Source organism: Ambystoma mexicanum, chromosome 6q (genome assembly GCF_040938575.1).
Source record: "Ambystoma mexicanum isolate Mex_15411 chromosome 6q, UKY_AmexF1_1, whole genome shotgun sequence".
NCBI lineage: Eukaryota > Metazoa > Chordata > Amphibia > Caudata > Ambystomatidae > Ambystoma > Ambystoma mexicanum.
The window spans coordinates 938,634,180-938,706,268 of NC_090937.1; positions in this window are offsets into that span (position 1 = coordinate 938,634,180).

Below are 72,089 nucleotides of genomic sequence, written 5' to 3' on the forward strand. Positions count from 1 at the left end.
CCTCAGTGCTCAGAATACACCTTCAGCCAATGAATCCAAGAATCTCCCAGAATTCATAAACTCTGCTTCCTCATCAATAGTCATAGCCACCTTCACTGTACACAACATGAATAACTCTTGCTAACGAGTCTTCCTGTACACCACACCAAGAAAACCTGATTAGCTGATCCCCAATGCCTGCGGACACCATGACTGCCCATGTACTACGCAGTCCTATTTCCACATCCACAGACAGCGAAGCCCTTTTACCTTTTTTGCTTTCAAGTTTGTAACACTCGCTCATTGGCTGCTTTTAAACAGTCTCACATCCATCAACCAATTCCATCCAAAAACTCTACATGCAACTCTGTCATCTCAGTTCAACACTTCAGATGTACTCTTGAAGTACATGTCTCCTGCTATTCACAGCTATCTGCATCAGAAACTACTGTAAAATCTCCAAGATATTTACTTGCAGATTCAATAACATCTGCATCTAACAAGACGTAGTACAGGTATGCTTATTATTTGAAAGTATTTTTTTCAACTCTTTTACAAATGTATGTATACAGGGTTCCTGCCTCTTGCATTGTAATAAGCTTCTCAATAAACATTAACCACTCTAGCAAATGCCATGTTTTGCAGCATTTAGCACCTGCTCACATCAAGTGGCAGTTACTAACAATGCTCTGCATTTAAAAATGTTTCCTTTAGGAGCATTTTCATGAAATCTAAAAAACTGCATATGTGCATTTATAACAGCACTGTGTGTAACTTTTTTTTATAAAAGAAAGGAAAAGCAGATGGAAAAGATTTGTAGAACAGGTCATGTTAAGTGGCACTTGGTGCGTTGACATTTAATATGTGGAAGTGGAGGTTTAATATGTTAGGCTTCGCCCGAAGTTTTCAAACAGCTGAAATTCGAACAAATATACACATTTTTATTTTGGGTAATTTATACAAATACCGTCCAATTTATTGCATGTCTCTTTATATGGCTGCCCAAACTTCCCAAACTGCATGTCTCTGCCATTTCCAGAAGCCTTTCCTTTCTAAAGGAGAGGCATGTGGCATTCTAGGAAAGGTGTTGAGCCCCTGGAGTTCACAATGCTCTGTAAAGTCCCTTGAGACTGTGACAGAATGCCTACTGTGCTGCAGGAGTGCAAGAATGAGTAGAGGCTAAGGTGCCCACTCTACCACTAAACCAGCAATAATCCCAATCATAAAGTTGAATCAGACACAGCCCAATAAGACTAAAGGGTTATACTTAAGGTCACTATCATGTACAGTTATTTCTTGCAATTAATATCAGTGCCGCTGGACTAGTACTGATACGGAATTCCTTTTCTTTCCGATACCATAGTGCTTTTTTGCGCCATGGAAAACGTTTACGCTTTTAAACACAGATAATGCCTTCAGGCGGATACTTTTTTAGTTTCGGCATGTTGTCTATTTTTTCCCCACGTGAGTCTCCCACACGGCATTCATCCAATCTTGAGGCACTGTGATGATGCGAGACCTGGCTCCCTTGCCTCCCCCAATTTGTTTGTCCAATCCATATGTGCAGAAGCAGCGGATGCGATTACATGAGCATCACAGTTGCTTTCATCCCTTCCTCTATCTTCTACCATGATACGTTCATCCAATTTGTGACTGTGGGAGTTGCAAATATGATGACGTGAGTCGCATGGTTGCTTTTATCACTGCCTCCCTCCTCTCCTGCAACACGTGCATCCAATTACCAAACAGAAGCTGCAACTACACAGTGATTGAAGTGGATGTTCCTAAATGAATGCACATTTCTATGTGAATGGGCTCAGAAAATCCTAGGCGCCAGACATACTCAGGGATCTATTCCCGAGATAACATTTTGCCAGGCAGCCAGCCATTTCACTTTGTCTCCTTTTCCTTTTTCATAGTTTCCGGTGTAAATCCGTAGCAACTTTCCACCAGGACTTCTACATTACGCAAATTGGCTTCAGCAACAGGATGTTTGGCATGCCTCTCCCATCGCCACTGTTTGACTCGGAGGAGGAGGCATCCAACATTGAGGAGCCACATGAAGGGGATGGCCCCATTTCACCCCATCGACTTCTTTCTTTGCTGCACTTGACCTGCCATCAGCTTTCAAAAGGATGGGAGAGACAGCTGCATAGGACAACTGGAGATACATAGTACATTCACCAGCAAGGTGCAGGAGACAAGAAGCAACCACCTCCTCCTTTGTCAGCAGTAGCAGCCTGGACAAGAGGGTGTACTAGTGCAAGCACCACCATCAGCCCAGAGCAGAAAGCATCAATGGCAGCGGCGGCAGCAGCAACACCAGTGATGACAGCAACTGTGAAGAATTTGACCATCCGCACAGGGGGTGTGCACTCGCCTGGACTTTTTGGAAATTTTAAATGAAATTGAATGATAGTAGATCAACCTCCAGAAAATGTTTTGGGTTTATCCACCCACATTTACCTATGTTCACTGCATGACATATGCAAAGACCTGTGCATTCTGGGAGGACACAGCCTACAGGCGCAGTCCCCCTGTCATATTTATTTGGGGTTTGACTGGAGGAGTACACGCTGCATCTCCAGAAGGGGGAGGGCCAAACCTTCCCCTTGCCATGGCCAGCCTAATTAACTAATATGATTAACATACTAATAGAGTGTACTTCAAACAGGCTGACATGGGGCCTGGCAGCAGATGATAACAAAGGAGACAGGAAATCCCAACAACCTTTCATATGTAACTGTGTCATCCTGAAGCCAGCTCCCTCCCTCAGTATCAATTGGCAGTGAGCTGTCATGTCTGGGACTGCGTATTTACAGTAGTTCACCCCACGGGTGGACCTCATTCATAAGGTATGAGAATATTGATTGCAGGAGCCAGAGAGTCTGGTCTCGCTGCAGCTTCATGGGTGACCTGCTCCTTTAATCAGGAACCACAGACAGCTCCATTAACTAGAGCGACCCTTTGATCCACAACAGACAGGAAGATGGGTGGGACTTAGTATTACATGTTTTCACCCCTTTACCTTTTCTGTTGCAAAGCACTCTGGTTATAACCAGACACATAAAGGAGATTCTTGGTAGGGGCCCAGGATTGGTTCATCAATTTAGGCTTACCCTACACCAATCCCGTGGACCATTTGGCTTTAAAAGAGGGCTGAGCCCCTCTTTTGGGAGATCTTCTGAAGGCTTCATCAGAAGCAGAAGGAAGAACTCATCATTGGACCCTGGCTGAAGGTCCAGTCTGCCTTACATCTTCTGCCAGTGAAGGAAGGTCAGGACCTCCAAGAAGAAAGCAAGATCCCTCCCCTAAACATCTCTAAGGGAACAGAAGGAGATACCAAAATCAGAAGACACTCGAGCAGCTCCAGAACTGGTACCCAGGCAGCACACAGTGTACCCTGCTAGTCTCTGCAACAAGCTTGTTAGATGGGAAGTGTCAGAGAGTATCTGAACCCGAAACTGTTCATTAAGGCAGATGTCGGTAGATGCTCGTTGACAGCTGCCTGCAACACACCCCCAGCTTTGGCCCAACTGCCTTAAAGTACATCATGAGCCCAGTGAAGAAGCTAGGAGAAGTGCATCAACGAGCATCTACCGATATCTGCCTTAATGGACATTTTCGTGCCACTCGAGTCCCTCAAGATGGAATGGACTTCAACGCTGCTGACTGTTGTTAAGCTGCAGTCGCTTAAAGCCACCTGAGACGTCTCTACCAGTGCTTCAGAATCACTGACAAGCACTGAGACAATAATTCCTGGCCCTAAGCCGCCATGTAGGTCAGCTTCACTCGCAGGACTGTCTGCTGCCTAATACCCGCAGCTGTCTCCCATCTCGAAATCTGTTACAGAAGCTGCAAAGTGCCCTGAAATCAACTTGATCCTGTCGAGCACCAAGAACACCTACATCACAAGGTACATTATTGTTCTGTTGCCCTGGTCCTTCCCCAAATGCCCTTAGAGACATTTTAAGATCCATTGCTGAAGCCAAGTATCACTGAACTGTTGCGATTATTTACTATATCATCCACCCTTCTGTCAGTTTCCAGAGTGCATCTCTTTTCCTTCTTTGAAACTGTCTGTCCACTGCATTCATTTACAGGGTGGGTTGTATTTCCTAGGGTTGCTAGAAGTGTCTTTTGTGATAATAGCATCCTAAACAGAAAAGTGATCAAGGCCTTCATGCCACACACCAGCCACCACATTCAGCTGAATAACGCTATTCTGCAAAAATATCTATGTTATTCACAAATCAAAAGTTAAAAACTATTCATAATGGGTGTACATAGAAAAAACGCAGCCTTAATCAAAATATGAACATCAATTCATACAGCACAAGAAACATATATATTCAACATTAATCCGAAATGGAAAACAAATAACATATGTCTATAATAATGTGCATATAATAATAATCGGGGGACCACTAGATCTTAATAGTGCTTTCCATGACCTGCCCTTCGTTTGCAGTGTCTTGATTTCTTCTGAAAGTCAGTCGACGCGTTGTGTTTTGACCTTTCTATCAGCGTAAAATAGTGCTCCAATAGTATGCAGCCTTCATCAGGACAGAACCATTGCTTTAGCGACCACCAAATGTGTTCCTGTGTCCTTCTTCTATCTACAATCCAAACATATGTACCCTTTTTATGTTAGAGCCAGGTTGTGTATGTATGACATGTAACTTTAAGCGGATGTAAAATTCCATCATCATTTATTCTTTCTCTGCAAAAAAATCTAACAACCGACTATATACCTCCTGTGTGTAGCCACCTGATAATTGACTCTATGTTACCAACTCTCACGACATTCACTTTTCATTAGTGATTTTTACCTGTGGGAAAATGTATATATGTTGGGTGGAGAACACGTATGACTAAGTCCACTCTTGTTGCACCTTCATATATGCACTATATCTCAAATGTACTTGCCGTCTTCTTCTAGTGGCTACCACACATTAATGAATCCAGATTTAGAATATCATATTTATCTGCAGGCTCCTGCACATAGGACAAACTCAGTAAGTGTTCCCAAACTGCAGGAGATGACACGTTTAGCCTTTTATAAAGGTAAGCAGATATAAAGTGAACTTCCCAAGTGTATTTGCTATCTCGCTGACCCCGCAATCCCTGACTGGAGAAGCTATTGGATTCTAACTATTGCTTTTGGATTGGAGAATGCATGCCCCGCCTCCACTCCCAGCATTCTTGGTAAGGGACTTTGCTCCCGCATTTTCGTGCATGCATTTGCCAAGTGAATTTGCCAAGTGTATTTGCTGTCTCGCTGTCTAGCCGGAAAGCGGGAGGCGTAGGCTTTTCTACTAATTGGTAAGCTACCGCATTTTACTGTGTCTGAAATTGTGTTCTTCAGCATGTCTACTAATAAGTATTCATTAAAATCATGCATGCCGTTGCAAAATGAAAAGCACGCTGCAACAAGCATGGTTTCACACCAGCCCAGGAACATTTTACCGGCCCCTGCTCATAAAACACGTGTCCTAAAAAAAACAGTGTTCCCTCTTGCTCTTGCGTATACACGGCCCTTCTGTGTGAACGATGTGAACCAAACTGTTCGTGAAGCACCTCGAACAGTTTCTAGGGCGCACGATTGCACAGTAGAATCCTTACACTTGCCTTCTATCAACGACGAGGTAATTGCGGACACCGCCTTAAAAATTCCATTAAAAGCTGTGCAGAGCCTTCAAGTATCCTTTGAAATAACTGACTCTGTATTGGAGTCAGCCTGCCAAAGTGGAGAATTACAACCCATGCAGGCAGTGACGCTAACTGACAACATGCCCATACTTTCATGTCTATTACAAGATGAACCACCACAGAAGTCCTCGTTAGTTTGCTCGATTTAAGCGCAGCATAAACTCCGACAACCCTATGATGCACTAACAATACCTGGAGAAATAGACGATGATGCGCTTGACTTTATGACCACGCTTAACAACACTTGTCCTGATTCTCAGGACATAATGTATATATGTTCAAACACAGGTGACCTGATTTAGCTAAATGAGGAAAATGATGAGTTCAATACAATGAATTCTGTGTTGAATAAATCCATACAGGCCAATGAAGTGTTTAAACCGGGTGCACATGAATTATCAAAGTCGCCAGTCATGTCTGACAAGTCTGTTAATCATTCCTCGAGCAATTCACTATCCTTTATAGTTCTGACTCCTCGACGCTCAAGGTTTAATGAATTGGCTGAAGAACGACAATACTTTATTCGAGACCATCATTCACAGCGATTTTCCTTTCCTGAAGCACCCGCTTTGAATAACACGTTGAACGCTATGAATAAGGCACTCTTAACAGTTGCCAGACTTTATGAAGTGCTGGAACAAAAAATGACCAAACAAACTGACCTATTGATACAATACTAAAAGATAGTAGGATCACTCAAGCGAAAACATTCTTCCCTCTCCGCAGTAGTAACAAAGGTTGAACAGATGGTAACCCCAAATTCTCCTTCTAACAACGAAAGGTCCTGTGCAACCACTCACAATAAAGAACCATCCGATAATATAACCGCCCATAGGGCTAATGTCCCTATGATCAATAGTATTGGTTCCTTGCAATATCTGGGTGATAAAGAAAGCTCAACCGATAGATTAAAATAACTAACAGCAATACATCACAGGAGCAAGGCTCCAAACATTCTGTATCACACCCTAATACATCATGCAATCCATTCAACATGTTAACCAAGTCAGTATCCATTCAACATAGACCCAAGAGGATTCCTACAAAGGAAGCGAAGAGGAAAACAGCAATGATCAAAAACGTACAATTAGGACCTCCAAGATCTAAAGCAAGGAGCTTCATTAAAATGTTGTTTACCCCCAACAAAGTTAAAAAATGTGGGGAAGGTGGTGAACTCAGAAAAGCAGAACAAAAGAGAATTACAGAAGAGTACAGGCTCCTCAATACCAGTGGATTGGATGACTCAGTGGCTCTAGCAACAATCAGAGAACCCACTAAGTCTATCCAGGTTCATACTAATATAGTGCCATTAGCACAGTCAGAGCCCTTAGTAACAACTAATCTAGCGTCCTCAACCATGCAACAATTGCGAGAAGAAATAAAATGTTCTATTGCATATTACATTTCACAATCTCAGGGGGTGACTGAAAACACTTATAACATGCAGATAACTCCTGCATTAATACCAAACCTTTATCACAAGTAGGGACGAATAAAGGCCCAATAACATCAGACGCAGCCAAGAAGGCAAAATTCATGAATGGTAATTTACAAATCTCTGCTACTAACCAAGCAGTGGACAGACCCTTTATAAAAGCAGGTGTAAATTGGCAACAATATAAAAATCATCATCATCGTCTATTGCTAAAATGCAGAGAACGTACCTACATGCAGTATGACTTAAACAGAGCAAGCATACTGAATATTTGCATGGACATCCCAGCTCTGGAAATTCTCACTTCCTAAGATATCGATTTAGTTGGATTCACGGACCATCGAGATCTGACTGAAGTGAGACTCTTCATACAATCAGGAGTGATCTTAAACACCTTATGGCAAGCAAGAGCAACATTATTCAATCTGGGATTCGTTTTGAACTAAGACATCACACCAAATGGAGGGAGTGAACTTGCTCAAACAACATCTAGACCAAGAATCTATGACAACATACTAAAAAATCATCAAAATGCTTCATCTAACCTCATGACCTACGAAAAATAGCAAAATCAGATTACCGACAGGAGACCATAACAATCCATGATTGGCGAAAATGTGAGTTTAGTGTCATGGAACACGAGGGGGCATAGGCACTTCATTAATACAAAATGCAATGAGCTGAACAACTATGATATAATTGTGTTCCAGGAAACATGGCTCACAGTTGACCCAATATGGGACTCATTTAACATTCTGACAGTTCCGGCCGTAACTAACATAAGAGGTCGACCAATGGCAGGGTTGCTGATAGCCATCAGAAAATCGAAGAACTTTAATATTAAGTCCTGCAAATCGCCTGTACCTTATATTCAGATAGCCAAACTTCAGAAAGACTCTTACACCATTGCGATCATTAATATCTATTGGGGAAAACAACATCTATCATCAGAGATGTTCTTCGAACATTTAAGTTCTATTCTGGATGATCTGCTATTAGATACAAATATCAACCACACCTTAATAATGGGTGATTTGAATCTTCACTTATTATCCAAAGACAAACCTCAAAAAACAGTTGATGAATTGCGATGGAACAAATTGATGACAGAAAACAACTATGTCATGTTGAATTGATCCATCCAGGGGGATACACCGCCACACATCACCTGGCAAAAAGGACCCCAGAAAGCCACGATAGATTACATTTTCAGTGATACAAAGTTCTTAAACATAGTCACCTCATTAGTCATTAAAGATTCAAATTTAATCGATCATAACCAACTATGTCTGATGTGGACTTGGCCATCATGGCAATGGGCTAAGCCAATAAATTCTCATGCCATCCATGTCTCTGTAAATAATGCAGGTAACCGCATAAGATGGACAGAAAGCAAACTTGCACAATTTGAACAAACCCTTGTAAATGCCTTCCAAGGATCAAATCATTATGAGGCAGGATGCCATGTCATGACAATGCAGCAGTTCACTCAGGGAAGAACCACCATGGACAACCTAGACATAAACATCTCCATGCTTTTGATCCGGAACTAAAAGAAAAGAAGGCACAACTAAGGCAAAGTATACGAAACTTGAAGAATTAATCAACATCAGTCAGAACCTGCCAAATAAGACACCCCAAATCAGTATATAAAAACTGGTTACGAGAGAGGAGGGTGGTCGGGTATCAAAAAGATGGAGAATAAATGATGGCCCAAATTACGACAAAATCATTGAGTGGAAAATGGGCCCTCCTGAATGAAGCGTTAAATAAAACTCAGGCTTCCATTCAAATAAATCCAATAGTAGAAAAAGCATGGAGACATTATTATAGTATGGTTTATTGGACTCCCTTCCCTTGTAGCGAACTTGATCTTAATAGTTTAAAGCTCAATCATAAATTCTTGTTTGATAGAGAAGATATATTGCATTGCATATCAAAACTCAGTCACTCACGAGCTGCCGGGCCTGACAGCCTTCACAATTCCCTCCTGAAACAAAATCTGCATGCATGGGCTTCAAACATTTACCAGATCTATATGCATATAATGAGAACCGGCATAATTCCAAACTCTTGGAAGAAACCAATTATCTTGCCTATTTTCAAGAAGGGTGACAGATTGGACCCAAAAAAAAAAGAAATTTATATATATATATATATATATATATATATATATATATATATATATATATATATATATATATATAATCACTGAAACAACTTTGTTAAACGGACATTATGGTTCCAAGTAAAACTGAAAACCTCCTGAAATTCGCCAGTTATGGTAAACTAAGCAACCATAACTCGCTCCACCACTGTGCACTGCTAAGACTAACACCCAGGACATCAAAGATGACATCACAAATGTCATTGATGACATCACTGATGCCATCACACGTGAAATAAATTTTGATGAAAAGTCTCTACAAGGAGTTGTGTTTATATTGTTGATAACAAGATGTTAGGAGTGATCCGGAAACCTATCTTGAACTACTTAATCTATTAAAGAATGTACTCATTTAATATCATTGTATTGGACTGTTGTTGTTAATACAGAAACCTAATCATATATAAACATAGGCAATTACTGCAGCATGTACCATAGAAGTACACTATTTATAATATTGTCATTTTGGATAGTACAATAATGAATGCTCCCTTATCAGAGTTTTGAGTAATGTTAAACATGTAATAACTAGCTAACAATTCAAGACTTACAGCACTTGTGCTGGTACAAACAAAGCATATGAAGCACAACAATGCATACAAATCAGAGGCACATACAGGGAAACTAAAGTAAGGAAGAAAGAAACTGCATCATCAGAAAATATTAATGACACTAAAGTTTATCTTTATGCATACAAATGAATTGTGTGTTTGAGGCCTGCTCATTTCCCCATGTATGTGCACCATGAGCTGAGACAAAACCCTAAGGAAAGTACTTAAAGAACATATGACAAGGTTAACATCTAGATATATAGCACCTTGTTAAATGTATTATTCTGACTGCCAGTGAACAAAACCACCTGGCCTATATATGTCAAGGAACAAAAACAAGTGGCCCAGATATGTGATGTCATCAGTGATGTCATCAATGACATTTGTGATGTCATCTTTGATGTCCTGGGTGTTAGTCTTAGCAGTGCACGGTGGTGGCGTGAGTTATGGTTGCTTATCTTACCATAACTGGCGAATTTCAGGGGTTTTTCCGTTTTACTTGGAACCATAACGTCCCTTTAACAAAGTTTTTTCTTTGAATTTCATAGGTTTTTATTAGTCCAACTTAACCCCAACTTAACCATAACGTCCCTTTAAAAAGTTGTTTCAGTGAATTTGAAAGGTTTTTATTAGTGCAACTTAACCATAACATCCCTTTAACAAAGTTTTTGCATTGAATTTCATAGGTTTTTATTAGTGCAACTTAACCATAACGTCCCTTTAACAAAGTTTTTTCAATGAATTTCGTAGGTCTTTATTAGTGCAACTTAACCATAACGTTCCCTTAACAAAGTTTGTTCATTGAATTTCATAGGTTTTTACCAGTGCATGCTATTTTCCTACAACTTACTAATGTCATACTTACCCAATATAGCAATATTTGTGTCCAATTTCCAAAGTTTCACCTTAAAACTGTGCCATTTCACACCATCTGGAATATTTTTTAACACTTCTATACACTTCTTGCAACTATTGCAACTAGTTTTGCATCCGTAGATGTCTACGAACATCTGACTTCATAGGGAACCTTCCGGACAGTACCACATGACTATACGCTGGCGCGGGGCATGATGACGTGTCTGAGAACCCGTCCGCACTTCGCAATAAGATCTCTGCTTGGTGGATAGTTCGAAACTGCATTTTCTACTGATCTAGGAACTTCCAACTTCAAAATTTCTCTTGCACAACTCCAAAACCTATATCTACTCATTATCCATTGAAGAGCTAATACACAGTACATACTTTTAGCAAAACTGCTATTTATCTTAAAATGGCATCAGCTAATGCCTTCCCTCCTCCCCAAGAGCCGCCACCACTGCTGTAATGAAGGACCATGAGAAACAGTGCCCCCTAACTTAGAAATAACACACATGCAACATTTTCCCTTTTCCACCTACCCCTCCATATTAGTGTTTGGTTGCTCTTCCCTCATTTCCCTCCCCACCTTTCATTCTCAGCTCTCCTGTGTCAGGTGTCTTGACCCACGTTCAAGTTATTATGCTGCAACATTTGGTGATGTGGGCTTAGAAAATCCAAGATGGCCGAAAAGCCCAAATTTGCGCCAGAATCCAGGAAACCGCACAGTTTTGCGCACACCAAAATGGTCACCTGACCTGCCACCCACCTGTGTGAGCGTGATGGGCCAGAAGCGCCATGAGTGAAACATGGTGCCAAAGGAAAAACAGCAGTGCCTGTTAGCTCAAAAAGCGCTTTGAAATCACATTTGTTTCTCTGAAATGCAAGCTAAAAATGCACATTTTAGACATTGCAAGATATTCAAAAATCTCACTAAACACCAGCAGACATTTGGCAGAATGTAATCTTATGTGCATACAAAATCTGGAAAGATGAAGAGCCTAAAGCAATGTTTATAACAAAACTGGCTGAGCTGTGGATGTCAGCAGCTTAAGTGAAATTGGATTTAAAACCACTAAAATCGAAATCTTTAAAATAAATGAGTGACCTACTTTTGAGTGTCACATAGTTTGCAAATGTTTAAATGTCATAGTTTTGAACTTAGAATCAGCGTTCTAGCTGCATGTGTAAAAATTGTAGGTTTGATTTGAATGAAGAAAAACTGGGAACAAAAGTGACATTTAGCTGAAGCCTGGCTTAAAGAGATTGAATTCTGCCTGACAACTACCCCCGACAGGATTTGAAACTTGCCCAGCAACTGCATTCCCAGGCCTGGCCTGCATTCTGCTGTCCACACCAAAAGGAGATCACACCTCTCTGATTGAATTAGGGGTGGGGTACCTGGGGCTGCAGGAAACAGAACAATGAGCTTTCCTTGGCTCAGGCAAATGCTAATCAAGGGGTCGTAAATGGCTTCCTCTTGGAAGAAACTGGGAGGAGCAGTGCCTCTGTGAGCAAGCTGAACTTGGAGGAAGTGGACAAACCAGAAATTCCCCATGTGCTTTGGAACCTAAACCAGACCCATCTGGGCCAGAGCATAATTTTAAACAGATGGATAATTCATAGTACGAAATTGTCAAAATTATATAATAATATCATTTATTCTTGTGATTTTTCTGTGCACATTTTAAGAGGTGTTAGGACTCTGTGGTATGTTCTGGGGGGTAGTAGCGGAAAATAAGGTATCACTCCAAATGTCTGTATGTTAAAAATCTGACACTTTATCATCTGATGCCCATACTCCTTGCGCATGTTTGTGTAAATTCTGGAAAAGTTTAGAGGTTGTGTTCTCGATGAAAAGGGCAGAATTCTGTCAGAAGTGGACACGACATCTTACAAAGACAGGGATCGTATGATTTGGTGCTACAGAAAATATGTTAACTGGACATGTAATATTAGAAAAATTGTACATAGATAAATATGTATTTGGATCAAAAATAGATTTGTGTGCAAATTGACAAGGGGAGGATCCTCTGATCCATAAACCTACTTCATAATGATGACACTTCATTTCTTCCCCAATCAGAGGACGGTAGATTCTCTCACCTATCAGGATCCTCAGAGGGTTGGGCATAGAAAGTCAGCCTTCCCACCCACTTTCCAAAGACATGAAAGGAGCCACTGGGACCCAGGTAGAGACATTCACTTTCCACTTCAAACTGATTTCTTGCAAAGCATTTTGCCAGACCAGACAATATCCAGAAGACTACAGAACCAGAACTTAGATCCAGAACTTAGACTCCAGAACTTAAAGCAAAGGGGCCAAACCACAAGCTGAATCCTTTTCAGCAGGCCTCAAAATCTTTTGCAACCTGATTCAACAGCCGGGCGAGCTGTTTGATTCTGGCCTAGAACCCTGTGCCAGAAACACCAAGAAAGCAGAGCTGTATCCAGTGCCGAGACCAGAACCAAACATCCAGAACCGCAGACCAGACCCAGACCAGACCACTGTGAGCAGAACCAGTGCCAGAGACCGTCCCGTGACGAGAGAACTGCAGCCAACCTGACCAGATCTTGACGGCCTATTTCAAATTTATAGTGTGAGTACCCAGCCAGAACTGTGCATAGTCATCTATTAGTTTAAAATAAGCTTATCCCATCCAATTCAACCTGCCTAGAACTGCATAGAAATCGTGTGTCCATTCTGTGATTTTAAACCTGTAAAAGTGTCATTTTGTCATTCGGAATCATTATTTCATTTCTGAAAATCTACCTCCACAAAATTGTCTGTATCTTTGGAACCGCGTGTGCTAGGAACGAGATTTAACTTTCATTTTAAAGCTAGGAATCTAAGCTTTCCAACAAGTAAGTGCTCGATGCACTCAGAAAAAGTGCTGCGATTCGAAAACTCGCTCAAACTTCTTCACCTGTCAAAAATAGCTGTCGTTTGCTTGCATTGCTGAAATTCGTTTTCAACCTGATAATCCCTCCTGAATCATTGCTAGTGTTGACCTGAACTCATTCAAAGTAGCTGACACCTACCCTGAATCTCCTATAGGGAATTAAAATCATTTTTTGCATATTTTCACTTCTTTGCAAATCACATTTAAAGTATTTTTGCCTGTGTTTTAAAATCATCCCTGTTGCTCTAAGCTTGCTAGGGGGGGACTGAATTGGTATTGCATTTGATGGTATTCCTGAAAATTGTGTGCTCTCCTTCCATCTCTTTATACTGCATAGGGGGGGAGTGAATTGCCACAAGGGGAAAAGTGATTATATTCTCTCTTGTTGAAACCATATCAGTTTATTTCTGTGCTGCATTCTTTCCATCATTGTTTTTCCTTGAAACCATAAAAGCATTCTCAGCTACCTTATCCTTTCCATACCAACTCCTAAGTGATTACGAAAGTGTGTTAGTGTCACATTATCCATTGTTGATCACTGTCATATTGATAAGTGTGCGATCAAATAATAATTTATTATAAAAGTGTGATATATATATATTGTTTAATTTTCAAATAAATATTTTAATTTGCAAAACAAACCTACTTCTTGACTCAGTGAGGTCAGGGGGATTCAAACAAAGAGAGGGGCGTTATACAAGGGTTTATCATCCAGATCTATGAACTTGTCATAAAAATATATAAATAAGGGCTTCCCTTGGGCATCCCAGACTAGGCATTGACTCAGTTGGAGTGCTGAATTGAAGTCGCTTAACACCTGCCAAAAAAATACATCCAAAAACAACAGACGACATATTCCTTTAGGAACCACCTTACACAGTTAAAAAATAGAACTAAAAGAAAAATGTATAGACTCCATCTACTTTATAGTTCTCAGTTAAGTACATAGACTAAATAAGATTTTCCAACATTTCCATTTGCATTTTGTGCTATGCTAATGGGAATATTGTGGCGTTCATCCTCTGTTCCAGGGACTGGAACGGTGGATACCGGCCCAGCAGCCCAAGTTATCAGCCCAAGCGAAGCAAGGGTGGATAACGAGTTCTCTGGACCATTGTCCCCCATTCCAGCCGCTGAAATGGGGGATGAAGGCCATTAGCACCCTAGGTTCCCAAAGCGGGAACGCGGGGTGCTAAAAAATAGGATTTTTCTTCCAGCACCGGGACTCCTGTGGCGTCCAGGTGTAGGAAGGAAAATCCTTTTCCAGGCTGGCTACCATGGAAAGGGAAGGTGAGGGTTGCATACAGGGCCCCTCTTCGCTTCCCATAGCAGCCTGCAGAAGGCAAAAAGAGAACCCTATGACCATATTACCACAAGCACATTTTTCTTCCCTTTCAAATCTATCCTAATTTCGAATAACTTTACCACAAAGCCAGACCCAGGTGGACATGGCTTACTTTAATCCTATGTTTTGTCCCTTGTGGTCATGGCCAGTACCCAGATTGTCTGGATCATGACCTTATTCCATTACCTGGACAATCTGGCCACTGCCCATGGCCATAGGCTACCCCTCAGTCACTAAAGCTATACTGCTATTTTTTGTAGCTACATTATGACACTTGTCAAATAATAAAACACTGGCACATTTGCAAAACCATGCTTGTAGGTCCTTGCCAATGCTCCTTACGCAAGTTTGCTGGAAATCTACCCATGTTTTATTTTTTCAAAAGTGTCAAATGTATGCACATACAATCGTCAATCGTGATGTCTTCTTTGATGTCCTGGGTGTTAGTGTTAGCAGTGCACAATGGTGCGGCCAGTTATGGTTGCTTAGCCTACCATAACTGGCGAATTTCAGGGGGTTTTCGGTTTTACTTTGAACCATAATGGCATGTTTGAATAGGTTTTTTAGTGAAGAGCACAGGTTTTTGGTTGGGCAATTTAACCATAATGTCCCCTTAACAAAGCTTTTTTGTGTGAATTGTACAGGTTTTTAGAAGGGCAACTTAACCATAACGTCCCTTTAACAACATTTTTAGTGTAACTGAATTGCACACATTTGTTGAAGGGGAACCTAAGCATAACAGCACGTTAATGACGTTTTAATGCTGAATATACACTATCAGCATGTGATCTTGCAGATATGTAGTATAGTTTGATTACTTAACAAACATACAACGTAGACCATACAGAACCTCCTCGCTGTCGATATTGTGAAGGCATGGGCTCAGCGCCTGTCTGCAGACGGACGTGGCCGAGGTCATCACTGCCAAAACAGTCAGGGGCCATCTGAAATTGTACTAATGTGTCACACAAAAAATGCGCAACTTTGAGAAAGGACACAGAAAGACATTACAATTAGTATTAAATAAATAGAGAAACCTAAATGTCTGAAAGAAAAACTATGCATTTAATGACCATGTAGAATTTAGTACCATTGACGTTAGTCAGGAAGCAATTGAAGGGTTCATCCGTGACCCGTTAATTCCCCAGTTCAACTTTCATCCGATCACAAAAAGTGAACTGTTAAAATTTATTGAGCATATGAAACCATCACAATTTAGAGGAGACGCTTGTTCTTCTATGATAATAAAAACATGTCCACCGCGGCTCATTAAAGCAGTCTGTATTTTTATAAACGCTTCTCTGAAGGAAGGTAATGTACCAGATGAGTTAAAAGCAACTATGCTTACCCCCATCCTAAAATAAACGGGATTGGCAATGGACAATCCACTTAATTTCCGACCCATGTCCAACACGCCTTTTCTACTCAAAATCTTGGATAGAGTGGCTCATTGGTCAACTCACAGAGCATTTGGATCTGTATTTCATCCTCCATTCAAATCAGACGGGCTTTAGGAAGAAATATGGGATGGAAACCTCTCTTCTGGAGTTGAAAACTTAATTAATGGGGGAAATGGATAGAAGTGGTTTGTCTCTGATTATTTCATTAGACCAATCAGCGGCATTTGATTTAATTGAACACTCAATCCTTATTCCAAGGCTACAGGAGGTTGCTAACCACTCTGACTCAGCAGCCTTGTGGATCGCCTCATTTTTAGAGCATAGAACAAGTAGAGTTTGCTCAGCTACAGCTGAAGCTACTCCACTTTCAGTTCTCTATGGGTTTCCACAAGGGGAAAGCTTGTCCCCATGTCTGTACAATTTGTTCATGGCCCCTTTCTTCTTTATGTTACAGGAGGAGAGGGTTGTGTTTTCCAATTATGCAAACGACACCCAATGTGTCATTAATTTAACGGGACACCATAAAAATGATGAGGCGGAGGTTAACAGAGTATTCGTTCTGATTGAAAAGTTGATGCTTGATAACTTCCTAGCTCTGAATCGCAGTAAGACAGAGCTGCTGATAGTAGGCAGTTCCAAGGTGATTAATAACTTAAATAAAGCCTATAGTGTATTCAAACTAGGAGATGACATTATCGCTCCTTTACCTAAAACTAAAATACTAGGAGTAATACTGGATCCGACACTAAGCATGAAAGCTCATGTTTCATCTATGGTGGCGGGGTAGTCTATTACATTAAATTGTTAGCTCACTTGAGGCCCATGATTTCACAAGAAAGCACTGAGACAATAGCTCAGGCAATAATCGGCGCTAAGTTGGATTATTGCTGCAGTCTCTTGATGGGCATCAGTCAACGAGAATTGCACATGCTACAGGTGGCCCAGAATTGGGCGGTCCGAGTAGTACTCAGACTCCCCAGGCATAGTCACGTTTCCGAGGCCAGACGCTCTTTGCACTGGCTTCCTATTGAAGACAGGATTAACTTTAGAGTGCTAGTTATAGTCTTTAAATGCCGGCTCCAAATAATGCCAGCGTATTTACAACAGCACATAAAAGAAAAATGTAATCAAAGATCTCTGAGATCTGATTCCTTAAATCTGATTACACAGCCAAGATGTAAGACATCAAAGGCGGAAAAGGGAGCATTCAATGTGAAGGCCCCATCCCTGTGGAACAATCTTCCTATTAGTTTGAGGAGTCTCTCCTCCCTCCTCTCTTTTAAGAAGGAATTTAAGACCCTCTTATTCGCCTGACATCCCTAAAAACTTCGGATTCTTCCAACGGCGTCGTCTATCTTGCTGGGGATCTCAGAAAATCTCCTTTAAGGCTTCCTAGACATCTCTCTTTATAGTTGTCTCCTTGGTGTTGTATGTCTTTCTCTGTAGTCTGCGCCTTTATGCCCGAGGGTCAATAGTGTGCATAACAAATGTAATGTAATGTAATGTAAGAATGAAATGGATTGTACCATAAAAAGAAAAAGGATGACTCCAACGTAAGTACCTCACAGAAACTCTGTAGGCAGGACCGAACGTAGACTCACGCACTTCAAGGAAGACAAATTACAGCAAAAAAGTAAGTTGACTTAATTTTTCTTATATGAGCGTGCCCTTTTTTTGGGTATAAGGTGCAGAAAAAATAAAGTCTTTCTGTTCTTTGCGTACAGAAATGTGCAGTAGTTTGGAGTGGCTGGAGGAGAATTTTCCGCTTGGGGAAATGTCCGAAGATAGCGACAGTAATGGTACACAGTGCTCTGCATAAGCAAAATAATGTGCAGTATTTTATGGCCATTTAACATATATATATATATTTTTTTATTTGTAGCAGAGCCTGAAAAAAAAAGAAGAGAAGCCATCAAAAGACACAGATGAAGACAGCCTGAAAAGGATAGAACGTAAAATGGAGACACTGAATGACAATTTTAATAGTTTAAGGGAATTTGTAGAAGAATTTGTTAGAGGAAAAGTATGTTACCACTGTCCCACCTGTACCTGCGCCCCTTCTCCATTCCCCAGTGAAATGTCCCCAAACCTTGAAGAAGAAAATAGACGTTCTGATGAAATATCCATCCCTTCTTCCCCATACAAATCATCTCCTCACAATCAGCCCGTGTTGAACCCTAATTCCCCTATATTCGTGTCAGTGTCTGCATCCCCCTGAGTTTCTGTTGATTAAAGTGCGTGTCATTTTTTATAACATTTTTGTATTGTTGTTGTTGAATACGGGTTGGAGAAAAAGATTTTTTTTTAAAAAGACTTCAAATGTTCGCGAACAGCGCGCCTGTTCGAGCTAGCTGTAAGCAATACAATGTGGATGTTCTAACGGCAATATACCTACCCGTACCAATGGAAACCAAGATGCAACTGATCTTAGAAGGCACCATCTGTGCAAGTTGTGTGTAAAGAAACAGAATGGGGTGTGCTAAGGACATTATTGTCATGATCTCTGCTTCCAAAAGATCAGGACTTGCCCGACTCCCTTGGAAGCAGACCCATAACCCCGGTTCCGAGTGCCAGCCAGTCCCAATTGGGACCTTTTGGACCCTGTCCTGGCGCCAGTGGCACCAGGCTCATAAAGATGCCCAGTCCCAGCGCTGGAAGCGCCGGGCTCATAATGCTTGGGTGGACGTACCTGCAGCAGACCATGCTGCTTACTTAACTGCCAGTTGAACCCCTGATCCTCTGCTGTTTGGGACTACTTTTCCTGTTGGATGGGGCAGGAGCCACTCCCTAGGTTCAGAACACTGGAACTCTTCTGGAAAGCAGGAACTCTTTTCTTACCTAGGCGTGGCTGTGGAAGGAGACACCTAAGCACTACAGGAGGCTATTTAAACCACACCCGATGGATGAATCTTGCTTTGCGTTATTCTGCATTCTCTGCAGCAGAACGCTCATCGTGTCTTCTGCTTCTGATCCTGGGCCTAAGGGAACAAAGGCTTACCATCCTGTAATCCAGTCTTCAGCAGCACCTGTAAAGACAAAGAAAGAACAGGTTAGCACTACGGTCTTCAGTGGCAGCGCATCTCTTACCTGGTCCATCGGCTGTCACCAACGCCTCGCGCTGCATTCCGGCATCTGAAAGACAAAGGCTTACCTACTCTTCGCATGCTCCGGAGGTCTTCGCACTGCATTCCGGCATCTGAAAGACAAAAGCTTACCAGCTCTTCGCATGCTGCGGAGGCCTTCGGCGCTGCATCCCGCATCTGAAAGACAAAAGAAGGTGCGTTTAAAGACATTGGGCAACTTTATTACTCACGTGCCATTACTCCTTCCCACGCCGAATCCAGTGGGTATTCCAGCACCCTTCAGCTTCTCTAAAGCTCCGAACTTGTACCTGCAAGATAAAAGGGACAGTTAGTGCGCATCGTGAAGCAGGCTACAAGTGCTTACTTACGTGCTTCCAGGCGCTTCTATTCCTCACGCGGGTTCGATCCTCAACTCTCATCAGCCCGCCATCCGCCATCGCCGGAACCCTGCAAAACAAGAGATATCATTACAAAAGACGTTTAAGACATTTGAAGTGCCCAGAACTTACCGTTCGTGCAGTTAACGACGGACAGCAGTCCTCTGAGGTCAAGAGGCCTGCACCCTTATCCAGTGAAGAAACTGGTTAAGGCACCCTGCCCCGAGGAAGATGGAGAGCTCGGCGTTCACTTACCTAAGGTGAGGGCGTTAACCTTTGGGGTTCTACAGGAGAAGAGAAAGGGAAGAGGAGAGAGGCACCCAATAACCCCAGTTCATTAATCCCATATTTTCTACCTGCAGACATCTTACTCTTCGAGTCAGACATACAGTGCACAGAGGTCCAGCCCAAAGAGCCAACCGTGTGTTACACATCACCTTTGAAGATACGGCTTTCACCCAGTCAAGACCGGCGCCTCTGCGGGAATCAGGTGAGCGTTACAATTATACCTCGCCGTACGGCTTACAAACGAGTTAAAATATGTTCCTAGAACATAGTAGATAGGCAGGATGTATATATAAAAAGAAGTGTTCTAAGGACACTATATTTGTCCGTACCGTCCGCAGAAAGATGAAACCATCCGTAGAACAGGTGCTCATTATCGAACAAAATGGAGGTGTCCTAAGGAGACAGGACCTGTCCTTACAGTCATGAGATCATGTACACACATGCGCAGTACACCCATAAGTACTGTGAACATCCCGCCTGTCCCTAACTGTCCATCTCACTTGTGGCGCCCTTTTAATTAGTTGCAGGACCCGACCACTGTTCATAGAACACTGGCACGCATGCGCACGTGTGTAAGTCTGCATTTGCTGTTGTGCAGCCATGCTTTTCCCTCGCGGATGTGTACAGGACGTCAACATGTGACCACACCCACGCTGAGCGTGTGGACTAATTTGCGCACTTTGTCTGCTTCCGCAACTCTACAAAATAACTGACACATAAATGGGAAAGTATTTTTCAGTATAACATCACCATTTGACACTTCCCATACAATAGCTCCACCTATGATTGTGTTGTTTAAAATGTTTGCAGCATTTTACAGCGAGCAATGTGGTCACGAGCCGCATCCTTCGATCCCTATAGATAGCCACACCCCCGAGCTCATCTTCATTGTGCTCCTGGCTATAGCAGTTAGAGTTGTGCTGCCTTTACTGCTGTAGCGACCATTTGGCAAAAAATCCTTATGGCATCCATAGCTGCTACTGCTGCATTACATTCAGCACCACCCCCAAACCCTCCACTGCCACCAACTTCCCAAAGGCCTGCAGAGGGATATACGGGTGAGGATGTAGAGCTCGAGGAAGAAGCGGAAGAAGCGGAAGAAGAGAAGGAGGTGGAGGTACTCCGCACTACAAACACTTGGCGGGAGTCGTGGGTGTGGCGGTTGTTTTCCGTTTATGGGAACGTACCGAAAGCATGTGCGAACCTGGTCAAGTGCAACCAGTGCCAGTTGGTGCTGAGTCACAGGAGACCTGGTGCGTACAGCTTTGGTTCGACAACCATGAAGCGACACCTAACGTCGTTCCACAGTGCGGACATTTGAAAGGTGATGCCATGTGAAGAACCAGATAGATTGAGTTCCTCCACAGAATCCTCTGTGTCCGATCCTCTCACCACAAGAGACACTCCTGTGGGGGAGTGCATTCCTCCAGCTGCGTCACAAGCCATTCGCGATGCTGTTGACCCTTACCTTTCGAGGGTCACAATATTGTGTATGTACTGTGACGCAGTTCGCTGCATGGGGGAGAGTCTTCAAAGTGCTTTTGAGGCTACAGTCACCGAGCACGAGAAGAACTGTGCCCTACCTAAGTGAAGCCACACAAGGGATACACACTCAAAGGCATACAGGGGACAAATGAGTGACAGCATAAACACACAGAGGGGGGTCCCCCAGATGAACCATTTTAAACCAAATTTGATGATCTAGCTCCAATTTAATCCAGGTTGCATTCCATGAGTCGTATATATCACCTCACAAAATGAAAAAATACACAGAGTAACAAATTTATCATTTAGTAAAAAAATGTTTTCATAGTTTTATTGCGTAGGCCATAGGTCCTACGTACACCAATCATAAAATGCACCTCACAAAGACATATATCAATGTAAAAAATATATACAATGCATCTATTAGCCAATTCATGTATAATGGTAAAAAACACACGGATGACGCCGCCAAATTTTTGTATCACAGAGCTACGTGGGCACATATTCTGACTTCCTGTCCCTATCTGGCTATCCAAGTCACAGATATGCTCTGTATGGCAGTGTCACCCAGTTATAATGCTAAAATTTAATTAGACATGGCACATAAAATTTGCATCTGACCAAAACACACACATCCCAGGTCTACGTCCGTTGTGGCGTTGATGGGCCATATCACAAAGCTCAAAAGCACGGAGCGATGTACTGGACGTTTCGGCAGGGCATTGATGCTGCTGCCTTCATCAGGACCCCAAAGGGAATGGAGTTCTGTGGATGTGATAGATATTAATGTTACTGGCCTGGACCACCTAATAAAAAACACCAACAGCAGTCCAAAAAGAAGGCGGCTAATAGCTGCTGATACAGTCAATTAATAACAACATTTAAGGAGAAAAGAAATTTTCCACCTAAAAAAAAAAACCACCAAACCCCTGTGTATGAGGCTGACTCTATATTTATGTATTTATGTTTTCACTCTGTTGCAGGGTGTACTCCATCTCATACACAGGGGTTTGGTGGTTTTTTTCTTTAGGTGGAAAATTTCTTTTCTCCTTAAATGTTGTTATTAATTGACTGTATCAGCAGCTATTAGCCGCCTTCTTTTTGGACTGCTGTTGGTGTTTTTTATTAGGTGGTCCAGGCCAGTAACATTAATATCTATCACATCCACAGAACTCCATTCCCTTTGGGGTCCTGATGAAGGCAGCAGCATCAATGCCCTGCCGAAACGTCCAGTACATCGCTCCGTGCTTTTGAGCTTTGTGATATGGCCCATCAACGCCACAACGGACGTAGACCTGGGATGTGTGTGTTTTGGTCAGATGCAAATTTTATGTGCCATGTCTAATTAAATTTTAGCATTATAACTGGGTGACACTGCCATACAGAGCATATCTGTGACTTGGATAGCCAGATAGGGACAGGAAGTCAGAATATGTGCCCACGTAGCTCTGTGATACAAAAATTTGGCGGCGTCATCCGTGTGTTTTTTACCATTATACATGAATTGGCTAATAGATGCATTGTATATATTTTTTACATTGATATATGTCTTTGTGAGGTGCATTTTATGATTGGTGTACGTAGGACCTATGGCCTACGCAATAAAACTATGAAAACATTTTTTTACTAAATGATAAATTTGTTACTCTGTGTATTTTTTCATTTTGTGAGGTGATATATACGACTCATGGAATGCAACCTGGATTAAATTGGAGCTAGGTCATCAAATTTGGTTTAAAATGGTTCATCTGGGGGACCCCCCTCTGTGTGTTTCTACCTAAGTGAAGGCCACCCTACATCTTTCTCTCTCCACCTGGCCCTTCTTATCCCTGTGGTTGGTATCCGTTCCTTACCCTCCCTTGCCCTCCTCTCCTAGTGTGTAATGTCCATAAAAGCAGTGAACTGAAAAGTTAGCAAAATTTAACAAAAGGCTATTTTCAGAGCCGCCTTTCTTAGTGCAACAATAGAGCTTTGAAATGACCGTTGTAGGCCCCCTCGTTTTTTTTGAAAAGTCAGCGGACAGTCATGGGACACACAAAATGGAGATTGCAAGCAAAGCAAAACCAATGTACTTTTCGCTGGGAGTAATTGGTGGCTCTAAAAAGAGCCTTTTCGGTGGTGTTGAGTATGCTTCAAAAACTGTAGGGTGTAAAAAAAGAATTACCAAATAGGTTACTATGATTAAAAAAAAAGTAGCAATGCATGTTCTACATTGCGAAGAAAAATTTGATTGCCAGCATATGTGAGATGAACTCCATCCCTGCAAAATATGAAAGAGCTGCGAAACAAAATGTTTTCATTGTGGAATGAGGACATGCCAACATCTCTTAGAAATGCACAAACAGCCTTATTCACATTGCGCCATGCTTTCTCCATTTGTGGGCCAAATGCAGATGAACGCAGCCACTTTTGTCTTTGAGCAATACGGGAAAAAATTATATGGCAATTTGGAAACATGTCCATGACTTGCGCAAGTCCTTCCTTCATTGCAAATTGCAAAGAAATGCCAGAAACATGGCCTACACTATTGCCGCCACAATGAATGATATGTATATCAGGATGACGCTCTGTCTGTAAAGTAATGCAGAGATGTACCAAGTCCAACCACCTCATTCCGCACACGCCATGCCAGTGCACTTCCACATTAGGAAATCCAAGATCCGCAGATAGACTACTACTTTCCGCATGCACTTTCAGCCAATGCATTCACGAGTCTCCCACAATCCAGATAATCTGTTGTCGAGCACACAGAGCCATGGCTGTCTGCTCTCCTGTCAGGGAAAAGACGTTCTGACTAAATATCTCCATACAAAACACACCCACTGACCTTCACTGACCAATCCCTACCTTCACACATTCTCATTTGCATGCGTCTCCACCCCAAAATCCCTGTTGGTAAAAGGCGGCGTCTGCAAACTACCGCCATGTTCTTAGACATGTACAGCACCAGAGCGTGCCAAATGTACATTTAAATATTATTCCCCTTTTCCCCTTGAAGGTGGGCTCTGAAAAGAGCCGTTGTTTTATTTTTATTTTTTTGGACAGATGCCTTACAGACACCTGTTATTTTTCTTTTTTTGTGCAATTTTCTGTTCTTACTTTACTCCTACAACAATTACAGAACATTCTCCAAAGCAAGCCTCACTTTCCAAAAGAACATGGCATTTCCCAAAGAAGATAACGCAACACCATCTGCTTTGAAATAAGCTGCATTACTGGGTACAATGTTCTCGTGGCTGCAGAAAAACATACCAGCACGTAACATAAAAGCACACATGCCGCAATTAATGTTACACCTCCCAATACGTTGATCAGGACAGAAAACAGAACTATTGTCCCATTTTCCTCTAGGCAGTAACCCAGAAAAAAAAATGTTCGCAGTTGGAAAGATGTTCATGACTCCTTCAACCAACTGTTCCAAATCTTTCAACAAAGTACATGAACTCACGTAGCCCAAATGGCAAGCACCGTAGTGCAAAAGTACCACATGAGGACTGGTCATCCTTCGCATCTTGGTGCGAACTTGGAGAAGTGCTGCAACATTGCGATCAGTCTCAGTACTCCAAACCACCTCCACTCCTCTCACATCAAAATGATGTGCCACATGCCTACTTTCGGAATACAGCTGTAAACCTTGGACAAAAATGTCTCCAAGGACCAAAACCCTGACCCTCTGCGCCTCTGCCATCTTCAGTATACGCACCGTCTTTCACCACAAAGGAACAATGTGAACATCTGATTGGCTGATGGCCACAGTCCCTTTTCCATGTTCCATTTGCTGTAGTTACCCGTATGTGACAAGCCCTACCCGCGGACAAGCAGTGTCTATGTGCGGCACATAACTCTTAGCCAGTCCTTCTACCCTTTCCACATCACTCGCAATTCCATTTCCTCATTGGACACAGCTAAGCAGTCACACAACCATCCACCAATCACATTAACTAGCCCTACATCTAACTCCGTCATCAATATTTTGCACATCAAATGTACTGCTGATCACTGTGAATGCAAGTCGCATATCATTGCAAAGCACCTACTTCAAAAGCTACTGTGCAAATGTGGCGGATTTCTACATACAGCTCCATCCATGCGCATATGCACGCGTATAAACTACAGGTATGCATATTTTACTCAGAGAACATGTGCAACCCTTATGATTTCATTTAAACAAATTATTCCAACTAAATCTGCATAAGCAATACATACCAACGCTCGCCCTTCAAGTACAAGATGTCTGATTTTTCATTAACAAACTGCACTACTTCTTATTGTCTTCCGCATAGCTTATACATAAGTTAGAACCCTCCCTTTTTAGTGGGAAACCCGATTTTCCATTAGGAAATGGCACATTTTTTTCCTGTGTACCGTCTACATAAATACTACTTCCAATGCGATCGTATGAGAAAATGTAAACGCTCCTGATTGCTGTGGTGACATCTCCCTTCGAGGGTCAGACCGATTTTGCAAAATCGTACTTACAATCTGAAAATACAGATTTTTTCCCCATTTGCTATACTAACCTATCGCTTACAAACCTCTCTGCCATAGATAACAGAGCTTAAAAGAAACAAGACACTTGCGTAACCTAAAAAGTGTACGCAGTTCTGAAGCACATGCAACTGCCATACTGCAAGTAACATAGAAATTCAGCACAACACATCCACTGTGTTCAAATGTCAAAGAAGAATACTCTGACGAAAAATACAACATTATCGTGTACTCTAACATCACAGCTTTAAACACACAAAGTTACTAACTTCTTCTTTTTACAATTGCAGTCAAGACTACTGTCCTGAAAATCAACAGCATCTACACTGCAAACGACATATCCGAAGAAACCTAGTCATTCTTCCAAAAAAAGTAAGTACAGTACGACCTTTATAATCTAGCTATTCCACAAACAGACTGTGTTGGTTACATATTTAGTTTGTGCACCAAAGAAAACAGTGATTTCTGAACATTCTACCGACAAATCGATATTTACTAAACAAAGATTAACAGGCAGATGACTCACAAATCCCCATATGTTTGGAACTCAAATAACATACAGATCCCTTAGAATGTTAGTACTAGAAAACAAATAGCTGTTTCAATTTTATGCCACTATGTTCACTATTAATGCTTCTCCTCACCACTAGCCCACTTTCTACTCTCATCTGAAGCACATTGTTGTAGTATGTAAACAGAAAACTAGACTTTCTAAATAATTTTAAGAGGCCAATAAACATTCACACACCACCACAAAGTGCTTACCCAGCAAACTCATGCACACAACCACACAGCACACATACATTGTATAACAGACCAAAGCATGCCTTTTTTTTCTTCAACAGACCCCGAAAAATGCCTACCAAAAAGCATGTTCGTAGAAAGGAGCGCAGAAGTAGAGCAAATAAAAATAAAAGTTTCCAACCTAAGCATCCATCTGTAGCAGAGTTTCTAGAGAACATTGGAACAAAACAGCTAATACATTCATTTACCAAAACAAAGAAAGCCTCAACTACCGAATCTTTACCTCCTCCAACAAAATGTGGCACAAAGCACAAAACTCTTCACAAAAATTGACTACCAGTACCGCTAACAATGCTCCTATTAATCCTGATATAGTAACAAGAACCTATAGTGAAAATACAAAAAATATTTTAGCAAAAATGTTTCGCCACAGAGTCCTTCAGAATCTAATAAGAAAAGGACCGAAATCATCCACACCCCTTAAAACCTATCGTAGAAAAATAATCCTACAAGCTCTCGTGGACAGTGCAATCATTCTCAAAAGGAAGTTGTTTATATTTGTGTTAAATAGAATGAAACCACTAACAAAACTAAGTACCAAACTGCAAAAGAAACTTATCAATAAAGGAAATGTGAACAAAAACAACTTCTTACATATTTGTGGAGGTGAATGGAGTCACACAACTACTACAGAACCATATTTTAATGAAGAAGCAAACAAAATCAAACAAACACAATTGCCATCCATAGCAGTGGACGAGTATATGAAAAAATCAATAATACCACCATGGAACAAGAAACACTGCTTAGAAAAGTATCCCCTCAAAACTCAGAATTACCTTACGATTCAACTGAATCAGACCATCCAGTATACAAATGGCCATGCACGTGAATGTGTGCCATTCCTAATAAATCTTTCAAAGCTTTACACCAGTTCCTCAATCAGTATATGAAAGGTAAAGAGAAAATTAAAATGAAAGTGCTGCAAAATATGGATGTCTGTCCAGTGCGCAAATACACAGGACGACAATGACATTCATTAGCCTGCATTTCTGGACCTATTTGCAAAAGCACCTTCCATGATATCAAAAGGATATCAATACATCATTCAAATGTAAGAAAACTAGTGTATAAAATATACTATGCTAAAAGTCCAGCTTCAGAATTAGCCAATTTAAATAAGACTCTTCTGCATGGTACACCCAGGTATCTACAAGATGAAATTGACCGTATCCAGAGAAAATATTTTGGAAGTGAAAGTCACTTACAAAATGCAATAGTTTTAGAACAGACTACCAACATTTCTGCACATAGCAACCTACTATTACACACATACAAAAAAGAAATACTTAAATTTAAAAGTGTATCAGCTGAAATACCAAACCATGTGTGTGTGTGTTGCCGCAGAACGTTTTACAAAAGGAACACAAAAAATGTAGACATGGCATACAAAATAGAAGACAATGAAGATTCCAAATGGTTTGAATGAGCTCTCTACCTTTTAGCCGAAAACAAATATGAAATAAGTGAACCCCTAATATGTTGTAGTTTCTGCGCTACAAAACTAGACAACAATCAAAGTCCTTCACATGCTATCACAAATAATTTGGAATTGTTCCTACTACCAAGAACCTTGCAACAACTCAATTTGTACGAGAGCATCATAATTCAAACAGTTCATCTATTTCAAGCAATTATACGCCTTCACCCAAAAACAGCCAAATTACCTCCCTCTGATTTGGTGAAAGGCATTTGTGGCAAAGTAGTTTATTTGCCATTAGATCTTACAGAAACTGTACACACTCTGGGACTGCAAAGTTCAATAGAACATTCTTTAATTATGTTGGTAAATGGTGTACCAACCAAAGATAAAAAATGTTGGTCAATAACTGGTGGACTGACATAAAGTTAGACAAGCCTTGCAATATCTAAAAGACAATAACGAATACTACAAGGAAATAAATATTGAAGAATGCTTAAGGGAAACAACTGAAATAATTGAACAGTTGCAGAAACTGTACAATTTGAACTTCTGGATCCTGCTGCAGTATCCACTCTTTTGGACCAGTACACAATTCATCGATTGCACTCCAATGAAAGCATAGATGATGCACTAGAAACTTACCAAATGCGACAAACCAAAGGTTCACCAATGAGCATATGGGAAAAAGTATAGAAGCACATGCTTTTCCACTGCTATTTCCTACTGCCAAAGGTGGAAGGTATGATGATAGACCCACTCAGATTACGGCATCAGAATACCGCTCATTACAAATGTATTCCCAAGATCCCAGGTTTAGACAAAATGTGGTATACATATTCCACCTACTCTTTGAAAGTGAACTAGCAACCCTATGTTACGGAGTTACACACATTTTGAAATGTGGAACCCACTTTCAAAATATGTCAGCTACACAATTAATACAAAGAATGCAAGACAAAGATGAAGGTTTACAGTCAAGTATAACAAATTTGTTTGCAAACATGCGTGGTACAAAAGAATACTGGTTCTGACGACACGGAGACGTACGTTGTATGATCAGAAACCTTGCACCACCGACTTGGTTTGTTACACTAAGTTGTGCAGAATATGCATGGGAAGATTTACATGAGTTCCTACTCATATCAAACAATAACAAAACCAACGTACATTTATTAACACCTGGAGAACTTTGCTCTCTAGATCCAGTTAATGTGTCAAGATATTTACATCATCATTTCATTACTATGCTACACTTTATTTGCAATAAAACTGTTACTCCCCTCGGAGAAGTGCAGCACTTTTTTGGGAGAAAAGAATACCAAGCGAGAGGAGCACCACATAGTCACATGCTTTTATGGATCAAAGGTGCACCTAAATTTGGTCAGGATGCTAATGCCACTGTTTTGCAGTTCATCCCAAAATATGTCACTTATGAAATCCCTTCACAATGGAAACATAGTGACCTGCACAGGCAGATTTTACAATTTCAAAGACACAAATGTGGCAAATATTGTCGTCGCAAATACAAAAACAAAGGGAAATACTACACCATTTGGTTTCCCTAGACCAATTACAGAAACAGGTGAAGTGAACAACTTCATGTCTTCAATTCGAGATAATGAGAAAGGTAAATCACCTAAAAACACGTACTACATAAAAGGAACCGAAGAATGTAAATATATCAATGATTACAATGCAATCATTGCCCTCTTATGGAATGCAAACATAGATGTGCAGTACATTGCAGACAATTCCACTGCTGTGGCACGATATGTTACAGCCTACTTAACAAAAGCTGAAAAACAGAGCTTCAAGACCTCTGGGATGACTTATCATCAGACAAAACACTATTTCAGAAATTGTACAGCCTAGGCATAAAAATGCTCTCTCATAGAGAATGTGGCGCTTATGAAGCGGCAGATCGTTTAACTGGTACTGCTTTGTACGGAAAATCAGACAAAACAAAGTATGGTTAAGTCTTGGTCCTGCTAAATCTAGAAAAAGAGTTCTGAAATCATATGAGGACATAGAATCAATTGCCAAAAATGATCCCAACAGGTAAGACATTTTAAAAAACAATTTACTGGACACATACTATCCGAACAGGAGTAGCACTTTGGAAAGCATGTGTCTATACCACATAGCTCAAAACTTTGGATACAAAAATAATGTAAAACCCGATGAAAGCAAAGGCAGATATACAGTCACAGATTGTGAAGGCAGCTTAGTGAAACGTACAAAACGAAGCTTGATTAATCATGTTAAATTGTCATTAACATCTCCTCAACAGAAAGAACTGTATTACATGTCTCTACTACAACTTTTTAAACCATGGAGAAAAGAGGAATAGATACTAGATAACTATGACTGCTATGAAGATGCTTTCAAAGCAAATGAAAGTACTATCACCGATGTGAACTTCACGCAGTACAAAGCAATGTTGCACAATGAACAGCAACACAAAGAAGAACTTCAGGCCCAACTAGATAAGGAATCTTCCGACAGTAGTCAACCTTCTGTAACAGGAAGTCAAGACCCACTAGGACAGCCACTTATAGCAAATGAGGCAGAATTAGCTATGACAGAAGTGGAAAACACCATGTGTCACTATCAAGAAAATATAGAAGACTTAACTCTACAACAAACAAAACTTAACAAAGAGCAGAGCAGCATTTTTGAAGATGTAACAAAACAGATTGCACATGGTGTAGAACACGAAAATATAGAATGTACCTGCCAAAATTACAAACCAATACTACTGTACATCAGTGGTGAAGCTGGATCAGGAAAAACATTCTTAATCAAAATCATCAGCAAGTTCCTTCAGCAATTGACAAACAACAAACTATCAGCTGTTGTAACTGCCCCCACAGGTTTAGCTGCCTACAACATAGGCGGTGTCACTTTACACCGATTACTACTTCTTCCAGTAGAACACCAAAACAAATTAGACTACTACAAACTTTCTGCAGAAGCTGCAATGGAACTACGCAGAGTATTAAAACAAATGAAAATGCTAATAATAGATGAAGTGAGCATGGTCTCCAGCCTAATGTTGTGTTTAATTCACCTCTGATTGCAAGAAGTACTTAAAACAAACTACGAACAACTCTTTGCAGGGAAACACATTATTGTTTTCGGAGACCTTATAGAATTGATACGAGTGAAAGGGGAACCTATTTTTAAAACCGTAGGACACAAACTCTGCCGTAAAACTGTTGGCAGTATAGGAAATGTCAACCTTTGGCAACATTTCCAATAAAGAGAATTAACAGAAAACATGCAGCAATCTGCAGATCTCACTTATGCCAACATCCTGAAAAATATTAGAGTTGGTGTACTATCTCAGGAAGCACAAGCAATATTGAAAAACCGGCACATTCATGCACTTTACGGCAATAATGCATGTGCTACTGATGTTATGGAACAATTAGCGCACAAAAATGTCAATTGTATGGCCTTAATGCCAACTCTTGCAAGCTGTGTCAAATTCAATGAAACAATGTTAAATAAAGAAATGCAGCCAATAATTGAAATTTGCACCACAGACAAACTAGACGTACATGGTATGACACTACCCATGTGTGAGAAAGCCACAACAAGACTAAGTAGTTTAGAAAATTCAATATCCAACACAGCAGGGTTGGAAAAAATATTAAAATTATCCTTAAATTGTAGAGTAATGGTGAAACATAACCTTGACGTGGAGTAAGGGCTAATTAATGGGGCACTGGGTACAGTTGTTGGCTTTAAATCATACCCGCGTGACAGCAATATTCAGTTTGTCAATATTCGCTTTGACAAACTTTCAGAAGTGAAAAGAATAGGGCGCTCAACTGCTCGATTCCTATAGTTTAAAGACACGTATGTACATAGAGAACAATTTTCTCTAACTCTTGCATTTGCAGTCACCAAGGTCTTACCCTAGAAAAAGCATTAATAGATATAGGAAACAAAGTCTTTAAAGAAGGCATGAGCTACGTAGCACTATCACGCTAACGTGCAATTGACGGTCTATTTCTAATCAACTTTGATGCAAATAAAGTGACCGCTGATATTCCCTGCATCTTGGAATACAATAGACTGCGGTCACTGTACACCCCCCATCTGAAAATATCCTGTTCCAGAAAAATTAAAACGTGGTAAAAGAAAAGTAATTCAATCAGAAATGCAACAGAATCTGATAGCAAATCCTTTAAAGAGAAGAAAAGAAACAAAAGGGTCATCAATTACCACAAGCAAAGAAGAACCTATTAGGGAAAGTAAACAAGGTACTTCTTCAAAGAAGGAAGAGAAACTCCGAAAAAAACACTCTGAAACGGAACTACCTGGTCCATTCAAATTTTCTAATGAAAGTGGTGTAAGATGCTATGCAAATGTAGCAATAAATATTCTATTTCAATTGCCACCAATGATGAAAAATATTTACTTACATAGTACAGACCAATTGTGTTTGCAAATGTTAGTCCTTCATAGAAACGCAACAAACAACCCTGACAACACGTACAGTGTTCACGGAATAAGACAAGAATTCAACAACTGTGCTGGAATGGTGAGATTCACTATAAACACACAGGAAGATCCACAAGAATTTCTAATGTACTTACTACAAGTACTGGAAAACAAAACCATACCTATAAATGAAATCTTCCAGATTTCATACATGTGGAAACATACGTGCACTCTCTGTAGCAATGTCATACATGAACAAATCCCAAATGAGCGATTTGTGTATGTATCCATACCTAATTGTGAATCCATTCCATTTCAGCAACTGGTACAGAATGCAAACCATGCCAGATTATGTACTATCTGCAATTCAGACAATCGCTCCACCTTACTGATACAAACTCATACTAAGTACATAATACTTATGCTGCTACGTTATAATGCAGATGGTACCAAAAACAACTGCAAGCTGACCGGATTCACACACGGTCAAGTTGCATGGGGAAAGAAAACCTTTACAACAGTAGGTATTATCTACCATGCAGGAGCTACAACCAATGCAGGTCACTACACTGCATACATTAAAGAGAAATGTGGATGGGTGGAATATAATGATAGCACCATTACTCTGAAGCAGAGATTGCCAGCTAATCTTACAAATGCATATTTAATCTTCTTAAAGCCAAAATGTAATGACTAATGTGCACTTCAACATTACCCAAAAATTAAGTGAAAGCCTACATCCAGTTAGACTACGCCAACAGGTATCTAACTGCCCAAGAGTGTGTAACAAGAACACAGATAAATGAATACCACAGAAGCATAACAACAAATGCACAGTTAGAATACGCCAACAGGTATCTAACTGCTGTTAAAAATATCAACAATGCTACAAGCATAACATAAATCAGAAAGAACAAGGAAACACTCAAAGAAAGGAAAGAAATAGTTTGTACCATAGCAAATGAAGTTTTTTTTTTAATCCAACAAGGATTCTTTTCTCCCAGACCCAAGGATTTCAAAAACAAACACAGAAACTGAGCACAATGTACAGTACACTGGTTTGTAAACTAAGTATGAGGGTAAAAAAAAGCTAAACTGTCTATTATACAATGTAAGAAGTCCTCATAAAATGCAAACACTAACATGCTTTTTTCTTTTATCACAGAAATTAAAAAAGGCTACGTGCGCCAAGTACTCCAGTCATGTAAAACATATATGGATTCTGCACAAATTAAACAGTAAGTATAATTATAGGCATTTCATACATATGCGAATCAACACGGCTAATCTATAGCAGTAATATAGTACAGTGACTATAGGCTAGACCTAGCATCTATGATGTATAACCCACCACCTATACCCTACAGGCAAGCAACCCACACTATAGATCCTACCCACAAACATTGCTACATATCAAAACCATGGTGCTTCTAATTTCACTACTTTTACGGATAGTTTTGTGTGCATGGTCTGCAGCCATACAACCAAGACAGTACAATATGCACACAAACACACCACCACACCACGGCCATGTTCACTTATACCCTCACTCCCTATCACTGCAGACTTGGGTGCATGGTTTTTGGCCATGCACCCAAGACTCTGGGTCCTAGGCAGAAACAGCAAAGCATATCGCAACCATTGTGCCTTCTAATTTCACTACTTATAAAGTTGGTTTTGGGAGCATGGCCTTTGGCCATGCTCCCTAAACGCTACACCCTCCCCACAACCACCTGACTGATGTTTTATATTACGAGTGTACCTATGCCTGTTATATACTGCAGTAGTTGTGGTCACAAGCTACAGACTTGGGTGTAAGGCCATAGATTTTTCAATATATGGCTATGCAGTGTATGAAATCTATAGTGGCATACAACTGCAGTCCTTATAACTTTGTATTTGGGTGCATCGCCTTTGGGCATGCACCAAACACTCTAAGTCCTTGCCACAACTACCACACCATATCACGGCCATTGTGGCTTGTAACAAAACTTCAGCCATGCAGCCAAGTCTGTACACACTCCCTGCGGCCATGCATACAAGACTCTACACCCTGGCCACAATCAGCACAGCATATTACACCCATGGTCGCTAACACATGAGTGACACACCCATACAATGAAACATTATATCTGTAGCATGTACTCAATTTGTACCCAGGACTCTAGGCCCTGCCCACACCTACCAGATGCATAATCAAATGTGTGGCTGAGATGTATGACTGCGATATCCTGCACTGCTTGTGGACACGGTCTACACTCTTCAGTGTATGGCGTAAAGCCTGCAGCCATGCACCCAAAACTGAATGTGCTGGACACAATTGCCGCACTATGTAAAATCCATGTTGGCTTATAACTTTAGAGTTGACAAGTGTGTTCTCAGGTGCATGGCCTTTGGCCATGCACCAAAAACTGCTGATCCTCCCCACAACCACCTCAGTGATGTGCGGTAGTAGAGGTGCAGCGATAGTTGTAGTATGCTTCAGTGGTTCTGGCCAGAGGCTAGACTCCTACCTGTATTTCCATACATATTACAATTTATGGGTGTGCAGGGGCTTATAGCTCCAGTGCTTATAACTCTACGGTCATGCATCCAAGACTCTAGGCCCTGGCCACAACCACCGCAGCACGTCACACCCTTGGCGGCGTACTAATCAATAACACACCCATAGGAACAAATAATATAATAACGACATGTACTCAATTGCAATGTTCGCTAACACCACGCGTGTCCTTAGAACAGTTTCAAGGTGCCTGTGCGCAGGACGGACTGAAATAATACACCTATTAAAACCCTCATTTTGTGTACACACAAACATTCCGAACAAGGCGTGCATAGAGAATACAATATTAACATCTACCGCCTGAACAAATACATTTTTTCACCTATCTCTCACAGTGTGAACCACCCCAAGCACTATGACACAGCAAACTAGGTTTCGAAATAGCATGTTGCCGCTGATCACCGCTGCGCTGTCGGCGGATCCACGATGTCGGGCGCAGCCAAACAATCTGACGCACAACACGTCTCACTGCAGCCAATCCACAGAGACGTTGCATGTCCGCAGTCATAACGCCAGCCCCTTAGCCAATCGGTATCTTGTCCACGAAGCGAACAGGGAAGTGTGACAGCGGAGCGGACATAGATATCACACATTTTTTTAGACCTTCTTTTTTATAATTTTAAAGAAAGGTACTGCACGAATTGTCAACAAATTTACAAAAGCACGCTTTCGAGACCAAGCCCCTGCCGCAAAGTTGGTTAAAATCCATCCAGCGGTTTGGCCTGGAGCCGTGCGCAATGTTTTTTCCCCCATTTTCTATGGGAAAAAAAGACATTTTGGGACCCCTCCTATAACTTTTCCCCCCCTGGACGAATCCTCAGAGTGGCCCATATACCTTTTTTGCAAAGTTTGGTGAGGATTCGTCCAGGGAGAGCAAATTTATAAGCTGCCCAAAAAGTGCTCTTCCTATGGAAACAGCAAGTTAACCATAACTACACAGCCACTACCGTGACCAAGCTACAAGCTGTAGCGAAGCGCATCATCTGTGGAGCACCTTTTCGTCAGGCTGGGCGAGGGTTGGAAGTTTCCTAATGGATTTTAAATAAAAAAGATTTTGAAATAAATATAAACTTTTAATCTTTCTTTGGACTACGGCGCAATTTGTGGCTGGTGAGCTGTGAACCTGAAATTGGAATTTCACTCTGGGAGTGCGGCTCAACATCATGCCGTTTGGTCGGAGTGATAAAGATTTGAGAATATATATATATATATATATATATATATATATATATATATATATATATATATATATATATATATATGGGACTCACCGGATACGAACTGAATAAGCCTCCTACTTGCGTGCAGTCCCAATAAATGTAAATACTCTTGAACCCAATTTGTTTATTTCATTCTACATGTATAGAGGAACAACTAGCATTAGCCATGCTCTCCTATATTTGTAAAATTCCCAATGTTGACAGTGCTCCCCTGCATTCTACTCCATGGCCCGTCTTGTGTCAACTCAGGGCATGCCCATATTGTATTAAGGCTCACACCTCTCTTACCACATTACCCACTGGCAATAACTAAAGCCGTGTTGAGACAACACTCAACAATCTGTAATACGTGGCCCATGCAGTAAATAGCACACATAAACCCTGTTTTTATTCAGGTGCACTCATACCTTCCCCCATTATCTGAATTGTGATAACTGAAGCTCACTTGCTAACCTTGAACAACGTTCGCTTCAAAGATCACTTCATTATTGCACAATGGCTTTTTAAACACTGCACTCAATTATCAAATGGCCATCATGCTATTCACCTCTAAGCAAGTGAACTTCAGGGAACTCACTGTTTTTTTGGATGTGTCAGGAGTTATTTGCACACTAGCGGTATCACCCAGCATTGCACGAGTCTGTAGCTGACATGCACATGGGGGTCTGCTAGAGCCTTGTGTATTTTTTACTGTTTTATAAGGTCCTATTTATGAAAAGTCTCAAAATTGGCACTCTCCCGAAATCACCTATAATGATAGCACAGAGCTGGACCAAGCTTCACCCATGTGCAGGGCGAACGGGTGGGGTTGGTCATATTTCACTATCGCCAGTACACCCCAGACTGGAATGCCGACCTTGTGTCCTAAATTCCTATTTTTGGAAAAGTCGCAAAATGGGCTATCAACCGAAACTGCCTATACTGATAGCACAGAGCTGGACCAGGCTCCACCCATGTGCAGGGACAATGGGTGGGGTTGGTCTAATTTCCCTTTCGCCTGTACACCCCAGACTGGGATGCCTACCGTGGACCAAAATCTCAGCCCACCAACTGTTATGGGGCTGGAGCCAATCCCTAACATACTAACACACTTTCATAAATATATATATATAATTATAGATGTATTGTATTTGTTTTCTCTCTTAGATTGATGTTTAATATATATGTTTCTTGTGTTGTATGAATTGGTGTTAATATTTTGATTTATGCTGAGTTACACATTATGTGTGGGTCATTTTGTTTATGTACACCTATTGTGAATTATTTTTCACTTTTATACGTGAATGAAGTAGATATTTTTGCAGAATTCAGTTGTTAAGCAGAATTTGGTGGCTGGTGTGTGACATGTAGACCTTGATCACTTTTCTGTTTATAAGCATATTATAGCGTGGAGCAACAAGGCCTATCAGGCACCCATATTGTATAGATATTGTTGTGATAATAATGAAGGAGATATTTGCATACCACCTTGACTGGAAATTCCCTTTTATCATTGGTAATAATTGTATTTTTGCTGTGTTGCAACTAACCAACGATCCACAACCTTTCAGAGATAAGCCTGCTGTTCCATCCACGTTACGAAAATTGGACAAGGAAGTTTATAATTTGCTTGTGTTTCCAATCTATTCATATTCCTTCTGTGTACTAGAGGTGTGGGGCAGAGTGATGGTTTAGAAACCGATATTCATCCCTGGACCACTGGTACCCCGGAAGTTGATTCGTCACATTGGTGGCAGATGGTCAAATCTTGTTAGAGCCTTGCGCATAACTTAGTCACCCAATGATAAAAGTACTGTTGCAGGCAAGATTTAGAACACTGTTAGGTATTTGTTACAATCATGGATCTTAACATAGAGAGTGTGAAGGCATGAGCAAGGATGTCCTGTGCATCCTATGTCAAGAGAGAGTACTTCTCCACAGCACTAAGGTTAATAAACCTGAGTTGCTGACCAGCCTCTAAGCTTATGTAGAAGCGAGAGCGGTTGGGAAGAATACCCCAGTGGATGGGTTAGGGCCTGTGTACCCAAATTAAAAAGTCCTTACAGGAAGGGTAGTGGAAGATAATGAGGAAGACAGCATGAGCAGTGTTTCTCGCCAACCATACCTCTGGTGGCCAAGCATGGTTTCTCAACACTCTAGAATGTCAGGGAGGTCAGGGGCTAGTGTGGCATCCTGCAGGTCCCAGGCATCGGCACGGTCTCTAAGTGGCCCTGTAATGGTTCTGGCTTTTAACAAGGTAGTGGCTAGAAAGCTCATGCTGGAGGAGAGGAGACAAGCGCTAGAAGAACAGAAACGGTGGCACAAGGTCACCATAAAGCTGTGCAGGCTCAACCTCTAGTGAAAGCAGCGGTACTGGCTCAAATCAGGGTGCCTGGGATAAGCCCAAGTGGTACATCTCCAAAGACTTAGTTCAGGATTATGGAGTGGGGAAGAATATCTTTGACTGGTTTGAAGCACTTGAACTTACATTTCAGCTACAAGAGGTGGACGAGGTACTGTGGGGTGCAGTTCTGATGAGTCGCCTACCAACACCAGGGACTGATGCCATTCTTAAGTTAACTCCTGAGGAAAGGCCCATTTATGAGAGCATCAAATTGGCCCTCCTGTGGAAGTCCTGTAAAACTCCAGAAAAGTATCTCAACAGCTTCAGAGAGCTCGGAATGAAATGTGGGCAGACATTTGAAGCGTTCACACACTTGTCATTGAAATATCTGAGCAGGTGGGTGTCTGGTAAAAATGTTGACACATTTAAAGGAATGTGTAATTTTTTTGCGTGTGAACAAACATGTATTGAAGAATTATGAGGCTGACCTACACAAGCAATTTGGGGATAAGACTATTACAGACCTTAGGGAGCTTGTAAAGGCTGCCAACAGGTTTGTAAATACTCAAGTACAGAAAAAGCTCAGGTGAGCACACCTAAACCAGAAGGGAAATGTTAGGACAAAAAATTAACAGGGGTGGGAAGGACAACGGTCCAACCCATTCCTCTTCAGAGTCAGGTCCCCAGAAGACTGAAGGGAAATCCCAAAACTATAGTTCAGCCGTACACACCAAAAAGAAGTGTGCGGGCACCCTTAACACTGGGACACCTACGTTCTCACCATCCAAAGGTTGCTTCGTGTGTAAGGAGCTGGGCCATAGAAAAGGCGATCCTACTTGCAAGGGCATACTCAAGCAAGCCAAACTGAATGTTGGACTCGTAGAAGAGACCATCATTAGTGTGGGCCTCCTAGAGGAGGACTTCTCACTAGGCCAGGGAGTGGTCATATGTGGATTGATTACACTGAGTGGGAACTGGACAGGGTCTCCAGAAGAGATCACAGTTCCAAATAATACTCAACTTTATTTAAAACATGTGTACATAAATGGACACTAAACTCCTGCTGTCCGAGACACCGTGCCTCACTGCTGTCACCCGGAAGTGGCCACAGCCAGAGCAGTATATTGTTGGGCCTGATTGTAGTGTCAGTGGGTTTTGGTGGAAAGAGTAAGTACCCCATGGTGATAGTAGAGTCCAGCTGGTGAGGTGAAATGACCAGGAGCCATCTAGCATTGAAATACTCAATTCCTGCGCCTTGTCTGTTGGGTAATGATCTTCCTGACCCCAAGATAGTCATGGCGGGTATTCGATCAAGGGCCAAAGAGGTTGCCAGATTGAACACTCTAAGAGCTTTAGGGCCTGGAGTGCTTCTCCAGGGCTTGTTGGAGGGACCCGTGTGGTCTGTAGCCCGTGGTCCAGTTCCACAGACTGCTGAGTCACCTACTCTAGCAGGAGAGGGGCTAGTAGCCACTGAAGACCCTACTTTTGTAGCAGGAAACTCAGTGACTTCCGAGTTGCCTGGCACAGCACAGGAGCCTGAGGTGGGGCACCAGTTGAGAGCTCAGATCTAAAGAGTCTGCCCAAGCTGGATGAGTTTGCATCAGCTGGGGCCCAGACCAGACTGACTTCTTCAAAGCCAAGAAAGATTGTCCCACACTGGCAGGCCTGCATATGCAGGTGGAGGAGCAGGCTAAGGGCAAAGCCCCTGGACTGTTCAAAGTGGAATGGGAGGATGGACTCCTGTACAGTGAGCCAAAAGGCTTTGAGGGTGAAGACAGAAGGTTGGTGATTCTCAAATGCCACAAAAAGTTCCATTTGGATTAGGCTGACCAAATCCCTTTAGCAAGTCACTTGCAGTGACTAAGAAATCGGACCGGTTGTCTGTGCACTTTTACTAGCTGCAGTTTTGCTTAAAAGTTAAGGAATTTTCCCAGGACTGCTTGACTTGTCAGGCTTCTGGCAAGTCAGGTGGTACCAAAAAGGCCCCCTTAATTCCACTACCCATGGCTGGGGGGCCTTTCGAGAGAACAGGCATGGATATTATGGGTCCTTTAGTGCCATGCCTTCTGTCTGCCTACAGGTAGGTGCTACTGAATGGAGTAGGCTTCTCTTTGGACACCCTGTACAAGAGCCCCTCAGTCTAGTAGAAGAGGGATGGGAGGGCAACCCCTCATCCCCTACACAATATGTGGTAGACTATGCACCTGGCCTTCAGTCTAGAATGACAAAGTACATGGAAAATTTGACGAAAAACCTAATGGTCAGTCAGGAGCTGGTGAAGCACTGGCACAACCAGGCCACAGTGACAGTCTATTCTCCACGCCAGTGGGTGTGAATTATGGAACCTGTCAAACCCAGTGCCTTTCAGGACAAGTGGACTGTACTTTACTGTGTGCTTGAAAAAATCAGTGAGGTCATTTATCTCATTGACTTAAAAAGGACCTAAACAGCTGTGCAGGGTCTTTCACGTCAACCGGCTAATACCCCATTATAGCCAGAATTACTTGGTTATGGTATCAGTGACTGATGGTGAGATTGAGGAGAACAATCTCCTCCCAGACCTCCTGCACAGTGATGCCTCAGATGGATCAGTTGAAGGTGTCAACTTTGCAACAGACCTGTCAGAACAGCAACTGGCAGATGGTCACTGTTTACTGGGACAGTTTACCGGGCAGTTTTCGCTGCCTCCAGATTGCGTAGATTGCGCAGATTGGTGCACCCATGATGTGGACACTGGAGACAGTAAGGCAGTGAAGATCAGGATTCAACAGATGTCCAGTAAGGTCAGGGACACCATCAAGTAGGATGTTTCCAAGATGCTGTCCATAGGAGTGATAGAACCATCCCCAGTGGTTCTGATCCCTAAATAGACCAGTGGTGGGAAAACTGAAGCATGCTTTGTGTGGACTACAGGGGGCTCAATTCTGTCACAAAGATAGATGTTCACACCATTCCTCTGGCAGATGAGCTCATTGACAAGCTCAGCGCTGCCAAGTACATGAATACCTTTGACCTCACAGCAGGGTACTGGCAGGTCGGCTTGACAGACAGAGCGAGAAAGAAGTCAGCATTCTCAACTCCAGAGGAATATTATCAGTTCACTGTGATACCCTTCAGATGTAAGAAAGCCCTTCCACTTTTCAGAGGGTGTTTAACCAGGTTTTGTCTGGGCTGGAAAACATCAGTGTCACCTATTTATGAGTAATTGCTGTGTTCAGCCAAACAGGGGAAACTCACTTATCCCACCTGAAACAAGTGCTTCAAGCACTGTAGAATGCAGGTCTAACTGTCAATGCCACAAAGTGCTAGATAGCACAGGGCACAGAGACTTACCTTGGCCACCTGGTCGGTGGAGGTAAGAAACAACCTCTCGAAGCGAAGGTACAGGCAGGGAAGGATTGGGACATCCCCACCACAAAGATGCAGGTGAGAGCCTTTCTACGTCTCACTGGGTACTACTAGTCATTCATCACGGAGTATGGGACCATTATCATGACCCTGAATGATGCAACTTTCAAGAAAATGCCAAAGAAGATAACTTTGACGCCTGCCTGTCAAAACTCCTTTCAGGATTTGAAGGATGGATTGTGCAGGGCTCCAGTTCTGAAAGGATTGTGCTGGGCCCCAGTTCTGGTCATGAGTTCATTATCCAGACAGGCACCTGTGATTTTGGGATTGGAGCAAGTTAGTGCAGATGAACTCTCAAGAGGTAGAGCAACCTGATGCGTACATTAGTAGGCGTTTGACAAAAAGGGAAAGGAACTGGTCCATTGCTGAAAAAGAGGCTAATGCTGTCATGTGGGCAGTAAAGAGGCTAACACCTGACATCTTTGGGTCGCAATTTACTATCCAAACAGACCACCGGCCACTTTGATGGTTAATGGCCATGCAAGGGCAGAACCCTAAGCGTTTGCGTTGGGCCATATCTGTACTGGGGTTATATGTGGAAATCCAGCACAAGCCAGGCTCCCAGCATGGAAATGCAGATGGCCTCAGCCAGTACTTTCACCTATATGATCAAACAGACCCTCAGTAGGGTGGTGGTTCACATGTTGAAGCTGGGGGCATGTGAGGAATTCGACAATCCACACTGTGGGTGTGCGCTCGCCTAGGCTTTTTTGGAAATTGAAATGAAATTGAATGATGATAGATCAACCTCCGTAAAAATCTTAACGCTCGACGTACGCATTGACCTGTGTATTGTGGGTGGACACAGCCTACAGACACAGTCCTCCCTGTCATATTTGGTTGGAATATCTTTGGAGTACATGATGTATCTCCAGAAGGGGGAGGAACAAACCTTCCACCTGCCATAGCCAGCCTAATTAACTAGACAATGCTCCATGGATCTGCCCTGTCTTTTTGTTGGGCCATGTAGCTGTTGGCAGCCATCAACATAATTAACATACTAACAGAGTGTACTTCCAACCGGCCCACATGGGGCCTGGCGAATGAGACAGGAAACCCCAACAACATTTCATATGTAACTTTGCCATCCTGAAGCCAGCTCCCACCCTCAGTATCAATTGACAGTGAGCTGTCATGTCTGGGACTACCTGTTTACAGTTGTTTACCCCTGCAGAGGTACCCCATTTATAATGTATGAGAATGTTGTTTGCAGGAGCCATAGAGTCTGGTCTCGCTGCAGCTTCAAGGGAGACCTGTCGCTTTAATCAGGAACCACAAAGACCTCCATTAACCAGAGAGACCCTTTGATCCACAGAAGGCAGGAAGATGGGTGGGACTTAGTATTACATGTTTTCACCCCTTTAACTTTTCTGTTGCAAATCACTGACCTCACCAATACAGGAGATTGTTTGTGGGGACCCAGGATTGGTTAAATAAAGTAGGTGTAGCCTACACCAAACCCTGTGCTCCATTTGGCTTTTAAAGAGTGCCAAGCCCCTCTTTTGTCAGATATTCTGAAGACTTCACCAGAAGCAGAAGGAAGAACTCATCATTGGACCCTGGCTGAAGGTACAGTCTGCCTTACATCTTCCGCCAGTGAAGGAAGACCAGGACCTCCAAGAAGAAGCAAGATCCCTCCCCTAAACATCTCCCAGAGAACAGAGGGAGATACCGAATCAAGAGCACCCTCCTGCAGCTCCAGAACAGGTACCCAGCCACCACACAGCATGCCCTGCTTGGCTCTGCAGCAAGAGTCTCTGAACCCAAACCCAAGTACAGGGCATCCTACTGCAACACACTCCCCAGCTTTGGGCCGTCTGCCTTAAAGGACGACACAAGCCTGGTGAAGAAGCTCTAGAAGTGCATCGATGAGCATCTACCGATGTCTGCCTTAAAGAAAATGTTTGAGCCAGTAGAGTCCCTTGAGCTGTAATCGACTGCAATGCTGCCTGTTGTTACACTGCAGTCACTTAAAGCCATCCAAGGCATCTTGACTAGTGCTTCAGAATCACTGACCAGCACTGAGAGGATTCCTGACCCCGAGCTATCATGTAGCCGTCCATCCAGATTCAGTCACTGAACTTTTTGCTGCTTGATACCCACAGTTGTCTCCGTTCTTGAACTCTGTCGCAGAACTCGATCCTGTTGAGCACCAAGAACACATACAAGCACAAGCTACATTGTGGTTCTGTCCCTCTGGTCCTTCTCTGAAGGCTCCTAGAGACATGTTGCTCCCTTTGTGCTGAAGCTAAGTATCCTTGTACTGTTGCAATGATTTACTATACCGACCACCCTCCTGTCAGTATCCAGAGTGCATCCCTTTTCCTTCTTTAAAACTGTCTGTCCTCTGCATTTATTTACAGGATGGGTTGTATTTCCTAATGTTGCTAGAGCTGTCTGTTGTGATAACAATAAAGAATATATTTTTATACAACCTTGTCTGGACAGTCCCTTTTGTCATTGGGTAATAATTGTGTGTTCACTGTGTTGCAAATAACCAACAATCCACGACCTTTTGGAGTTTTGTCCACGTTGCCAAAATTGGACAAGGAGGTTTATAATGTGCTTGTGTTTCAAATCTGTTCAGATTCTTTATGTGTCCTAGAGGTGGGGGGCTGATTGATGGTTTAGAAACCAATATTCATCCCAGGACCACTGGTGCCCCAGAAGTTGATTTGTCACAGTAACAGCCACCTCGACTAATGGTGACAGTGGCTCAGGAGATGTCCAATAGTCGTTGATGATGATCAGCACACAACTGCAATGGGCTCACCATGACGGCCATCTGCCTGCCATACGGGTTTGTAGTCCCAGTACCAGCCCATGCAGAGAGCAAGCCAGCCTGCAACTGCTTGGCGTACTTATGCCGGTAATGTGGGCTTTTGTTGAGCTGCACCTCGGGCACCACAATCCAGAGAAGTACAGATCTGTACTGTGGCCTCAGGGGATCAGAGACATAGAACAAGTAGGAAACAGTGGTTTCCAATACCAGTAAAAAAACTGGCCAGAATTGGGCAGCACAGGTCTGGGGTGATTGACAGTGGCAATCTCTTCATACATGCATGCACCTGAAGAAGGGACAGTTGGAGCCAATCACAGGAACTTAAGGTTTATGAAATCATCATGTACATTAAATTCTGGGCAGTTACAGTAATCTATGATTGTAACATACATATGATTTTCCTCAAGAAACCCCAGATTACGCTAAATGACCTATGTAACCAGTCGTGTGCATCATAAAAGCATCACAGATAATACTCTTGCCAATTAAATAGGACAGTATCTTACAGCACATGAATTCGCTCAATGCAAAAGTGCTTCACAAAGGCCCATGGTTGCTACACCAGAAAATTGACATGTTTTTCCAGCAGATTGTATTCTCGCATGGGTTATCGCAAATACTGATATCAGATCAGGGGTTGCAATTTAACTTGGATTTTGAAAAATGGAAACGAAAAGATTTTCAACTATCCATAAGCTTTCACCAATAGTTAGACAGAACAGCAAAGATGAACCATGCTGTTAGTCACTATTTTATTATTTGATGAAGGCAGTAGATGCTTGAGTGAAACTGACAGCGGAATTCATACATAATATCAATACCTACAGTGCCACGAAAAATATCTTGGGCTTTCACCCTATGGATTTCAACCCAAATGCTTCCTCCAAGCATTCAATCTGACAAACCATATACGGCAGTTTGTGATATAATGTATTTGGTCAGTCCGGCCATAGAGTAAGCAAACTTGAGACATGCAGACACTTCGTGGATAGTGGCAATGGGCTATAACACTGGCGATGAGGTTTGGCTATCAACTCAAAACATTTTGTAAGCTTGGGCCATGTAAAGTGAAGCCTTGCTACATTGGCCCTTTCTAGTGGTATGGACGATTAGCCTGGTGGCTGTGTAATTCTGTGTGTTCCCAGCATGAGGACATACCTTATTTTCATATTTCTCTGTTATGATTATAATTGTTATTTTATAATGTGCTTAATACCAGCCTGTGGTTTCTAAGCACGAGATCCGGTGTTGTGCTGTGTTGTTTTCCTTCCAAAACAAATGCGTTGCCCCTGAGCTATCCTTCCTTCCTGTTGAAGCAAGCCCCAAAAGACATCTGGATAATGCACCCTTCACCCACAGTGATAATACTTGGAGAACTCGAATTCTAAGTGTGGAGCATTTTAGACGCATTAGAGGATATGTGTGTTACCTAGAGCATTGAAGGAGTAGAGGCCAGTAGAATGCTCGTTGGAGATGTTCCCGAGTAGATATGCTCCCCACTACTTGCATGTATGCCAGCGTCTCTCTGGAGGAGAAGAAGGTGTTCTTAGGAGTTCTATGCCGACATCCATGATGATCACCAGTGATCCTGTTCCCACACTCATGGTCACCACTAGTGTGCCCATAATGGTGCCCATCCAACATAGTTAGGTCCAAATTATCATCCACCAAACCAAATGTCTGTCCTATGATTACGACTGCCAGCAACATGCTACTTGAGTGAGGCCAACAGAAGTGCTCATGGAATAGGAACATCCTGGTGGACATGTTCCATCCTATATCTTTTACTGAGTAACTTGCATGTAGCCACCCAACCCTCGATACATAAAACAGACAACAAAGGTTTGGAGCAGGCAGGTCCTGATAAATACTGGCACAGTCCAAAGAATTACCATATGCAACAGCACAAAGAGTTTACAATGCCTGGAGATAACGTTTCCACAAATCACTTTTTATTAATAAGGAGAATTTAGCACAAGGTCCACAGATATCAATTCTGGTTTGGCCCCAATGCATCTTTGGTACTGGTGGGGCAGTCTTTCCAGATGCTGTTTATCGTTTCTCCAGTAGCGCGAACATAGTGTTTTTTTTGTGAATTAGGCCCATTTAGTGCAGAGCAAAGAGTACTTTTGCAGTGCAAAGTGACTTTGCTGCGCAAAAGTACACTTTGAACCACTCTGTGAATTAGGCCTGGTTCAACCTGTTTGTTGGCAGTGCAAAGTCACTTGCACTGCGCTAAACGTTTCATGAATTAAGCCCATTATGTGCACAGCTAGACCGAATTGTATCATGGGATATAGCTGCATTCTAATGGCAGAGGTGTTGTGCACTGTGTCTTAGTGTTGTGGATGTAGTGGATGTGTGCTGAGAAGTAGTCTGAGGAGTATGCAAGAGCATGAGAAACCTTATGTGCGCTGCTAGACCAAATTGTTTTTGTGGGGGATTGCTGCATTCTAATGATAGAGGTGTTGTGCATTGGTTTCTTGGAGTAGTGCATGTAGTGGATGGTGATGAGATGTGGTCTGGAGACTATGTGAGAGCAGGAGAAGCATTAAGTGTGCAGAGAGACTGGATTTTATCATGGGGATAGCTGTATTGTAGTGGCAGGTATGTTGAGCACTAATTCTTAGCAGGGGAAGTAGTCTGGAGAATATGCGAGAGCAGGGGAAGCATAATGTCTACAGCTAGACCACATTTGTATCATGGGGCTAGCTGCATTATAATGGCAGAGGTGTTGTGCAATGTGTCTTAGAGTGGTGCATGTACTGGGTGGGTGATGATATGATGTGGTCTGGAGAGTATGCAAGAGCAGGAGATACATTATGTGAGCAGCAGATAAATGGAAGGAGAGCATGCCAAAGGCATCTTTTGAAGCACATGGGTCTTCAGACAGCAGTCGCTCTCTCCAGCTGCAGTGGCTGTGATGTTGAAAGTCTACTGGGTAGACCCTTAATAGACTGGGGACCAGGGCTAGAACCTGGTGTGAGCCTCATCAACTTAGTGTCTCCAAAATCCATTATGCCTCAAGATTTGTTCCACCCCACCATTGTTATGTTTCATGCATTCGGACATCAACTCCTGTGCCCATCTTGGTTCTACCCACTCTCCAGCTGAAGTTCACAAGAGCCTCCTCTGGAAACACCAATCAAGAAGTAATCAACTCATATGGCAACATCAGGGACAAAATCAGAGAGACCAACCACTGATCGATTAGGTGACGACAGCGTGTGTCATCACTTCTGGTTTCTGGCTTCACTTTCTGTAACATTACATCCTGCGGCCATCTTGGATCAGTAGTTTTCCAGTAGCATGAATTTTACACCTCATAAAGGCAGACAGATTTCGAAGGGATCCATTTGTACTTCTCTAGTAATTGTTAATTGGAAAATGCATTTACCCTTTTCCAGTCATGCAGAGGAAAAATCAAGCGTAAAGGTGATTTTGGCTGAATTTTACTATTTACTTTTCCACTGTGTGGTGGAAACAACTAAAATTGCACAGATGGGCTTTTTTCACAAAAGTGCAAAAATAAACAGTCCCCTCAAAACAATTTAGGATGTAAACAAAAAGGCCCCAAATTCTTTTTGATCAGCATGTTTCTCCAATGATGTAAACATTGTCAGGTTTGTTTATCAAGTGACACTTAGTCATCTGTATAAAATAGAGTATTCATTTTGGTTTTCAAACCCAAACATGAAGCCCCATGTCCTTAGTCCCTTCGTTCCCAATTATACATTTCTCAAAGGGGGTTGGGGAGGTATACATTCTACCAGCAGTATGTTAGGTATACATTCTACAGGCAGGCTATGTTAGTAGCAATTTGAGCTGGTAAAATATGTGGTCAAGTAATCACATTTCACACTACCCTCAAATCCTGGCTTCAACAATTAACCAAAGTTTGCTACCCTTGTCAAATCATGTGGTCTTATTGTGCCTTACCTGGCAAAAAAGGTGACCTTAGAAGTGATTCACTTCACAGTGTACTTTATTTCAAAAAAGCCTCACTCATGGGTTAATAGACGGGTATTGCTCCTTATATAATAAAAGCAATCCTTCATGTTCACTATACAAGGTAGCAGATATTGCTTCCAAATGTGTTTATCGCCCTGAGGATATTGTTTACATTTCCAATTACTGATGCCGTTTCACCCTGGCTCCCTCCCCTAATAGTAGCTCTAACACGCACCCTCAACTCAATTACAAATGTACTGTAAAATGTAACTTGTTCAAGGAACAAAATGTCACATTCCATGCTGGAGGAGGGTTATGTTTTACAAGATGTCGGGGCTCCAAGCCCTTCTGCTATGTACTGTTGGGAGTAGCCAGAGGGTTCCAGTAGGCATTGTTGGAGCAAGCTGAAGCTGAGGTGGAAAAAAGGTCTGTGGACCTTTCTGCAAATCCTCGTAGAGGAGAGGAGACATCATCCTCGACTCTCCCCAGTCACGCCAAGAAGAAATGGTTGGGATGCGTAGGAGTGGTTGTATATGGTAATGGTGATTAGGGGGGGCGGATGGAAGGTAACTGGTGGGTTAAATGGTGATGGGGAGTGGATAGAATAGAATGAGGGTTGCAGATGGGAAGGGACGATAGGTTGATTAATATTACCACAATATTTCCCTACATCCCTTTTGCTCTTGTACCATTTTTATAGTGCAGTGAATGCATATATGTTGAATAAAAAGTAAATAACTTTTAGTTTTATTTATTCATAAAGCACTGTAGTCCGCAGGCATCAGAGCGCTCAAATAAACATACATTACAAACATAGAAAAAACATAAACAATACATCATCAAAAAGAGAAAATCATGGAAACCATTTATGCTGGATTTATTATCCAAAAACCTGGCCCACTATAAGATTTAAGTTCGACAAGCCCCTCGACATGTATTTACAGTTACTAAGAAAGAAAGGCAAGTTGCTGGCCCCACAACCTACTAAAACCCAGTCGCCGTTTTCCTTAGTGCACCCCCCCTTGATCTTAAGCCTATGTAATATCTTCAGGTTTGAGAGTCTGACCACACCCGGCCAAGTTCTTTGATGCAACCAGGCTAAAACTTTGTTTTTTAGTGCATCTCTCGGTTCTTCCCCACCTGGCTTCTCTATATTGGTGATGATAAAGTTCCTATCACCCATGACAACGTTTTTTTAAAAAGTGTTATCCGTCTGTCCCGGCATAGACAGTTTCTTTACTCGTAAATCTTTAAAAATAGATGACAGGGAGCAGACGTTTGCAGGTCGACCAGAGACAATATGGCTTGGACTTCAGTACATCTACAAAAGGTAGTGAATTAGAACCTCCCAACCTTTCCCCTGATACTGGAGGAAACACAGGAGGACTGGTCACTGAATGAAAGCCAGTGGTAGCGCTCAGATCATCGATGTTAATTGTGTAGTTTGTGTGGCACGATCCATTTTCCCCAGTCGGGGAACCAACTTACTCAGTTATTCAGTTGGTTTGCATACTGATGAATCACAGGAGCGATAACAGGATCCGTTTGGCATACTTTGTCCACCTTAATAATATGACAATTCCCTACACAATTGTCCAGGGAGACCATCCATATACAAAAGTCGTCAAAGTTGTTACACAAATTCAGTTCTTTGATTATGTTGTCTTTGACTGCCATTTATTGGTCGGGAGTGATCTGATCCTGCAGATTATCTTCCTGGTCCGGCTGTAACAATGCCTTAGAGATAATGTGGGCCTCAGGATTGGAATCAGTCCCTGTTTCATCAGGCAACTCTGTTATAAGTGAAAGCAGCCCATAAGTACTCATTATGTTTGTTGATAACACTACATGGTTAGCAACCTCGACTGTTGTTACTTTCGCCGTATTGCAAGTCATCTCCTTATTTTCACAGTGCAGAGCCATAACATCGCCGGCATCAGAGGACACGTCCACCCTCTCCATGCGCAACCTTTGCCTTCTCTGCTAGCTCAGTGCCGAACTTCAGATAAGCGGTCCCCCTTAAGGGCCAAAGAACTAGGCCTTGGGGTAACCACTGCACTTTCAGACAGCAAGACCGTATTGGTGCATAAGGAATCAGCCATGAGGACAACTGTTGAGGAAATAATTCCCGAAACCAGTCTTGGAGGAGTCGAAGGGCATTGAACATTTGCCAAACATACTTGCTTTTTTTCTATTTAACCTTATTTGTCTTTTTCCTTCCACCAGGCATCCTATATACAAAACAGATCTCTCTACACTAGGCAAATAACAATGGATAAATGGCGACTTAAGTCAGTAGGGGGTTAAATCACTGCTACCAGACAGACTCTGTGAAACAGACAGAAAGGCAGTTCCCTGGCCATGGCATAGTAGGACAACAAAGGCTGAGAGCACTCAATAATGAGACATAATCACAGTGTGTCAAATGTCTCCCATCTCTCGTACCCAGGACTGTCTGACCAAAATAGTAAACCCAAAAGCAGTTTGTCGGGAGCAAACATACAGGGGCACTCATGGCCATGGAGCAGCAGGCATAAGCGGGTGGTAGCAGCTCAGCACGAGGGCTCAAAGGCCCCTCCCCTCCTATAGTTCTTGGTTCATTCTCTCCACTCCCTTGCACTTTGTTCATGTCTCCGCTCTGCTCACCACTCAAGATGGTGGTGTTAGAGGAAAGGACCTAGCAAAACATCCCACAAGCGTCAAGCCGCACCAACCAGTGGCCTCCTCCAATGTCTCCTCTATTCCTTACAATTTGGGAGAGACCGTGTTGGCCTGTGTTGTCAGGTGACTGGTTGAAACATTGCTTTTTATTTTTAGTTAATAATTAATTGGGATTGGGTGTCTGCTGTGTACAGTTTTCATGCTGTGACAATAGTTTTCTTTAATGGTAAGGGGAGAGAAAAGGGAAGTTAAAGGGAATAGTAGTTGGAAGGTGACTAGAGCAGTGGATGGAAGTTGAGAGGGATCGGAGACTGGCTGAAGATGAAGAGAGTAGAGAATGGAAGGTGGAAGTAGTGGTGGGGTTTAAGAAAGGAGACAAAGGAGATGACAGAATGACAGCAAAAGATTTGGAAGGGGAACAGGAAAACATGATTTGGGAAGGGATGAGTGGATGGAATGAAAAGAGCGAATTTCCCACTTAAACAGAGTGTGCCCGAGCAAATCACTTTATGTCAGCAAAGCATGGTGGTCCGGCTGTTTCCAGCCAGAGTGATACGTAGCTCTAAACACATAACTCCTACAATATACACTGACAACTTAAAAAACATGGTACAATTGTCCCTAAGGTTCATCATTGTCACACTCAGGACAGCCTTTAATTCTTCCCTGTTTAGCTCTGACCCATCTACCCAGGGCCCTCTGTCAAACCTTCCCATGGGATCTTTCCCACTGGTCACTGCTTTACATGAATAACTGCACCACCCAACAGACATGACACCACCCTACAATACCTAATCATTTTTCAACACTCCTCGCACTAACCTTGCTCACTGTATGCCCCCTCACCCTCCACAACTGCAAAACCCCAACCGGTATATTATACCCAAATGAACCAGCAACTACACAACAGAGCTGATCCCCCTGAGCAACAGAAACAACTCCTAAATATGATATAAGCCATTTATAATACGCCTGTACACAAGTGTTTCTAGACGTGACAAGACAAGTGAGAGAAGACAGAGGGAGGACAAGACAAACGATCTTACTAGGACTTGTGTCATTCAGATCGTGCAAGAGCGACAATGAAAAGTGTAGGGGAAGGGAGAAGGGGGAGGTGCCAGGGAGAAGGAAGGGGGAAGTGCAATCAGGGCAGCATTGCTTTGAGAACGTGCAGCCAGGGCAGCGCGGCTCTGGATAGGTGCAAGGAGGCAAGGGACCGTAGGGTTACAGTTACTGCCCCTAAGTGTGTGGTCGGCCCAGAGGCAGTGCAGAGGAGACTGGTGATGGAGGAACTTAGTACCCAATGAGACTGTGAGGCTAGCCAAGCAACCAGTCAGCGCATAAGACATGTAGGTCTGCAGGGGAGAGAGAGAAAAAGCAGAGGAGAAAGGGAAGGTATTGAGCTGCTTCTAGAACTTCAGGTGGTCCGTCTCAAGTTTTAGAGGGTCAGGGAGGCCATTTCAGAGGGAGACACCTGCAGAGGAGAGGGATACACCCCCCACTCTCTTCGTGGAGAAGCGTCTGACCCTCAGAGAGTTGGAGGTAGCTGAGCAAAGGGCTTGAGAAGGAAGGTATTTTGTAAGAGAGAGTTGAATGTTGTGCAAGCCCCGGCCCCAAAAGGCCTTGTGGACGATGCAGAGGGTCTTGATCCTTGCAGCCACCAGGAGCCAATGGAGAGATTTCAGGGCTGGAGAGATACAATCCCTTGGATTGAGGCCAAGGACAAGTCTTGCAGTCCTTTTCTGGATAGGTTGCAAAGGGTGGATAGTAGAGGAAGGCAGATTGAGAAAGAGGCTTTTGCAGTAGTCCAGTTTAGAGAGTACCAGGCCTCTGGAGACAGTGAGCTTCTGGGGAAAAGTGAGAAAAGGAAGAATACATCTGAGGAGGTGCAGCTTTTAGCTGGCCTTCTTGGCAAGGTCTGTGATGTGAGGAGAAAAGAAGAAAGTGGAGTCGAAGATTACACCAAGGTTTTATGCCTCACAGGAAGACGAAGGAAGAAGGCCCAAGGAGGGTGGCCAGAATGAGGAAGGGAAAGCGGGAGCAGGGGTGCCAATGAAAAGGATCTTAGTCTTATTGGCATTAAGGCAGAGATTGTTAGAGATGCAACAATCCGGAATTGCAGATAGACATTTGGGAATGAGCGAGAGAGGAGAGGAGGCTGCGAGGAGCCTGAAAGAGAGCTGAGTGTCATACGCCTAACACTGAATGTTAGGGGAGAAGGTAGAGATCAGGTGGGCCAAAGGGGCCAAGTAGACATTGAAGAGCCAGGTTTAGAGGTTAGAGCCCTGGGGAACACCACATGTGGAGAGAGAGGTGGTGAAGAGAAAGGGCCCAAGTTGGACCTGGGTGGGTGATCCAGGAGGAAGGTGGTCAGCCACTCAGGGCCTGATCCGTGATGCCCAGGTTCTCACAGAGCTGATTGACCATGTCAAAAGCAGAGGAAAGGTCAAGGAGGATGAGGACAAAAGTTAAGCTTGAATCAAGATAAGTGAGCAGATCTTCACGTGTGCTCAGGAGAGCGGTTTCCGTGCCTCTCACTGCTCTGAAGCCAGATTGATGCTCATGGAGACAACCAATAGTTTCAGTGTGGAGAGTAAGCTGCGAGAGTGCCAGCCTTTCCAGGGGTTTGCCCAGGAAAGGAGTGATAGAGATTGGGTGATAGTGTTGCACGGATGAACACATTTGCACAAGTAATGCACGGATGAACACATTTTCACTAACATTGATATGCAGAAGGCATGGAATGCCCAAAGACTAACCACCCTGTGCCAACTACCTAAACTCGATTGCCAATCTAAAGGCTTCAAAAAATGGAACGCTATTTACAGGAATCTCTTTCAGACCAAACAAACTCGAACATTCACCCACAAAGGTCCACCATTAATGCCAAGAAGCCAGGAAAATAGAACGAGGCACTATTTAAACATGTACTTATTAATATTTAGAAGGGTATTGTAGTTGTGTTCCAGTTGAGACCAGAGTATACAAAACAAAATGTAATGGGGTAGAAAACATATCATTGGGATAATAACATACGTCACAACGTCGAGTTCGCGTTTACACTGCAAGGGCAGGAGGATACTATTTTTTACAGAATCACAAAATGAAAGCACACGTTTTCACGTTTCGAAAGCGTAGTTGCGGCTCAACATGTCCCCAGAGTCAGAAAAAAAGCCGTAGTTACAAAAGGGCGGTGAACAGCCTGAATCGAAAAGAGCAAATTACTTGCAATCCAACTAAGAAAGCCGATTAGCGAGGAATTAAAAATAAAGCAGGTGATAACGGTCCCTACTACAAAAGAAGGTTCACCGCAGGAACTCAGGGTCGAAGGGAGGGAGCTTCAGTGGTATGCAGTGTTTTGAGTGCTGAAAACAATTCAGTGGGGGAGGGGAGTTATACATTTGACATCTCTCGCCTCACCTCTGCCTTTTGGAACGCTACGAAAACAGTGGCCAGCAAAGTGATGCTCCAACTCTATTGAGCGCTGCTGATGACAGAGCAATTAACCTTTGCTCTCCTGTTTTATGATGTCACGAGAAGCTACTCAGGAGGTTAATAGCCCCATAAGCAAAGCTATCAGCGCTTCATTCATGACTTCACTAAACATCTCGTAAACTGAGCTTATAAAAACACGCAAACATGTGTGATTCCTGTCAGTAATCTTAAGGCTGGAATTCGTGAAGTCGGGCCCTTTACCATTCGAATATATAAGAGGCGTTCAGTCTGTAATGGCCAGTATAAAACAGCACGTGATAGCAAGCCCCAGATAGACTCTGCTTCCATTCTTTGAGACATTTCACTCCAGGATTACATAGTCAGACGATTACATTTAATTTTAAAGAGGGACATCTAGTTGTAACCTAGAAAGGTCAAGCCTGCTTAAAACACGGTCACAATCACTGCAGGATTTGGCGGGATTATTTTAACAGTCGGCCAGTGTGCAAACCCTCCTTCCTTCTAAAAGTAAAAGTTTGCGGCCAACTGAGCACGTGACAATGCAGCATCGCCCACATTCTGCATGTGGAGACTAGATAGATGGCATGAACCGGCGATTGGCGGTGCGGAGAAAAAGCCTGGCGGGTCAGAGCCGTCTCGTGCCACCATGCTACTGTGAAAGTCGGAACACACACAGCTGATAGCAGTAGCAGGGTCCTCCGAGACCGGAATCAACAACACGTCCAGGCGGTTGAGTTCTGCAGACAAGCTGACTATGATTTAAACAGATGTCTCTTGCTTTCAATGAATGGGCTGTGAAAACACGAGCTGGGAACCATAAACAAAGTGTATATCCCTGGCAAGGATCTCGTTACTGGACACACTGCAGCTTAACTTTTTCAGATGCCCCCACGCACCCTTCCACCCCCTTCCCTCCCCCATCCCCTCTCTCACCGGCAACCCGCTTTGTCAGAGTTCACAGTATGTTCAGACAGAAAGCTCCTCCACACCGTGCCCTTTATATGTGACCTACGCGCCCATGACGTATTTGTACCACTTCAATTTCAGAATTATTTATGAGAATGTAATATTATGATTTAGCGCATACACATCAGTGGTGGAACTAAAGTGTAGCAAAAGATGTAGTGGGACCTATGTTCCCTACTGGACCACCCTCTCAATCCACAAACCCCATCGCCACGCCCCCTCCAACGCACAATACAAACCCCCAAACTCATGTGCATGCTGGTTAAGGAAACGTTCAGTGCACTGCCGTTTCAACTTCTTCCTACACTTTTACTTTAAAACAAAACCATTCCGGAACGGTTTCTTTTTAAAATAAAAGTATAGAAACAGTAAAACTTAATTTCAAGATGTAGAGGAACGCTGCTCCCAACCCCTCCCGCCCACTTCGACCACTGTTTCACATGTATATATTACAGGGTGTGTGGCAGCGGCCCGTAGTTATGGGTAAGTTGCACTTCCCATAGGAAGAGCAGTTTTTGGGCAACTTATACCTTTGGTGCGATTAGACACATTTTCATGAAACTTTGCAAAAAAAGTATAGTTCAGACTGGATTTTTTTGCAAACTTTGGTGAAATTTCATGAAGGGGGGACAAAGTTATAGCGGTGTCCCAAAACATTTGAAATCTGGATCGCCATGAATGGAAAAAAATGTTGCTCAGTGCTACAGCACACATCACTGGACGGATTTGCACCAAACGTGCGAGGAGCAGCGGCCTGGCCATGAGAGAATGCTTTTGTAAATTTGGTGTAAATCCGTTCAGTGCATTTTAAAAAAATGCTATAATTGTAGGGCAAAATAAATTACTGATATCGCTGTCTGGTCCTTGGACTTACCACCTGATTCGATGTCCGCGAACCCCTGTGAATCAATCAGAGAGCACTGTAACGTTCACCGACATCACACGCGACCGATGATTGGTCAATTGAACAGCTTGAGGAGCGCCAGCATTTTTTCTAACAGACGCCATGTTTGTGACAAATTGACATCTGCCCTGAGGCTAAAACACCCACTCAGCCCTCACACTTGTACAAACCAAGCGACAACACAATCATAAAGTTGAAAAGGGCACAGTACAGAGATACACCTCCTTTGTCTTTTGAGTTAGCGTGGGCTGAGCGAAGGATATGCTTTTAAGAAGGGTGTGAATGAGGTTCAGTATTAACCCAAACAGTGAAGTATTAAGTCCAAAATAAAGGTATGTGCAATCAAGGTTCTATAAAACATGTATACAGTTTAATTAAACAAATCATATACAATAATAACTAACTAGAAAAACACTACACAAAACCCACCACTGGGGAAAGAACACTGAATAAGCAAAGACAGTGGATGCAGCACTCTGGGTAATTAATCAGGCATTAAAGGCAAGCAAAAGCAATAATGGTCTTAAAAATGGATATGCACTTGTTTTTAAGGGTTTAAATTGACCTAACCAGTTTCTAGGGCCCAAGAATGGACCAAGGGGGCAGTTAGCATTCAATTTACAGTCAGTTCTTGGTAGTTCTGCAGTGCTGAACCAGACTTCTTGGTGCCGTGCGACCATCAGGAGAGAGCAAAAGGCAGCAACGGAGGGTCCGGCTGGTTCAAAAGTGCTGTATAGTTCTTAAAACATGGTCCAAGCAGTTCAATGATGGAAAACACTAGGATCCCGACTTTCTTTGCTCCCAGGGTGCCTTGAGTCCCAATCCAGAGGTTTACAGGCAAGATGAGTACTGTTCTCGTGCTCCCAAACACAGGGGAAGCTGGCAAACATCTGCAGGGGTTCTTAAACACAGGGTACCACTGTGGCTTGCAGAGAGGCGGTCTTGCTCCAGCAGCAGAACACTTCTTAGGTTGCTGCGTGTCCCAATCCTGCGGCACAGGGACAAGATGGGTCCTTCTAATGAGGCTTCCAAACACGGAATAGGCTAGCACACTACAGTAGGGGTCCTTCAACACAATAAGGTTCTGGGCACCGCTGTGGCGGGCAGAGAGGTAGGTCCTGTGCCAGCAGCAGATCACCCCGATTGGTTCCTGGGGATGGTTAAGGGACAGAGCTGGTCTCTGCCTTGGAACACCTGCTTTCACCTCACAACTGGAGAACTTTAGAAAGGACTGTTCTCTCAGCAGGGTCCAGTGAAATCTTCAGGATGGCTCAAGATGAGTCCAGATGAACCCCAAGATGATTCAGAGAAGTGGTGGGAGACCTCTTTGTTTACTGACAAAAGTCCCCATGTGATTGAACTAAAGCTAGCCTTCTTTAGGGGTCCAATCTCTGCTCTTGAAATGTGTAGACCTTGCCCTTATGATGTCACACCCAAAGTGGAGGCAATAGGAAAAAGAAAGAGAGGCAGAGAGAAACAAAATGGTGAATCCTCCAAAACTGTGCAGACCCCTATCTGGCTATCCTGCTCCACCTCCCCCCCGCTTTCTCAATAGGATGAAAGGCCTTTAGAAATGCAGCACCCTCGTGTGATGCTACTCACTATGAATGGGTGTGCTCTTTTGATGCATGGGCCCAGGGCCTGCAATGTGGCTGTCCATGGTGGAGGGTGTTGTCTGCCCACACAAAGAGATCAAAGAAGAGGCATGGCCATTCAGGTTCCTGTCCTGTTAGGCTCATCCTGTCTGGCCCAAATACATATCACCTCCCTGTGCTGAGCTTTGCTCACAGGAGCTGATACACTTCCGAAATCAATTTAATGTGGCTGGGATAACTTTTTTTTATGCCTAGAGCCGCTCAAAGGGCTTTGTTCTGCATAAATTGAAGTTTGGCTAAGTTGGTGTTAGAAGTGCCTAGGTAGAGGACATTACAATACTCAAGCTTCGAGAGTATAAGTGCTCTGGCTAATGTTAAACAGTTTTTGGCGGAAAGGAATTTGCGGCTGAGTGAGATGAGTTTGGCTGTGTAAGAAGTGGAAGAAACAAGTGAGTTGATTTGTTTGGTCATGGTTAGGATGGCGTCCAGGTAGACGCCAAGCGTCTTCACTTGTTTGAGTACCAGGATTGTAGTTCCATCAATGGTGAAAGATGCGTAATCATGCTGTAGGGAGGCGATATTGGATGCAGAGACTAGTATAAGTAACTCTGTTTTGTCATCATTGAGACAAAGGCTGTTGTTGGCCATCCAATTCTGGATTAGTGAATAGATGTTATTTACGAGGAGTGTGTCCTGTTCGTAATTCCCTGTTAGAGGGATCAGGATCTGCGTGCCATCTGCGAAATTTGTGCAGATGACCCCCATAGCGTCCAGTGCTGCAAAGAGTAACTTGGTGTAGGCATTGCACCGTGTGGGTGATAGGCAGGAGCCTTGTGGTACTCCTAACAGGACTGGTATGGGGGTCAGCTGCTTCTTTGCCTATGGCCACTCTCGAGGTCCTATCTGCAAGAAAGGATTTCATCCACTTTGTGCCATTATTAGACATGTTGAAGTTGTTGGCTAAGGTGGCAGAAAGTTTGTTGTGGTCAACCAAACCAAAGGCCGCTGATAGATCTAATAGCATAAGAAGGCAAAGTTTAACTGCTTCTCTTGATGCATCCATTTGGATCTTAAGATCGAGTAATGCTGTTTCTGTGCTGTGGTTGGGGCGAAAGCCTGACTGTCGGTCCCCCAGGATTTTATTGTGTTCTAAGTGGTTTTGGATCTGAGAGTAGGCTATTTTATCGATGATTTTCAGTAGAAAGGGGACAGTGGTTATGGGTCGGTAGTTGGTAGGGATTGTGGGGTCCAAGGTTGTTTTTTTTAGTAAGGGTGTTACCCATGCTTTTTTGATGCTGGCTGGGACTATGTTGGAGCTGAAGGAGACGTCGACAAATTCCGTGATAATGGGTGACAGAGTCGGAGCACATAGTTTGACTAGGTCGGACGGGAATTTATCTTCTTTGCAGTTGGAGGCTTTGAGTTTGTTTATAGTGTCTAGTACTATGTTAGAGACTGGGGTGAATTGAAAGGGGGTACAGGATGGGGCGTTAGTAGGGATGGTGTCAAGAGATGGGGATGTTTTACCGGCGAGTAGGGATTTTTTGCTGTCAATTTTCTTTTGTAGGAGATTAATTTTAGAGGCTAATGCGTCTTGGATTGTGGTGCACCAAGTTTTACTCATGTTCTATGGTACTTTGACCTGTGGCTTGGCTGGGGTTTTCAAGTTCTCTGAGAATAGTGAATAGCTCTCTACTGCCAGAATTGGCATTAGCTATGCGTTGGTCTGCCTTATGCTCAATTATAGCTGATTTGTATTTTTTGTTAGCAGTTTCAAAGGCCTTTTCTGATTCTGGGCTATTTGTTTTCCTATGTATGTGTTCAAACGATCTTTTTGTTCATCTGAGGGAGACTAGTTCTTCATCAAACCAGAAGCTGGGCCGTTTGTCTGGTTTTCTTGTTTTGGTGGTGATAGGGCGAGAACATCAATGGTTTGGGTAAGGCTAAATTGGTAGCATTCTGCTAAGTTATCAGGATTGTTTGTGTTAGGTGTGATGTTGCCTAGAGCTGATCTCAGCGCTGGAGATTGTCTGCTGCAAGCTTTTTGATGTTTCTAGTTTCAAAGGTGTCTAGTGGCTTAGGGCTGGTGTGTTCGGTGTTGCTGTGTTCCAGGGTGAAGCTGATGACGAAGTGGTCTGTCCATGCTACTGGTAGGATGGAATCAATGGTGATTTGAGAGTTGATGGTGAGGATCCAGTCTAGAGTTCTGCCTTTGGAATGAGTGGGTACATTGATCATTTGGGTGAAGTTCATGTCTGTCATGGCTAAATGGAAGGCAGAGGTCTCAGTGTCTAAAGGGTCTCCGAACCCCAGGTTGATGTCTCCTAGAATGATAAATTTGGTTTTGGGCTTAATGCTAGGCGTAAGCACTAGTGGAATGTCTAGGTTAGGGTGAGTGTTTTTATTTGGTGATCTGTAGACAACTAAGACATTTGTAGTGGTTTTCAGGTTAGGTGTACATTTAACAAGTAATAGTTTGTAGCCCTCTACTTGTTCTGTCGGGCAGGTTCTAAGTTGTAGTGACGTTCTAGCTATTATGGCCACTCCGCCTCCCTGGAGGTTGTCCCTGCCTGTTCTGAGAATGCTGTATCCTTGTGGGATGGCTATAGTTAGTAATGGGCCTGTGGCCGGGTGTAGACATGTTTCTGTAATTGCTAGCATATCTAGTTGATGCTCTAGGATGAGGTCATGGATTTCAATGGCGTGCGCTCCTAGTGACCGCGCATTGATGAGTGCGCTTTAATTTTACGGGGTCAGGGAGTGATGTGGTGTTGGGGTTGGCTAGCTGTGGAGGTTTTTGTCTGTTTGCCACAGGTATGGCTTATATTTACAGTTGTATGTGCCACAATAATATCTTAAGGGTGACACAGTTTGTGGAACAGGGGTGCATATTTTAAATGCTGTGCCTGCACTGCAGAGACTTCCGTGTCACTGCAGCTCTCTAGAGGGTACCTGTGGCCTCTGAGCCTGCTCTGTGTCACTGGTAATGCAGGAGTTGCGAAACAGGATACTGATGCAGTAAGGCACATGTGCACACTATTCTAATGGCATGGGGCTTATGAAAGGGGCATCTAATTAGCAGATTTCCCTTTCAGAGGTGGAAATACCTGCATCATTTTATTATTTAATAAAAAATCAAAAAAGCCAGAGCTTTCACACCCTTGTCAGATGACAATTCATCACAGTGTTAAATATAGTCCGCGGACATCATGGTTTAAAAAAGCTTTGGAAAACAAATGTCTTGTTATTTTGAGAATGAAAGATGTCTGGGGAGCATGGGGAAGGAGAAAGGAGAAATGTATGCATTATTGTGTGTAAGAATGGTTGTAGGGTTATCGCTAAGCTCGTGGTCATTTTTACTGTCTGTGGCCAACACGGACAGTATTAAGTGTCTGCGGACATCCAATGAGAATGGTGGTGTTGTGCTATAGGCTACAACAATGATTCAATCGGGTTTAATCCTTACATAATGAAACCAGTTAGGGCATGGTCACAAGAGTACATTTCTTTTGGGTTTATTTCCCCCAACAATTTGGCAAATGGCTATGGTGATAGTATGCTTTCCTTGAGTCTAACAGTTATTTAGTTTGAACAATGTGAACCCTAGGTAAGGGAAGAATAAGACGTGTGGAGTGTGAGAATTGTAGTAGTAACGACACTACATATTGTTGTGGCCATGGCCATTGGGCAGATTTTTCGGGGCATGGCCAAACAATCTTTCCACTGACCATGGCCACAATAGTATGCTTACTTTGGGTTTAATGACTCAAACAATTGGGGCACTGGCTATGGGGAAAATAGTAAGCTTACTGGGTTTAATAGTTATGTAGTTTTAACTACGTGACCACTGCTTAGAGGCAGCGTAGTACTTCTGTAGTGTGATGATTATAGTAGTGGTAGTGGAAGTTACAGTGCAAATTGTTGTGGCAATAGGGAGTGGGCAGGTTGTTCAGGGCATGGCCGCATGAAGTGTGGGTACAGAAATAACATTAGTAACAGTGCATATTGTTGCGGCCATGGCCACAACAGTATGTTTACTTTGGGTTTAATGCCTGTAATAATGTGGATGCTGATCATGGGCAGAATAATGAGCATATTTTACGTTTAGTAAATGTGAATTTAAAGCGTTATGTAATGACTACATTTGGGTTTAAGGAATATTTAGTAGTTATTGGTTAGATTTGCTGCTAATCTTTGTTTTTCATTAACATAAGTGTCGCTACATTCTAACCAACCACTTATTTTTGCACATACACAGTATAGTGTCCTGAAGTGGTTGTGGCACCAGTGTAGCATATTATGCCTACTGTTGCGAATGTTTTCTTGCCAAGAGATACTTGGGCATTTGTTAAGTAAGTGAGTTTACAGTTATTTTTATTGGCATCTGCATTGTATCTTAAAAACATCAATATTGCATATTGGGCATGTGAATCTATTTGTATGTTTGAAAGATTGACTGAATTACAAAATAAGCATAATATGCCATGATTTGCATTTTGTAGAAGTTGGTTAAATGGAATTGCATTCTAATTTGGTGCACATACATACACAAATCGTTCATTAGGCATATGCTCTTGAGAAACATGGCTGCAGAGACTGTGTGAATGTTTCCAAGTGTAGTAAATGTCTAGCATTTGTCTGTCTCTAGAACTTCTAGTTAGCACATCATGGATTCTTGCGGATCCACCTGTGTGTTTATGGTGACTTTAACAATTCTTGTGCAGTGGTCCAATTCCTGACTCATTGCTGAGACACTGTGGATCGTGTCGGGGTTGCTGGTGGCATTTCTGCCCAGGGTGAGGATTTGCAAACAAGGTGTTCTGAGCCATGTAAGTAAATATTGTCCTCAATTTGTGGCATGGACTAGAAGATTGATTGCTACATTTCCATAGCAAAGAACTCTAGTTGTGTTGCTGAATTCACAAGGACCAGAGAATGTGGTCTCTGTTTGGTTTGAAGGTCCTGCATTTGTTTTTTTTCTATTTTTAAAGGGATTATCAGAGGATCTGCTATATTTTCTGTTTGTACTAGTTGTCTTTTTTAAGGTTTTCTTTTTTGAGGTACAGGGTACATATCCAGATGTGGAGTGTACAATGCACACAGTCTGTTATATTTTAGGATGCAAGGAATGTCAGAATTGACTTTGTTTGCTTCAAAGTTCACTAAGAATAAACCAGCGAGTGTACGAAGATGTGAAAGTGCTACGTAACTCATTCCGTCTTTTAATACTGGCTATCAATCTCTACAAGCATGTGGTCGAGGGTTAGACCGTGTGACATTTGAATGGTAACATCATATGAAAGCGACAGAGAGAATTGTTCTCTGCATACGTACATATCTTTAAGAAGAAGGAAACGTACTGTGGTGCAGGGATTCTTTTTAGTTTGTTTTTTGTTTGTCAAAATTAATGATGACAAACTGAATATTGTTTTCATTTGGATAGGTTTGAAAGCCAACACTTGTTACAATTGCTCCATTGACTACATCTTGTTCTACATTATGTTTTAGTATCACCCTGCAGTTTAGACAGAGAGTTAATTGTTTTTCCAATCCAGCTGTGTTTGAGATAGATTTTTCAAGGTTATTTAGATGTGTTTTTGCTTGATGACACATAAGGAGTGTCATGCCATGCACCTTTAGTTTGTCTGTGCAGCTGATGTGGACTATGGATTGCACCTCTTTTTCCAGCATTGTTTTGTTAAATTGATCACAGTTTGCATGGGTTGGCATTAAATGCAAGCATTGTTGATTTTGTTCTGTTCATTGTTCCATTACATCAAGGGCAGATGTGTTTTGTCCATACAGCTCACTTATTAATCTACTTTTCAAGGATGCCTTTGCATCTTCAGCAAGGATAGCAATTCTAATGCTTAAGTGGTAAGGAGTATGCTCATCCTTTTTACATAGACTTGATTAACGCTCAGCAGTTAAGTGTTAAAATGTGAGCATATGTTAGATCTGCAGACTGACAAATGTTTTGTGCAAGTTCTCTGTAGCAAACTTGATGCAATATATTGAAATTACCCATCCTCCTTAGTGTATTACGGCATTCTTTGTAGTCCAATGTTGTAATTATGGGCTGCCTTTTCACTGGTGTTAACTGAAAGAGGTCTCCAAATACAATGACATGTTTACTTCCAAAGCGTCCTTCGTATCCCCTTTTTAGGACTTCCTTCATTCTTAGATGAATTAAAGCAAGCAGTAGGTTGGGAACCATGTGTACTTCATATACTAGGAGTACTTTAATTTGTCGTAGAATTCTGCATACTTCAGTTACAGCTTCTGCTGACAATTTGTGATATTCTAATTTGTTTTGGTGTTCCACTGGGAGGTCGAGAAGTCAGTGTAAAGCTACACCTCCTATGTTGTTTGCAGCTAGGTTTGTGGGGTCTGTGACAACAGCTGAACAGTTGTTATTTGTTTTGTCTTCTAAAAATGTCCTAATTGTTTTAATTAAGAAGGTTTTAATTAAGAAGGTTTTGCCGGGAGACCACCAGGGGCGCAGGTGAAAGCCTCCTGAGCGCACGTCGCCTAAAGAAGCAAGAGTTTTAGCGGCGAACCAGCGCTTGCCCAGTCTGCAAGCAAACTCACCCGAACACTCTTGAGCCTAAAGGTGTGAGCCATCTGTAGGTCCAATCCCAAGTGAAATCAGAGCGTTCTACATTGAAAACGCACTGAGGAAAGGAGAGGCCTTTGGCTTGAGAGACGCCAATGGTAGCACCGTCTTGTCCTCTGGAGCCACGTGAGTCTAGCGGACAGCCCGGATCAGCGGAGAAGTAGCAGTGGCCCGACCACAGCACCGAAGGAGTCGAGCAATGCTTGAACCCTGCAGCGGGTAAAGGAGGTGGCAACCAAGGAAGAAGGCACCCCCAGCTGCAGCTGGAATGAGCGGCGTGACACCTGAGAAGCCGTCAGGAGAAAACTGAGCCCAGGGAGGAAGCGTCTCCAGCAACGATAAGGTGGGAGAGGTGCGGCCCATCAGAGTTCCGAAGAAGCATCCTGCCACTCAACAAACACATCCTGGTGAACCCACCAGCCGCTGCGGTGCTCTCAGACGTGCCAGCTGCCCCCCCACATGGACAGCTCCTACTGAGGATTCCCCTCCAGAGTCGGCAGGGGTAAATAGAGCAGGTGGGGGTCGACGGGTGAGTCCACACACTGCAAAGAAAAGAGGCACAGTTGACGAAAAGTGAGTGGGGCCGTTGTGTACCCGCCCCAGTGGGGGACGTTGTGTACCCGCCCCCACAGTAAACAGTGCTACCCGGGCTGAGAGCATAGGATAAGCTTTGAGACCTCTTCTCCCTCTCTCCCCCGCACCAGCCATTCTGACCAGCAATGTGGTGCCTCACCCCCTCGCTTCAACACGAGACACTTGGGGGAGCATTGCCCTCACCCCCACCCCACCATCTGATGGCTGGGATTGAGGGCTGGTGAGTGCCATAAGGAGGGGGAAGAACAGACAGTGCTAAACAGTAAGACAAGCATCGAGACGCAAGGGCAGGCACAAGCCCACACCTTCACCCCCCTCTAAGCAATCACCCAGCCTAATACTGTGCTGTCACGGCCCGGCGCCCCACCATAGAACAATCGAGGGTGTGGGCACAGGCTTCTCAGAACAGGCAGGCTGCTCGTTCTGCAATGGAGCGGGGGTAGCACAGCCAACACAAGCAGAGAGCCAGAGCCTAAGGCATTCCCTCAAGCCAATTGGCTAGTAGCGCAGAGAGAACACCTCAGCGCACACTGTCGCTCCCAGCGCATAGCGGCAGATCACAGCGGAGGCCGAAGATACCTGGGCGCTATGAAAATCCAACATAAATACCTCAATGGGAGGCAGGTCCCCCCCCTCCGAGACAGCTCTTCCGGACTCCAACCTCGGTGCTTAAGGGAGTTAGCAAAAGTGTATAGAAAAGTCTGCTGGAGGCCAAGCCCCCAACCCCCCCTCACCACCAAAGAGGAGTACAAACCACCCATGCTAAGGTGTCAACACTTTGTCACTAAGCAGGGCGAAGAGCGAATTGTAAGCAGAGAGGGTGGTCAGACAGCCCGGGGGTCCTCTCACCCACCCCGTAAGAGCCCCTCCTGGTTTGACACTCATTTTGTTGGAGTACCCACAAGAGAGGAAGGGAACATACATTGTGCAACCCAGAACAACTACCCCTGGCAGACCGAAGGGAAGGGCAGAGGGCATGCACCCTGGGAACTCATCTACTTAACAGCACCCTCCAGCAGGGGAGACAACGCCAACGTAGCGAATATGCAGAGAGAGATTAACCCATCCATCACCCAGAGATTGCAGGGGTTTCGCCAAGAAGATCCAACAATGGCAGCCTCCCAATCCTAGGGGTGCCCTCTTATCCTGGGAAGTGACCAAGAGACCTCTACAAAAGCAGACATGTACCCCATACTGGATGAGATCCGCTCATTTAGGAAAAGCATGACCGTGATGGTCAACGCTCTCCAGGAGACAATGCACAGGATTGAGGACAACATGGAGGCACTGGAGAATTACCAAAAATCTTTGGACATTATGGAAATGAAAACAGAAGGCCGGTTCCAAGATCTGGAACAGAGGAATATGGACCTGGCGGCAAAAAAAGATGATTTCGAAAACAGGGAAAGGAGGGCAAATATAAGTTTTCAAGGCCTCAAGGAATCCTCCGGCAACACCCCAGTGGGCCTGCAGAGAAAGGTTAAAGTGCTGATAACTGCCCTCCTGCCTTCACGTTTGACCCCAGAACTGGAATTTGAAAGGGTACACAGAACCGGTGGCCCCCCAGGTGGAACACGATCGGTCCTTGCAAAGTGCCACCACTATAGGCACAAAGTAGAAATTGTCAGGCACGCAAGGGAAAGAGAATTGATAGACTTTGAAGACTTGAGAGTAAAAACTTGTCAGCTACGACACAAGCCCAAAGAAGAGCTTGTCGACCCCTGACCTCCTGGCTTCAAGAGCGCAACACAACATACAGGTGGGGCTTACCCTTTGCGCTGACGTTCAACTTCGCATAAGAAGAATACAGAGTGATCTCGGGGGAGGAGGCAGCCGGCGTACTGAAGGGCTTGCAGGAAAGGAATGGCACAACTGAAGGAGAGGAGATGCTGTCCTCATCAGAGCCAGCAAGGACGCCTGCGGTCCTTGGTCACAAAGAGGGCGATCAAAAGGCTAGAGAAAGTTTAAAAGGCTAAACACCCCCTGAACTGAGTAGTCGGGGAACAAAAAATGCATAACTAGCGGGCCTCAAAGGGGCGAACAGAGCCGTCATTGACAGTGAAAGGGACAATGCTCTGTCAAGTCTACGAAAGAGAAGCTTCAGCCTCCGGAACATTGCAGAAGATCCTCTTTCCCTCACTTCCAGGCCCCACTGCATGCTCGCAGCTGGCCTGGGCACATTATATTACATCATGTACAACATGCTCTCTCGCTTAATAACAGTGGCAAGCTGCAGTTTTATGTATGAAGGGTTCTTGGGGCGACACACGCTATGTTCATACCTGGGGCATCTCCAATGTTAGAGAATGTCTTTTTCTTTCCTCTTCTCTCTATTTTTTTTCTGTTCTGTTGGGGGGACGGAGGCGGGAGAGGCTCGGGATCTAATCTAGGTAGCAAAAAGGAGAATAGAAGGTTGACACATCATGGGATTAATCTGCATATATACAAACTTGAGCAAGTGAGAGACACATGTAGTTTCATGTCAGGCACTTATTGTCAAAAATTTAAGACACATCAAGAAGCCAGAGGCCCACGAACACCGAAAGGGAAACAGCGCACCTGGCCACATGACACGCATGCCTCATGAAACATTGATGGTGGGTGACACTATTCACATGGGATCTTTGAATGTCAAGGGTCTCAACTCATCACAGAAAAGGTCCATGCTAACCGGAGTATTCTAGCAAGCTAAACTGGACATCTTATTCGTGCAGAAAACCAATTTCAAACATAAAGAGGAGTTCACTCTAAGGGGTAAACAATTGGGAGGAGCCATATGGGCATCAGGGCCGGAAAAGCAAGGAGGAGTGGGTATTTTATACCGCTCCTCCCTTGAGCTGCACATCTCTCAATTGTACAAAGACCCAGGCGGGAGTTTTCTGATAGGACATGGGTCCATTAGATCCAAAGAAATGACCTTATGCTCAACGTATGCCCCAAATACCCAACAGCTAGCATTCTGTGCAGACCTCTTTGCATGGCTAGATGGTAAAAGGACGGGATATCTGATTTGCGGGGGTGATTTCAACCTGATTATAAACCCAGAGCTAGACTGGAAGTCGTACAGAGAGGGAGCGCTCCCCCCCAGAGACAGGAAATCCTTCCAGAATCTAATCACAAACCACATGCTGGGCGACGCATGGAGAACCCGACACCCTCTCCAAAAAACATACACATTCTACTCTGCCCCTCATAAAACATTTTCCCAAATAGATTATTTCTTCCTAGAAGGGGAGCTTAAGCACCATTTGAGATATGCTACAATAGAGGTGGTGGGGTGGTCGGACCATGACATGGTTACTATAGAGCTAGACATGGGCCCCAACAGAAACATAGACAGACGATGGATATGCAATGACACGCTTCTCAGGGACCAGCTCTTCAGAAAGTCGCTCAACGAGGAGGCACAGGAGTTTTTTAAGCAAAACGTTACAGAGGATATTCCGCGCACCACTGTATGGGAAGAAGCAAAAGCCACAATGAGGGGTCTATTAATAGCACAGGGGGCCTCAGTGAAGAGAATAAATGTTCTTAGAGAAACCCAACTGAGGAAGGTGATCAGGGAAAGGGAATCAGTCCTAGAGAAAGAGAGGGGAGACACAGCCAAAGCCATAGCTGAAATAAGAGAACTCAGACAGGAACTTAAGGTTATCTGACAGGTGAAAGCCTTAGCTCATCTTAAATACATAAAACAGAGATACTACGAGAAAGGGGATAAAGTGCATACCCTACTCACGGCCAAACTGCGAAAACAAAGAGCCGAAAGGGCAGTCAATAAAATAAAATCACTGTCAGGTTCAACCTTAGATAACACGAATGATATAACCGCCTGCTTTGCTCAATTTTATGGGCAGTTATATGCTACGGAATTCAGCCCCTCTCCAGAGGGCATCACAGAGTTGATGACCAAGGTCTCATTCCCCCCGATACAGCCCTTAAACCGCGACAGCTGGATGCCTCCATAACATCGTAATAAGTAGACCACGCCATCTCAAATCTAAAAGCGGGATCCACCCCAGGGCAAGACGGTTTCACCCCAGCGTATTACAAGAGGTTAAAAGGGGCCCTCACCCCATTCCTAACCCACCTGTTTAACAACATCGTGACCACCGGGCAGGCACCACCATCATTCACGGAAGTGAGAATAATCGTTATACCGAAAGACAGATTGGATAAACTTGCATGTAGCTCGTACAGGTCAATTTCACTACGAAATGTAGAGGTCAAAATATATGCAAGCATACTGGCAAACAGGCTGAGTAGAGTCTTCCCACTGCTGATCCACAATGATCAGGTAGCGTATGTGCTAAAGAGGCGGGGCACGGACAATGTCCAAAAAACACTAGACTTAATGGCTTCAGTCGGGGCAGACGACGTGGTCCCCACTCTGATTTCGGTTGACGCAGAGAAGGCTGTTGACCGGGTAGAGTGACATTTCATGGCCCAGATCCTCAAAAAAGCAGGCCTGGCACCCAATTGGGTTCAGGGGGTGCAGGCGCTAAACAAAAACACAAGTGCAAGAATTGTAGTCAATGGGGTGGTGTCACCTCCATTCACGCTGACCAGGGGGACTAGGCAGGGGTGCCCCCTCTCGCTGCTAGTCTTCATTCTGGTTATGGAGCCACTGGCCCAGATTATTATTAATGACAATAGGATAAAGGGTCTTAATAAATTTGGCAGGGAATACAAATTAGCCTTGTTTGCGGACAACATCCTGGTCTGCGTCACTCATCCCTCACAATTCATTCCAGCCCTCCTAGACAGGATGGAAGAATATGGTGCACACTCAGGCTTTCGTATAAATCACAACAAAATGGTAGCCGTCCCGCTATAAGAAGCCAGGACGCACCGAGATGCAAACCCAGCCCAGTGGTGCCTCAAAGTTTCACACAACAGTATACACTACCTGGGGATCACAATAACAAAACGATTGCATGACCTGTACTAAGCCACCTATAAACCACTCTGGTCAAACATCCAACGTGACATAGAGAAATGCGGTAGCTAAAACTTTCTTGGCGGGTAGACTCACAGCGATAAAAATGAATGTTCTGACGCAGCTTCTCTTCCTGTTCCAATCTCTTCCCATGGCGCTTCCAGACTCTTTCCTTGTCACAGCGAAAAGCGGCCTGCTAGCCTTCCTATGTGACCGGAAATGAACCTGAATTGCATATAATACACTGATCCTCCCAAAAGAAAAAGGGGGTATGGCCTATCCGGGCCGTCATGAGTACTACAGTGAAACACAACTGCGAATCCTCATTGACCACTTCCGGAATTCCAAAAACAAACAATGGTTACAGCTAGAAAACTGCCTTTTCGCCCCAGTGACCCTGGGTGAATGGCTTTGGGTGCCCCTGAAGTCCAACCCAAGCAAAGCATAAGAACACCCAGTCCTAGAAGTGTTATAGTCCATATTGGAAAAAAGAAACCCAAATATGGCCGGAATCACAACCTGGCCTTCCCCCCTCAGCTGTATTTGGGCCCCCCCAATCAGAGACTCCATCACAGACCCAATTAGATTCCAACCACAATATGAACAGTGGTTAGTTAGAACAGGGCAAATGTGGAAGGACGGGGCCTTCTTGACAATGGAAGAACTGGACCTAAAGATCAAGCCATTTCCATACCTGCAATTGAAGGGAGTCCTTACAGACCCGCAATGCAAAGAGCAGTTGCAACGCCCCCTCACTCCTTTTGAAAACATATTGAACTCACACTCAGGGACAAAAGGTCTGATATCGAGAATAAACAGACCTCTTATAGAAAGAGGCCACTTGCCACCTCCACGCACCAAAGCAAATTGGGACGAGGCCCTCAGGTGGGAAGACAACCAAGAAGGCTGAGCTGCAATACACATAACAGTCTGGAAATCATCCATTGCAGTACAATATAAAATGCACAACTGCAGGATTCTAACACAGCGGCACCTTACTCCCCACCGCCTGGCAAAAATGTACACGGGTATCAACCCCTATTGCTGGTGTGGTTGCGCGCAGATCAGCACATATAATATTGCCACCAGTGGTGGGAATGCCCCTGCATACAACATTATTGGAAGGAGATCCTGGGTTGGATTCATGAAATAGAAGGCATTGACAGGGAACTCACCCCTCTCTTGGTGTTATTTGGCATGTAACTAACCAAGGGGCAACACCAGGTCCTCCCGCACATGCCCAGAAATTTGCTGTTGCCAGCACACGTAAATGTAACAATGAAGTGGAAGGGAAGCACACTACCCACCAAGATAGACTGGCTGCGCAAAGCGAAAGAGATTTACGAGATGAAAATCCTCACAGCAAT